Source organism: Malaclemys terrapin, chromosome 2 (assembly GCF_027887155.1).
Source record: "Malaclemys terrapin pileata isolate rMalTer1 chromosome 2, rMalTer1.hap1, whole genome shotgun sequence".
NCBI lineage: Eukaryota > Metazoa > Chordata > Testudines > Emydidae > Malaclemys > Malaclemys terrapin.
This window is the reverse complement of record NC_071506.1, coordinates 98,108,675-98,180,763: the sequence shown is the minus strand read 5'-3', so window position 1 is coordinate 98,180,763 and position 72,089 is coordinate 98,108,675.

Here is a 72,089-nt window from a genome sequence, read left to right as displayed (position 1 = left end):
TACTGGGTCAGACCAATGGTCCCTCTAGCCCAGTACCCTGTCTTCTGACAGGGGCCAGTGCCAGATGCTGCAGAGGGAATGAACAGAACAAGGAAATTATTGAGGGATCCATCCCCTGTCATACAGTCTCAGCTTCTGATACACGGAGATGGGGTTACATCCCTGAATTGATAAGCATTGATTGACCTGTTCTCCATAAACGTATCTAATTCTTCTTTGAACCCAGTAATACTTTTGGCCTCCACAACATCCCCTGGAAATGAGTTCCACAGGTTAACTGTGCGTTGTCTAAAGAAGTGCTTCCTTATATTTGTTTTAAACTTGCTGCTTATTAATTTCATTGGATGATCTGTGGTTCTTCTGTTATGTAGAGGGGTAAATAATACTTCCCTATTCACTTTCTCAACACCATTTATTACTGTATAGACCTCTATCATATCTTAGTCATCTCTTCTATAAGATGAACAGACCCAGTCTTTTTAATCTCTCCTTATAAGGAAGCTGTTCCACTTCCCTAATCATTTTTGTTGCCTTTCTCTGTAGCTTTTCCAGTTCTAATATATATATATATATTATTTTTTTTTTTGAGACGGGCCACCCAGAATGGCACACACTATTCAAGGTGTGGGTGTAGCATGGATTTATATAGTGACATTATGATATTTTCTGTCTTATTATCGATCTCTTTCCTAATTGTTCGTCATGTTCTGTTAGAATTTTTAACTGCTGATGTACATTGAGCAAATGTTTTCAGAGAACTATCCATGATTACACCAAAATTTAATTACATTATGATGTCTATTACTGAGCAGTTCAGCTATATTCAGCTCTTGGACAAGATCCTGTGCTCCACTTAGGACTAAATCAAAAATTGCCTCTCCCTTTGTGGGTTCCCGGACAAGATGCTCCAAGAATCAGTCATTAATGGTGTCTGGGAATTTTATCTCTGCATCCCATCCTTGGTTATTTGTATCTGTGGCTTAGGTATATATAAATGTATGCACACGACTGCATGTGAATGACATTGAAAATCTAGCCTCAGACATATTATATGTTCATTATTTCCTACACCCAAGTCAAAGAATCACATGCCAATATACATGGCAAAGACACGTATACCAATGCCTAAACAACAGCCATGTTAGCAATTCCATTCCTGGTCAACAATGATAAATGCTCTCTACTTCGAATAAGAGCAGGAAATCACTTGCCTTTAAGCCATCCAATCTAATGTTATTAATTATGTAGTACATTTCATGATCCTGCTAAATTTAGTTAGCCTTGCAGGGATCAGTGTGATTTATTAATATACTGACAAATAATTAGCTAAGAAATGCATCATGCATATTTTCAACTGTAGCCTGAAACCTCAACCTCTGCCCGTTGGAAACATGAAAAATCTAAGGGTCTGTCTGTCACTGTAGGGTAATGAAAACTCACTTTTGCCACTTTATGTTGCTGAAATACAAGAAGAAATGTTTGACATTGTTCCACAGTAGTAGTTCAGCACTTATACATGAGAGGTCTAAACACTTTGATGAGACAAGAGGGAAGGATGCTTCTGAAACAGTGCAATTAAAATCCCTTGGGACACCGAAGCCTTTTCTACAATAGGCCACTGACATTACTGACCACAATTGTTGGAAACAGGTCTTCTTGAACCAGTGCTGAAAATGGTTTGATTGCTATTATAGGCAAGAGAAAGGTGTTTTCAATATAGTTACAGAAACAGTGATTGAAATCTGATAATCATGCTTTCTGTCATGGTAATGAAAAGGGATTTGTCCCATCTTCATTAGCAATTGGATCATTTTCAGCAATGTCTGTGGGGGACCTAAACTCATGACAACCATTTAACAATTATTTAGTTACTTAATGTAGATGGAATTCAAGAATGTAAATGCTTAGATAAATTGCAAGCTATTTATTGCAGGTATGTGGTTTTCTCTGTCTATAAAACCTTATGTACTCCTATGATGCTGTATAAATCATTTCTTTAAAAAAGGTACATTAAAAGAACATTAAGGAGGCAAAGTTAAAAACTCAAATTTGGGGAATGCCTGTGCATGCTCAGGGGAGTATAATCTGGTGGTTATACACCCTTCTGGACTTGTACCCCTAGTCTGCATGATCTCTTTTCTCTACCCAACCCCCCTTATCCCTTGTCTTCTGTTCCCCTCTGCTTGCTCCTTCCAACTTTCTAGCTCCTGCCACACCTCCCCCATCTCTCTGCAGTCAGTTCTGGTGCCACAGTGACCCCTGGAAGCCAGGAGGACCAATTGCAGAGAAAATACTACTTAGTCCAGTGGTTCTCAAACTTTTTTTTTCCCCGTGGACCACCTGAAAATTGCTGAGGATCTCTACGGACCACTTAATAATCCTTCCAAATGTAGTTTGTACCATTAGCTAACTATTGTAAAATGCTTTGGGTAAAAACGCTATATAAAAATGTTATAATAATTAACATTTTTTGTTCTACAAATAAAAGCACACAACTAATTTTAATATCAGTAGTCTTACCTTTCTAATGCAATGGATGTGACCTCTCTCCCCTGCCACAGCAGTCCCTGAGCTGGGGCTAGGAAGGAGGGTGGTCTCTCCCCCGTTACAGCAGTCGCAGAGCTGAGGCTGGGAAGGAGGGCTGTCTCTCCCCGGCAGCCACAGCCCTGGAGCTGGGGAAAGACACCCTTTTCTCTGGCTGCCACAGCCCTGCATGTCCAAAATTCCCTCCACCCTGTCTTCTCACCCCACTGCCCCCTCCGACCTACCTCCTATTCCCCCTAAGACCACCACCTCACCTTACATGTGCGTCTTCTCCAAGGTCCAGGCCCCCAATTAGTAGAGCCATGTCTGTGAGGATCCATTAATTAGGTGTCAGAGGGATAGCTGTGTTAGTCTGTATGCACAAAAACAATGAGGAGTCTGGTGGCACCTTAAAGACTAACAGATTTATTTGGGCATAAGCTTTCGTGGGTAAACAACCCACTTCTTCATATGCATGGAGTGAAAATTACAGATACAGGTGTGTGTGTGTGAATATATATATATATATACACTGGCAAATGAAGAGAAGGGAGTTACCTTACAAGTGGAGAACCAATGTTGAAGACCAATTCAGTCAGGGTGGATGTGGTCCACTCCCAATAATTGATGAGGAGATGTCAATACCAAGAGAATTAATTAGGTGGGTGACCCTTTATTGTCTTCTGTGGAGCCACCCAGGCACGCACCTTAGAGGGAACTATCTTGAGACCACCTGAATGGAGCTCGTGGACCACTGGTGGTCCACGGACCACAGTTTGAGAACCTCTGACTTAGTCCCTCCAACCTCAGGATGGAGCATGCTCAGTCACTCTGTAGGGATGCCACATGTGCAGTCCAGTCAGCACATAGAAGCCTTGAGGGGATGGAACATGTTCAGTACAGACAGAACCTTCAGAGAATGTAGCCTCCAAACTCTAACAAGTTTTTGTGAATATGCAAACTGAGATTTTTCCAAGGCTTATAACTTGGACAAATTTAGGGGCTACCAAAAGACACATTTCTGACACTTCTTTACCCCTGCCAAATTTCAAGTTGCTGCTCCAAAGCAGGGAAGGACTAGACCTTCTCAGTGAAAAGGTAGTTTAAACAATTTAACATGGGCAAACAATATATTTTCCCCCTAACCTTGCTCTTGGAAACAGATGGACTATTTTAGTTGAAATTTCTCAATAATATTCACCCTAAGGCAGACCCAGAGCATGGAAAATTTTAGCCTAAACAGTTTGGTAAAGTTATAACAACTGAAAACAGAGTCTTATAATGGGAAGTGTTGGTCAACATTAATTATAGGCTCCATCTATAGTAGTAATCAGTGGTGTGCCAGTACTACCTTCCTGAAAATTCCTGAAGAAGTTGAGAGAAATACCAGAACTTCAGAGGGGAAAGGTAACAAATTTTTGGGTGGCTAAGAATGAATTTGGTACATTGTCTCCAAGACCCTGATCCTGCATTATGATCTTCACCAGTGAAATGCTGTGTCCATGTAGAATCCCTCTGACTTCTGTGAAGTTCTGCAGGGATATAGCAGTTACCCACATGGATCACATTGTAGTACTGCGATGCAACTAACTATCACAAGGCATTCAGGCCAAATTTTCAGAAAAAAGTGAACACACCTGAATGCGTGGCTTGTATATTCAGTTATCAAAATTACTCATGCAAATGACCACTTATTCAACTATCTGATCATTTATATGCCCAATGTATATGCTGCTGTTGCTGATGCAATTGGTGCGCAAATGTGCATACAATTTTCTGAAAATGTAGGCCTATTATTTTCTAGCCAAAGGCATGCATACAAGAATAATATCTTTGCTGTTATAATGATATATATTTTACTCCAGTGTATATTTATAAACACAGATCTCCTGTAAGTCAGAAAAATACAGCTGATGAAGATTCAGGAAAGAATGCCAGCATGGCCTGGGAAAAAAATAAACAAATGGTAGGAGACTGGCATAAAAGATTGCCTCTAGCAGTGAGCAAACTGTTTGAAAGGGGTGGTGGGAAATATGAATTGCCCTGGTTGTTCCACCCTGCATCCTCAAAATTGAAATGAACTCAAAACTTTTTCTCATGTTCAGATAAGGCCATGCACCCATCCACAATCTTTCCTTTCAATTTTCCAACACCTCCTCTCGTTCCTACAAGCTTTCAATAGCTGGCTTTTTTCTTTCCACCCTCTGAAACGCCAAGTAGTGCCCCAATCCAGCTGTGAATTTCCCATCGTAGTTTGCAGCTTCTCTGAAGCTAAATATACCTTTTGGGGGGTGATTTTTACAATTTTATTTAATGTAAATCTTTAAGAACCCATCACCAAAAAGGCATCCAGATGCTGTACGTAAAATAAAATCTATAAATTCATAATAAATTAGGCACTGTGACCCCGCTACCCATCAGCATCCATGTCAGAAATCCTACATCTACACAGAAGGATAGATGGAACAGTTGGAAGGTAAATGTTCATGTTCAAATGAAACCAAATGGGAAAGAGGAATTAATTCTGTGGTCAAAAGAGGGATTCCAATGAACTTCCTTATGGAGAGAGTGGCAAAACAATACCCCTAATACTAAGATGATCTCACAACAGTCTGATCCATCATGTGCCTTGGGATAGGAAAAAAGAGGATGTTTGTGACATTACTCAGGGTACAATCTGGACTGTTGTACAGCTGTGTCCCTTCACTTCTCCAGCTTGGGGTGCCTTTTACCCTTCTTCGCTGTGAGAGCAACCACTCTTGGTCTGCTCACACACAGCCGCCAGCATGTAAGCTATTCCCAGCTATGAGTGCTCTGGCCAGCTACTCTTGTATTACATTGCAGGGCAACACCAGTACATTCCCTGTCCCAGACTTTCCCCCCAAAATGTGCCCTCTCCTGGACAATACAAGCACATATAAATTGTCATTTTATTAATAAAAAATTATATGCAAAAATCCAGTTATCCCGAATGAAGTTTCCAAATACTTCAATCCAAACATACACTGGTTTACATAAAACAATAATACAAGTTTATTAACTACCGAAAGATAGATTTTAAGTGACTACAAGTAATGAGGCATAAAAGATATAATTGATTACAAGTAAATAAAAGACAAAATGCATCTAATACCTAACTTAACAAGCTACATGAATTCACAGCAAAGATTCACCACATGCTTTAGCAGTTTTACTGGCTGAAATCCTTTCAGCCAGTACCCTTCCCCCAGTTCAGCGTTCATTTCTTTGTTCTTCAGGTGTTGTTGATGCCATGAGTAGAGATAAAGGGAGAGATATTTTGGGGCATCTATTCTCTTTTTTATAGTTCTCTTTTTCTTTGAAAATCATCTCTAGCTGACAGAGGTGCTGGAAAAATTTTTATAGTGGGTGTGGGGTGGGGGGAGGGTTCTGAGCAGATCCGGCTCCAGGCAACAGCAGAGCAAGCACGTGCCTGGGGTGGCATATGCTAAGGGGCCCCATTCTTGGGCTGGCAGAGTCCGGGCAGCTTTTTTTTTTTTGCGCTTCGGCAGTTCGGGCAGCGGCAGTCTGAGCGGTTTTTTTTTTTTTTTTTGCTTGGGGCAGCAAAAATGGTAGAGCTGGCCCTGGTTCTGAGAGTCACAGAACCAAACTATAAACCCTGTATATAATTTTGCCACACATATTTTACCAGGACAATAATGATCAGCAAATTATGAACTTTGAAATGGTATCTCACAAGGCATACTTTGTACAAAATTTAACATAGTCTTGAAAAAAGGGGTGAACATAGGGATACAGACAGTCACAGTGTTTGTGGGTTTTTTTGTTTTGCAAAGAGTCTGAATTTGCAAGTATAAATTGGTAGCCGCCTCTCTGTAAAACAGATGGATATAGGAATAGCTATAATAGAACTGGTATCCTTTTTTCTTATGGTATTCTCTAAACAAATAGCTTCCAAGATTGATTAAATACCTCAGCTTCATTTTGCTGCTTAATCAATTTCCCTGTCCATTTGCTGCTTCATATAGTACAGAGAAGTATAGATTATCATGGTAAACAAATATAATTGGAATGTGCAAATTGTGTTACTTGCTCGAGTGGAGTGTTAATATTTGATAACATGTCACAAGTGGGAAAATATTAATAAAGGGATCTTATCAAGAGACTTAGAATTAATTTTCCATTACTTTATACAATATAAAACAAAATAGCAACATTGCATAACCTCACACATAACATCACAACTTGTGGCATAATATATTTCAGCTCACGTACACTGATAAGATCATCATTATTAGCTTTAGGGACCTTTTACTTGTTTATAATCATTTTTTATGAGTCTCTTGGAAGCAATCATGTCTAGGCCAGCTAAGAATTAAGGCTGTGTGATTCATCACCCTGTTGCATGGGAACATCGGTACTTATGGATTTCACACCGAGTAGCAATTCTACAGAAAAATATTATTACTGACCTCTGCAATGATTTTTTCTCTTCTGATGTATTTGGCCCAAGGTGTCTAATATATGCCAAACTGTAGTTGAGAAACAGTGAGGGGAATGACGTGAAATGTAAATGCATCTTCAAATTAACTACCTGATGGCCAAATTCAGATAATAAAAAGTAGGCCAGAAAAAATTGGTGGGGTTCACTTAGTGTTTGATTACTGTCCCCTTAAAAACAACGCCTCCTGCTCCCCAGGCTAGGCTGCAGTGGCCCTGATTGCTTCAGGGAAAAATAAGAGTTATACCAAGAATGAATCTGGCCCATTATAATTATAAGCCACATAGAATGGCCCCGTTCAAAGCAGATACCAACATTTTCAATTCAAAGGAAAATCTCTAGTGAAAGAGGCAGAGGCTTAAGTTTAATTAGGTAAAACTCGTTCTGATTATTTTGCAGCATATTCAAGTTCTAAGGAGAGGAAGATGCCTGAAGATTAGATACTTAGATATGCCATTGGAAGTGTAACCCTCGCCTAGAAAGATGACTTTCAAAGAGCAGCCACTATTTTGCTGTCTTTTGCTTTCCATTTGTTGTATATTTTAAAGCAGTGAAACTGTTAAAGCTGGTTTAACCTTTTTTAACATTACTTTATTGCCAAGATATGATTATTAGTGTTGGAGATAATTACAAAGTAACTTGTGGCAAATTGATACAATCCCCATTGCAGTACATCATTACTTCAGTAATGTGGAATCTTTTGCAACAATCTTCAATTCCAAGTGCTAAATGTTTGATGAGAGAATGTTTCATCTGCACGCAAAACAGTTCCACATTCCTGCTATAAATTGTGACTGTTCTTTTGCCTGCACTGACTGTGTACCCACAGCCAACTTCTGGCATCCTTACCCAGACAAATGTATTATTGCTATCAGTTACCACGAATCAACCATTTTAATATATTTTAAACATTAGTCATCTGTTGCCAGCAATCAGAATTCTGCTGTCCACTAGGCATTTCAGGCTGGATTTGTGAGTCACTGAGCCTATCCTATGCACTGAGGAAGTTCCCCAGAGGTCATGTTAAATCACTTTTTCACAGGCAATTGTTGTGTGCTCTCTTGGCGCCAGTCATGGATGGTGGTTACGTAGTATATCATTTTTCTTGAGACCTGAGAGATCCCTAGCAATCACTTAGAAAGGCTTATGCAGCATGTTTCTGCCCCAGATCCCTGGGAGCTGGTGGCAGCAGCCTGGAAAGGCTCTTTGCAGCATATTCCTGCATTGTGCCAAGGAAGATTGTTCTCATCCTGGATAGAGAAGACAGGTGTGTGTGTGACACACTCTCAGAAATCACTGAAGCAGGGAAGACGCCTGCCATCTGCAACAAATGGTGGAATGAGGGAGCAGTTCCTCAGTCTTTGCCCCTACTGCAGAGAAAACACCATAGAGATGATGGAGTATGTTGAGGGAAATGGTTGTGTAATAAATAGGGCCTTTGAGAATGAAGCAGGGAGGTTGTTTGAAAAAGGCTTGATGGAGGCTTCCATGAATTTGGATGATTTTGGTGAGTATCCAATACTTCTGAGGTTCCTGCCTCATTAGATTTATATACTTTTGGGTAATGGTTTGACTGGTTTACTACAGGCATGTACATGGACTTTTGCTATGATAAGACTGGTCTACTGCACACCCTTTTATATATTTTTTCTCTGATAATACTTGGATATGCATGTTTGCATGTTTGTTTTTCGAGAAAATGGGTAATTGGTTATTTCTAGTTTGGGCTTCACAATTAGCTCAGGGAAAATTGTGGCCGGAACTAACACACATGGTGGGGTAAGCTGTCTGTTTGAATGGGTGTTTGGTACAGAGTCTGACTGCTAACTATCTGGGAAGGGTGAGAGCATAGGTCAGATTCCTTAATACTTTGCCTATACATTTGTAATAGTGTTAGGAAGTTGAGGACCATTCTGGCCTGTCTAGCTCTGCTGGTGCTAACTGTGCACACATTTATTACTTTATCATCCTTTTATGGATCTTTATTCACCATCACTCCTATGACTTTCTGACTATATGCAGTGTTCAGGTCAGAGAATCAGCAATGTTTTGGGTAGACGTTGGGATTCTGCTGGGGCATAGGCCAATGTATGAGATGTTGCTGGTGATGTATTTTGTATGGCCTAATTCAAAGTTCACTGAAGTCAATAGAAAGACTCCTATTGATTTCAATGGGCTTTCAATGATATCCATATTTTCACACATAACCTCTGCTTACACTTTTGATATTCTTGCTGCACAGCTATTCTGATCTCAGCTCTGTCATATAAATTCTGTCATATAAAACCTATGCCCTCTTGTTTAGTATGAAGTTAATCCAAATTCTGGAAGTCAAGTTTTATTATTGCCTTCTCTCTTGTTGATTTAGGGACTACAGTTCACCTCACAACAGAGATGATGATCAAGTGTTTGACTAACTTGTTCTGAAAAACCTCTGACAGAGATTCTATAAGCTTCCTAGGTAATTTGGTCCAGTGTGTAGTGGGGCAGTTTCCCCACTTTGGCAGAGGATGGATTAAAGCAGACTGATGGAAACCTGTGCGGAACCTAGCCAATCAGAGAAGGCTGAAAGAGGTAGCCAATCTTGCCAGACTGGGCCCTATATAAGGGCTGCCTAGCAAAGGAGAGGGCAGTTTCTCCCTGACTAGCAAGGGAGAAGGACTGGCTCCTGAGGTAAGGAGGTAACACCTTGGACAGAGCAGTGCTGGGAAGGCTCGGGGGAGCAGAGAGAGGACTCCCGCCTGTGACCTGCCAGGCTGCAGCCCCTGACAGGAAGGGCCAAGAAAGTGCAAGGGGCCAAAGGCAAAGTGGACAATAGTTGGACAAGGGGAGAGGAGGAGAGCAGAGAGAGGCTACCACTATAGAGTCCCTGGGTCAGGACCCAGAGTAGCGGTTGGGCCTGGGTTCCCCCCCTTCCTCCTGGCACTGCACCTGGTCACAAAATAGTGTCACCGATACAGACTACAACTTGCCCTGAGATGAGGGGCTAGACTTTGGGTTGTGGTTGGCCACTGTGGTTGGCAAGCTGAAGGACTGCTGTTACCCCTCCCCGGAAGGGGAGAGAACCGAGTGGGGCACCGAGTGTCCAGAAGAGGACACCGCAAGTCAGGGAGCAATGCGGGTCCCAGACAGCACAGCAGAGCAGGCAATGGGCAGGACACCACTCACACAGGTCACTCCATGGCTAGGACAGAGCTAATTCCCGGAGCAACCAGCAGGAGGCACCGCGGTGGTGAGTCTGCAACTCATTACACAGTGCTTAACTACCATTAGTTAGGAAGTTTTCCCTAATGTCTAACCTTAATCTCCCTTGCTGCAATTGAAGCCCAGTACTTCTTGTCCTGTCCTCAGTAGATAAAGAGAACAATTGATCACCCTCCTCTTAATAACAATCTTTTACATACTAGAAGACAATTATCAGGCCCCCATTCACTCTTCTCTTCTCCAGATTAAAAAACCCATTTTTCATTTTTTCCTCGTAGATCATGTTTTCTAGATCTTTAATCATTTTTGTTCCTCTTCTATGGACTTTCTCCAATTTATACACATCTTTCCCAAGTGTGGTGCCTAAAACTGGACACAGTATGCCAGTAGAGGCCTTCTCAATGCTGAGTAGAATGGAAGAATTACTTCTTGTGTCGTGCTTATTATACTCCTGCTAATACATCCCAGAATAACGTTTGCTTTTTAAGCAATAGTATTACATTATTGACTCATATTAAGTTTGTGATCCACTATAACCCACTGATCCTTTTACTGCAGTACTCCTTCCTAGGCAGTCATTTCTTGTATTTGTGCAATTGATTATATTCCTTCCTAAGTATAGTACTTTGCATTTGTCCTTACTGAATTTCATCTTATAATGGCTCAGCCAGTTCCTTAAGTATTCTAAAATGTATTTTATTAGGCCCTACTGAGTTGAAGACATCTAATTTGTCTAAGTAATTCTTAACTTGTTCCTTCCCTATTTTAGCCTCAGAACCTATCCCATTTATTACAGTGATGTTCACTAAGTTATTCGTTCAATTACTGCTAACCTTTTTTGGTGAAAACTGAAACAAAAATGGCATTTACCGTTTCGGTCATTACTGCAGTTTCTGATATTGTCTTTCCCTCATCATTGAGTAATGGGCCTACTCTGTCCTCTTATTCCTAGTGTATTTGTAAAATGTTTTCTTATTACCCTTTATGTCCCTAACTTGTTTAATCTTGTTTTGTGCCTTGACCTTTCTAAAAAAAAATTCTACATGCTTGTAGCTTGTGTGCGTGTGTATCCTTTGGTAAGTATACCTATTTTCCATTTTTGATATGATTCTTTATTTGAATTTTCAGGTTTTTGAAGATTTCCTAGTTAAGCAAGGGTGATCTCTTACCATGCTTACTATCTTTTATAGTTACTCTTGTGTCCTTAATAATGTCTCTTTAAAAAACTGCCACCTCTCCCTTAGATTTGGTTCCCATGGGATCTTATCTAGAAATTCTTTGAGTTTGCTAAAGTCTGCCTTCTTGAAGTCCATTGCCTTTATTCTGCTGTTTTCCCTTCTTCCATTCCTTAGAATTGTGAACTCAGATTTCATGATCACTTTCACCTAAGCTGCATTCCACTTCCAAATTCCTAACCAGTTCCTTCCTATTTGACAGAATCAAAACTAGAAGACCCTCTTCCTTAGTTGCTTTCTCCATCTTCTGAAATTAAAAAGTTGTCTCCAATACATTCCAATTTTTTTTTTTTTTGGATAATCTGTGCCCTGCTGTGTTATTTTCCCAACAGATATCTGGGTAGTTGAAGTCCCCATCACCACCATCTTCTGTGCTTTGTATAATTTTGTTAGTTATTTAAAAAGGCTTCATCCACTTCTTCTTCCTGGTTAGGTGGTCTAGAATAGACCCCTACCATGACATCATCCTTGTTTTTTACCCCATTTATCCTTACCCAGTCTTTCAACAGATTTGTCTCCCATTTCCATCTCAATGTCAGTGCAAGTGTATACATCTTTGATATACAAGGCAACATCTCCTCTCTTTTTTCCCTGCTTGTCCTCCCAGAACAAGCTGTACCTGTCTATATCAATAGCACACAGGAAGGGACTAGGGCCTTTTCAAACTCTGGTCCTTTAATTAGTAATCGTGCCAATAGATACAAATTAGTAAATTAATTTTACTATATTTAGATTAATCTGCACCTGATTCTGCAATCCTTATTCTCAAGAGTAAATCCTATGTCAAACAAGGGGATTATCTGCTTTAGATCGTATACCCATTAACATCAATAGTAAAACTCTTATTGTCTCTACTGATTCAAGATCTGATCCTTGAGGTCCATTCCTGCATCCATTTTATGTAATGGGAAAGCAGCAAATAAACAGCAGAATTGCTTAAAAATAAATAGATTTTTAAAATTCTTTTGCAATAACCTAAAATTATATTAACACTTTTAAAAAATATGACTTATCTTGTATACCCATTGAAATCTTTTTGATGTTTCCTAAGTCAACCCATTTTATAACAGACTACATTTTTTTTTGACTTCTAGCCAATTATATTTTTTCTTCACCACATTTAAATTTCTGAGACTCTCTTCATATTAGAATTTACATCTCACTAGGAATGTCATTGTCCAGGATTATATTTGTATTCTCTTCTCTATTTCTTCCCAGAAGTAATGCACCATAAGACATAGATACAACAAATGTAATCATTTCCCATTTCCTTCCCCACAATTCCAGCATTTATCATTATCTTTTATTACAGCTTTCTTCTTTTTTTGGATGGTGTCTAGTAAACCACAAAAATAATCTTCTGCTGTGTAACTTCTAACTTCAAATCTCTTTTGGGTTTACTAATGTTCTTACACTGGCTGGTAGCATGCCCATGACATAAAATAATGGGCTGATTTCCTTTACCCTCTCCAGCTGCTCCATGAACAGCTTTTTACTGAATGGTGGGATTTTGATAACAGAGGCATTTACGGTGGTCTGGCATCTGTTTTTTGTTTGCATAATTTTAGTGAACCCAACAATTTTGATTTGTTCTCATCTGCTGAGGTTCACTTGGAGTTTCTGGTTTATATAAATCTGAAAACTCAAAGTGAAAGTAAAGCAAAGCTGGTGAAATTAAACTCATTAGTTTTGTAATAAAACCAAGGAGTTTTGCCCATGTCCCACCACAGCCCTGGACATAATTTTGTCTTTGGAGAGGGGCAATGCCCTGCAGCTGCTTGTCTCTGTCTGACATCTTCTGAAATCATGCTGATCCCCTCCAAGACGTTCAGTCCACTTCCTTGATCTAGAGTGTTTTGGGCTGGCATACAAAATAATGGCTCATTCTTCATATATAGCCTTATAAAATATCTTTAGGGGGTGTCTTCTTGGATCCAGCAGTGGTATCGGGATGTGCATTGTGCTTGATTTTTTTGTCCAATAGATCATTTAGTTAGAATAATATGGTACACTTCTGTTGCACCTTTCATTTGAGTTGCTCAAACATCTTTTGCAGACACTTAATTAAGCTTCACAATACATATGTGAAGTAGGTAAGGAACATATAGGGTTAACAGCATGCACCACTTATATGCAGCTACTTTTGGGATGGAACACAGCAGACTTTCAACAGTGCACAATAACACTACACAGTAAAATAATCAAGAAACTAAAGAACACCACAGTCAATTGAAACTCCAGGGGAAATGTATCTAAGTAAACAGAACATACTCAAACTTCATTGTAGCTAAAACACCAATATTAACATGTGCTTTTACAAAAAGTGCCATGGGATCCTTAATGACCACAAACGGAGCACAAACCTCATTTTATTTCTCTACCAAAAGATATAAGCCAATAATTACCACATTCCAGCAAGACTGCAATATTATAATGATCAAGGTTAATTGTAACGGCCCAGGAAGCTTTGTCGCCATGAAAGACAGGTTGGAAAATGTTTCATAATATTGCACCCCTGATCCCTTTGAAAGCACAATATTTATAAATCACTTTGTACCTCATGCATGCCTTCAAGAGGTATTGAAAACAGTCAGCTCAGACCTTGAATGTACTGTAAAACTTCCTTTGTTCAAATTTCATTTTTTTTATTTTTTTTGTAAATGTGTTGTGATCCATAAGAGCTTTAGCCCTTATTCCTTATTAATTATTATTATTATTAATTATTATTTTGGTCAAAGAATACAGAGTTTTTTGGTTCTCTCTGGATATATATGGATAATGTAGGGATGCTGTTCACTTAGGCATTTTAAGTATATTTTCTTGTATTTGTGCAACCAGACAGGAAGTGGAGAGATGTAGGGAGGAAGTTACTTTTATTTTTTTCACTTTGGCAAAATATTCATGACCATCTTATTGTAAAGCCCTTTTTTACCAGACTCGAAACACTTTAAAAACTCAGTTTAAATACAGTCACAGGAAAAAATGGTTTGACAAACACTGCGGCCTGAGCCCCCACAGCCATGCTAGAACTGTATAGTAACATAGGTCTTGCCTAGATTAGGGGGGAAAGGTGCTATTTAAAATCAAGCTGGCTCACCTGGTCAGTTTTGAAATGAGCTAGTTTAACTCTATTGGAAACCCTATCACTAATGTACACTCAGTTTAAGACCTTTAGAGCTGATTTTAGGAAATTTAGCAGGTGATCCTTCCACATAAACTATACCAGAATCAGTTTAGCATATACTAAAGTACAATTGCTTTGTCGTGACTAGAGTTTTAGTAGGTATTAGTTAGATTGAGATAGGTAACTCAATCTGACATGCCGTGAAATGCTAGTCTAGACAAGACCACTATGTCATGCTGCATACATCTTAAGAGTACCCTGGATGCTCTGCCAGATCTCAACTATTTTATCCCCAGGTTAGTTAATGCATTTGGGCAATGAGTCTCTTCCTCTCCTACACTAACACTGCTGAGACTGTCTAACACTGGCATACCTGGAGTACAATCACTCCCTATAGATTTTGGTACTGAAATGGATTACCCTCATCTTCTAGACCTTACTTTTGCCTTCAGTCTCTTTGGTCTTCTTAGATTGTCTTGGTGAGGATAGTACTCTTGAAAAAGGTGTATGCTTCTCATTTCATCTTTAATAGTCCCATCTTAGCCCAGTTTAACCTAACATTATTTTTCCATCTGTCCAAATTTAAATGTATTTTAACATTAATTTTGTAGAGAATACAGTCAACATGCAATCTGTCATGAGCCTATGTATACCTCGACACTGCACACATCTTTTGATAGTGTGCAGAGTACATACGTATATGTCCCATCCTAGTAGGTATAAATAGTGGTGTAGATCATGAGGCACGTCTTACAGTAAAGATATGACTGAACGGTGTGGGTATATATTCCAGTGCATAGCCTGCACGGCTCTCTATTCTCCAGCCATGCGCCCATGTCTACAAAGCTATTTTTAGCAGTATAGTGCCCTGCTGCCTCTCCACTCATCAAACTTTTTCCCACTGAAGGAAAAGACTCCAATAACAGGGAAAAGCTCTGGTGGGTGGGAAGCTTTCCCTGCTGCCCTCTCCCTCACCACCTCCCCCTGCAGTGAAAGGCTCTGGCAGCAGGGAACTGCTCAAACCTTTCCCAGCTGCCTTCCCTCTGGCAGAGCCTTTTACTGACACATTTAGCTACACACCACAGTGTGGATGCAACCTGCTTTTCATTGCAGCATGTGGCTATATGTACACTACATGCCACCGCCAGTGGTGTGTAGTGTGGATCTAGCTTATAACAGTCATAGGGAAAGACCACATTTTGGCCTGCATAACAATAACGTCTTAAGCAACATTTTTCTTAAGAATAATCCTTATTCAGTCCCAAGCCTTATGTTTAAATTTAAGAGCTCAAATCACTGAGGAACTATGGTATTGCAATTAAGAAAAATACTACACCACCTCCTCATTTTTTTTATTTGCAGAAGTAAATACAGAGCAGGACTCTAATAAGCCTTGGTCAGTTATACCAGGCAGCCTGTGGTCAAAATAATAGTAACAAAAGAAATATTGCTTACTGTGGAGCACACTTTTATTCAAATCTTGTAAAGATGTAATTCACTTATTTTACAATTTAACCATTTTATTTTTATTGGAAAATTCAGTGAGCAAGAGAAAATAATGAGGAGGAATTTTTCCTGACTTTGACACACTGTACTGAAGATAAGCAGTCAGGGATATAAAGGTAAGCTCTCTTTTGAACAGTGGAATAGAAATGAAATCAGCTGTTCATTTTTTTTTTCATTCTTAAGCATCACAGCTAGACTGTCCACTTAGTCTTTACTGCACATGCATGTTTATTATTCAGTCCTATTAAAAGTCTCCCCACCCATCCCTGGACAAGGCTAAGTCCTGACCTCCCACAATGCTATCACTTTGATCAAAAGTATGTAAGAGTCAGAGACAGGAGGGATAGAAATTAGTAATGTGAAAGAAGTAGTAAATCCAAGTAGTAGTTTTCGAGATGATTGATTTCTGTTCATTTATGTTCCTGTTTTATATGGCTCCAATTCAGGAAGTCATCCTTACTCAAGAAGGCACTTAAGCATGTGTTTAACTTTAAGACATGTTTACATTCTTTCCTGAACCAAAAACCTTATTAATGCTGTATCCCATTGACTGCAGGTTCCCAATTTTAAAAAATGGGTATAATGACACTATGGACTTGTCTACACAAACGTTTAGGTTGCAGCAAGCGGGAGTGTAAATCTACCCCACAGTAGCCCAGTGAGCACTAAATATCCATGTGGACCCTGCTGCCCTGCACTAAAAGTTACCTGCTGTGTTTTAACCTACGCCCATTTCAAAGCTGGGTTGATTTAAAAGCACTAGAGACACATGAACACTTAGTGCACAGGAGGCTAATGCAGTGTTGATTGACACCTCAGTTTGCTGTGAACTAAGTGTTTGTGTACAAAATCCCTTGTAGTCTTAGCAAATGGTGTTGAGATCTTTGTAAGTGCAATGTTTTATTTTATTAAAGTTATGGAGAATCAATTATATTTGTCCATGATCCAAAGACTTTTTTTTTTTCATTTTGTTCACTGACTTTTCTATTATATAATTTCTTCATCATTTGCAGAGTTCCGCCTGGAATATTAGAATGATGACTGGAATCATTTGATAAATGGAAAATGTGAGTGAAGATCATTTTCTGCCAATAATATATATTAGACTCCATCCTTTTTTTTATCACGTCTATTTGTTTTCTGAGTGACACCAATATCCTTACTTCATTAGCTTTGACCATTCCACAGAATTACTGAGTTCCTGTTATCTGAGAGGAGGAAAAATACATCTATCATCTGTTTCACTTATCCGCTTTCTCATATGTATTCTGTGCAGAGTTGAAAATTGTATCTTCAGATTATAACAGTACAATTTAAGATTCCATACACAGTCATCAGACACCTGTTATCTCATCTTTTTTCTCTAACCTGATCCCACATTCCTTGCATACCCACAGCCCCTAGTGACTATAATGGGAGTCCTAGAGGTATAGGGAATGCATGATTAGGCCCAGGGCCGGTGCAAGGATATTTTGTGCCCTAGGCGAAACTTTTATTTTGCGCGTCCCCCCCCCTTGCACATCAGTTCATTGAGAGGCAAATCCCAACGAGCCTTTATAGACCCTAGGGGCCAGCCGTGCCCAGGGGCTGCTCCCCAGACCAGGTTTCCCCCTCCCCGACCCCTGAAATCCCCTGGAGGGTGCACAGTCTCCCTCCCCCCGCGAGCCCTCCCCACCCTAGTGGCCCCCTCCCAAGTCCACTCACTCGCTTTGCCGGGCTTGGGCCACTTCGGCAGCGAGGAGCCGCCTTCAGGAGGCACCGGAGAGCCAGAGCGTCTCCAGGGGGTGGCAAGCCCCCCCCATGGAGGAGCCGGCGCGATGCAGGGGGGCAGCAGTCCTGCAAAGGCAGTGGTGCCGTTAGTGGGGAGCAGCCGCGCCCCCCACCTCTCCTGCCCAGGCTGCGGCCCGGCACCTTCCCCGGGGGCTCCTGCAGGCTGCAGCGGATGCATGCGGGCATTGGCCCCCATGTGCCCCCTGGCTCTCCCCTCACCATGCTCGGGCTCTGCGGCTCCCGGGCATGTGAGCCGCCACCGCTGGGGTGCAGGGGCCCTGGCCTGCTCCAGGAGGGGCAGCAGCGGCTCACACGCCCGGGAGCCGTAGAACCCGAGTGCGGTGAGGGGAGAGCTTGGGGGAATGCCTGCCTGGGCTGCGGCCTGGCTGCCCCCCCCCAAAGGTTCCTGCAGCAGATGCATGTGGGCGGCGGCCCCCGTGCGCCCCCAGCTCCTCCCTCCCTGCGCTTGGGCTCTGTGGTTCCTGGGAGTGTGAGCCGCCGCTGCCCCTCCCGGAGCAGGCCCAGGGCCTCAGCGGCGGCGGCTCACATGCCCGGGAGCTGCAGAGCCCGAGCATGGCAAGGAAGGAGCCGTAGGGCACACGGGGGCCGCCGCCCACATGCATCTGCTGCAGCCGGCAGGAGCCCCTAGGTGCGGGCGCCGGGCCACAGCCTGGGCAGGAGGGGTGGAGGGTGTGGCTGCTTCCCGCTAGCGGTACCACCGCCTTTGCAGGGCTGCTGCCCCTCCCTGCGCCACGCTGGCTCCTCCATGGCTGGGGTTCGCCGCCCCCGCAAGCCGACGCTCTGGCTCTCCGGTGCCTCCAAAAGGCGGCTCCTCCCTGCCGAGCCAGGGCACCGCTTTTTGGCACCGCCAACTACTTGGTGCCCTTGGCGAACGCCTAGTTTGCTTAGTGGTTGCACCGGCCCTGATTAGGCCCCTTGGTTGTCTACCTTTAACAAGCAAGAGTCCGAACGGTTGATATTTTAGTAACTTGAATGTGTGTTCTCTGTCCATGACAGCATTTGTGGCTTTTCCTGGTATTTATGGAAAGTGAAAAATAAATAAATAAATAAATAAACCACTTTCCATAAGAGTTCATTTTCTCCAGCAGAGAAAGCTATAAAATGAAACAATGGCTTGAATTTGACTGGAAATAAGCTGCAAATTTTTAACTGTGTGAGTAATTAACCACTGGAATATTTTTCCAAGAGTTGTGGTGGATTCGTCATCACTGACCATTTTAAAATCAAGATTGGATGTTTTCCTAAAAGATAGGTGAGATGGAATGTGCACCTCACACTGGCCCTGCAGGAGCTGAGTTAGGCCAGGTGGACCCAATCAGCTAATTAGGCTGCTGAGGAAGGCTGCAGGAAAGCAGACAGCAGCCACTCTCTGGGAAGAGGAAGGGGGAATGGGTTTGGAATGGGTATTCCAGGATATGGGGGGATGACCAGGAAGAGTAGGAAGCAGTCCAGGGAAGAAGCAGTGAGGGCTGAGAGGGTACAGCCCAGAAGTGCGGGTCCCTGAACTCGAACTCAGAATAGTCGACAGGCTGGGTTCCCCTACTGGCCACTGGGGAAGTGACATCACCAGAACAGCACAGGAGAAGGACTGCCTGGGACTGTTTGCATAGAAAGACTTTGGGTAAACCCTAGAAGGGAGGAACATGGGCAGGGGTGCTAGAACAATTTGTATAGTGGGGGTGCTGAGAGCCATTTAAGCAAACTATAAACCCTGTATATAATGGAAACAACTTCAAGCCATGGGGTGCAGCAGCACGCCCAGCACCCTTAGATCCAGCACCTATGAACATGGTGACCTGGCCAGGTGGCTGGGTCATGAAGAGGACGTTGCATTTCCTGGGGTGAGGCAAGTCCATAGGGTGAGAAGACGATGGGAGAGACACCACCTGAAGAGGGCACATCAACTGGCAGAGCTCATCCTCAGGATGACTAACAGGAAGTGCCACTGCAGTGAGTAGAGCACCCCATCACAATATGCTCTAGGAATTATTTTGGGGAAGTTCTATGGCCTTGTTATACAGGAGGTGAGCAAATGATCGCAATGGTCCCTTCTGGCTTTGGAATCTATGAATCATCTTAACATGGTGTTTTTACGAGCCTGTGAAGCTGTATAGTGTGCACAATATGCATCACAAAATAAACGCCACTAGTTTATTTTATTTAATCTCATGTTTTGTATGGAAAGAGAAAATAAAATTGTCCTTCAAACTACATATTGAAAGGTTACTGCATATGTCCTGGTGGATAATTTCTGTGTGTCCTCCTAAGATAACGTATAAATAGACTCTTTTTGTTGGGTACTGCTGGGCAGGAACACATTCACAATCTGTCATCCCACAAGATACCTGCTAAAACACAATCTGTTACTGCTTTTCTTTCATCTCTCTCTCTCTCTTTCTCTATCTCCCTCATGTGTACGCGCGCGCACACACACACACACACACACAGTCCATGGACAAGAAATTTCAAAAGTTTCTGATTTAACAGGTACTAAAAAATTCTTAGAGGGAGGAAAAACAGATGAGTTTGTGTTTCTAGTCTGGGAAAATACAGGACACATCTTGATAACAAAAGGTCAGATTTTTGGCTTTTAAGTTACTAATTATGTAGGATGCACATAGAGGCAGCAGTGCAGTAGGAATCTCAGGCAGAATTTGGGGTGACTCAATCATAATTTGTTCAAGAGCTCTGGGTTAATAAAAGACAGAATGGCAGTTCTTACACCTTTTGAAAAGAAACAGTGTCCATTCCACCCTGAGGTTGGCCATAGCACCATCTTTGCCCTGCCCGTCTCTCTTTTAAATGGCTACCAATATTAGGAACATTTGTTCTTATTTACATGGCTTTCAAAACCTAAAAGGCTCTTAATTTCTTCAAAAAGTATATATTATAAGCAAAAAAATATTGAACAGGAAACTTGGCCAAATTACAAAAGAACCTGGAAGATGGGAAGAAAATGTCATGATAAATCCAACAGTAATAGATAAAACTCCACATAATGAAAGGGAAACAACATTAAAGAATTCTATTGCCTATTAAATCTCTCTCACATACACTAATTGTAGGGGAGGCCGGTAGCACTATCTACAGATAAGGTGGCCTGACAGTTCCCATTATCCGTCCCTGTTTGAAATCAATGCAATCGCATTGCAGTTACACAAGTGTGATCAACTTACTCCAGATTCCCCCCACCCATTTTTATAGATATTCAAGCAAAAGTGAAAGTATCCAGTAAAGTACCCTGTGATGCAGCCACTCAGACAGATGAGCTTTAGTCTGTTCCTAGGACTTCATCCCTTTTTGGAATTTACTCCAGTGACTAAGAAACTGATAGTGAGTGGGATGGAAAAATTGAACAGAGTGACTTGTCACACAGAGCTGTTCAGGAGAAGGAAAAGAAATACTGAGACGTCAATTATTTGGACTGAAATTTTCTATGCTGAATGCATACCTTAGGCCGAGTTTTTTAGGGGAAGTTTTAGCAAAAAAAAAAAAAACGGTTCAACCATTTCTGTGAATGAGAATAGGGAAAATACATATTTGCCCCCGTTTAAAAAAAATCGTACAGCTGTTTTGTTGAAAATCTCTGGCCCCTTCATGCTTTGGAGAAGGGATTTGAAATTTGGCAGTGTGGGAGAGGTCACCCTACTATCAGGGATGTGTCTTTTGCTGTTCCCATGATGCCCCCCCTCTAAAGAAAAATTGGTCAAGTTCTGATCTTCATGAAAAATCTCAGTTTGCACATGGTCCATAGATATGTTAGAGTTAAACAAATTCTCTGAAGATATTGTCTGCACTGAGCATGTTCCATCCTAGGGGCTGGGCATGACTTTCCCCCCAATTACTGCTTTCATTTTGGAGCTATTGTGGCACTGGACACAGGAATTGTGGCAGGGAAACTGTCTATTCTGTGCTCACGACTCCCTGCTGGTGCTTGGTCAGTGAGGAGGAGAAAGCAACTTGACTTCAATGCAGAGGGGACAAGACCTAGGAGTGGGAGCTTGGGGGAGAGAGATGAGGGAAGGAGGCCCAAAAGGGAGTCAGGGGGAATGGGACAAGAAGCCTGAGGTGGTGTGTGTGGAGGGGTGGGGTACAAGGAAAACGGAGATTGAATTAAGAGCCCAGGTAGGCAAGGACTGGGACTGCCTTCACACAGAGAATGGGCTGAGGAGCTGTAGGCAAGGGAGAGGGGCAGGGGTAGAAGGGTCTGTGCCCCTATGTGACACTCCCCTCCAAGAGCCTGAAATGCAAAGAATGTTCAGACTGGATTCTATTTCAGGATCCTGAGGGGAGTGTTCTCTAGTGATTACAGAGCCTTCTATCCCTATTCCCCACCATGCCTGACCCTTTCAACTGCTGGTCTTCTAGCCAGTCCTCAGCCATTTTAAGTTTTTCATCTTATTCCCAATCTTGCCTTCCTCTCTGAATCCTCATTCCAGTTCACCAAACCATTCCTGGTTTCTTCTCCTAGTCTCCTTTCTTGACACCCCTCTACCCAGTCCCAGCTCCACATCCCTCTGCATTTGAGCCAGGTGCTTCCTCCCCCTTCTTGCTGTCCAGACCCCAACAGTGGGAACATGGAGAGAACTTGAGAAACAGTCTCCTTTCTTTTAGTTCCTGTCGTTGTGGCCCATAGTAATTGAGAGGACCAGTTGTAGGGAAAGTCCTGCTCAGCCCCTGCTGTCCTGGGATGAAACATGCTCAGTACAGATGGACTCTTCAGGTAATTTAGCTGCTGAACTCTAATAAGTCTCTATTGAACATGTGTGACCTCAGATTTTTAGGGGTTCATAACTTGGCCACATTTGGACAGATTTTAAGAGGGACAACAAAAGGGGCATCCTTGAGAACCAGGATGTGCCGCTTGTCAAATTTCAAAACCTGCCAAAACAGAGGGGTTGCCAGAGCTACAATGAGATGATTGTAAGGATTTCTTTAACATGGGGAGAATGTATTTTTCCTTATGTCTTCATGAGAAATGGCTGAACCACATTTGCTGAAAAATTTCCTAAAAATTCAGCCTAAGGCAGACATCATGGAAAAGCTAAAACAGCTAAAGTTTGGCAAAGTTATAAGCAACGGAAAACGAAGTCTTATATGGGACGTGTCAAGAACCCTAGCTACAGCGTCACTACCCATGCCACCGATAATGTAAGAACACATACATGCTTAGTAAGATATTTAGAGACAGCACTAGAATTTTATGAACTGTGAAGTCTAGGCCCTTGTTTAGATATTTAATCATTCTTTCTGAACCTAAAATTTGTATTGATGTCAGTGGGAGTTTTGGATGCACAAGCAATGCAGGGCCATTTGTGGTTGTCTGGTTTTTATTGCTGGTAACTAATGTAGGTATTTGAAGAAGGATTCATATTAATTAAGATTCAGCTTTCAACTTTTCACTTTTGGCAATTAGGATGTTACATTATTTATTTTAACTATTGTGCCAAATGCATAGTGCCTTTACTTTTCTGAGAGCTCTTCCATTAGAAAACCTTGGATCTGCTCCAATTCCTATTGAAATCAATGGCAAATCTTCCAGTGGATGCAGGATTGGGCCCTTACCACAGGACTCTCTCACTTCTTGGTCAGAGTTATGTGATCTCCTCTAAGGTGCTTTCAGTTATTACAAATGTATTTTGCTATAAAGCTAAAGCTATATTTTATTATGTGAGGAACAATTTGTCCTACTATGAAAGCTGCCTGCAGTAATGATTTATAGCTTTAAAAACATGCATTTTTCTTCACTATTGCTCTGCTTTATTGTCAATGTAATTAGCACAGCTTTTGATTGATATTGCTTTGTATGTCTATCTGTTATTTTATTTCTTTCACTGCAGTTATTTTTAAAATTAATGATGTTAATTCTCTCTCTCTCTCTCTCTCTGTCTCTCTCATCAACTGTTACTATTATTTGTGTCCACATTAAGCATAAAACTATCATGTATTAATGTGCTTAATGATTTTCATTTAGTGTTGATACTATTGAACTAACAAGTACACTAAATGTTAATGAACATTATTGACACAATACTTGCTTCTTATTCTCTTGACCCAGAAAAAGTTGACCACTATTGCCCCCTCTTCAATAAGTGGAATCACTGAGAAAGTAGTGTCAGTCAAACTCCAGTAACATGTGAGGCTGCCACAATCAGGCTGTGGACTGGGGCACAGAATGGAGAAAACCCTAATCACAGCAGAAAGTGACTTCTTCATGCCAAAGACAGAAGTCATATTCCAATATTCAAACTATCTGGCGCCTCTGCAGTTTTTGGTAAGTTAAACTTTGTGTGCAGCTGATGTATGCAGAGGAGAGGGTGCAGGACTACAATGGCTGCAATCATTACTTTGTAACAAACCTAGAAGGTGATGAGCAACTGTTCATCTTTCCCCAAAGCTCTCACCTACTGAATTCCTCTAGGATCCGTCCTATCATGTCTACTCTTCAATATCTTCCTGAGATTGCTTGGAGAGATGGTGTGATGTCACAGTTGCTGCTGCCAGCAATACACTGATAACACCCAGATGTAGACCTCATTTTCCATGGGTACTACGAATTCTGTCACAAGAATGTCATAATACCAACGGATGATCTGTAGTTGCAGCTGGGGCAAACTGTCATCAGATGAGACCAGGGATAGAAAGGCTTCAGAGAGGTATAATATCCTCTCTTCTATCAAAGGCACGTGTTTCCTGCTGGAGCAAAACTGTGTCACTAAAGTTCCATTCCATCAAAACTAATTCATATGCTTTTATTTATGAACTGGAAGTTGTACTATTTATGACATGCACATAAGTCTCTTGGAAGGATCAGGACCTTTTTGTGAACAATCAGAAGAAAAGGTGATCAAGGATTTGGAGTGATGATTACAGGGAAAAATAAAAACTAAACATTGCTCTTTTTAGTACAGGTATGTCCTGAAAATGAAGAGCCAGTTGAATACATTTTCAGTAATAATCTGCAGGATTGCTATTTATGTCATTTTTATGTAAAAGTGACTTGTAGTCAATTCCTTGCCTATATCATTACATTACCAGTACTAATCCATACTTGAAAATTGTTACTGAAAGCTAGCCAATCCCGCTTCATTTTCTAAAGGTTGTCTCTTACTGAGGCATTCAGAGTATTTAGGAACTGTGTGAGTGAATTTTCAATTATTTTGAGTAATAGCGTTATGAAATTCCAGTATCACCAACTCCAAGCATTTAAATCATGAGACTGGTTTAAACACTGAGATTTTAAGAAAGAACATGTTAGGTTATTTTTATTTGCTTTCTGGAACTGTAACTTTTAATGTTCATGTCTTCAAATTTTTCTCTGAAACCATGTGTGGCACTCTGTACTCCAAAGCATTACCCTGGCACCCCCATATTTACCATGGTGATATAATTGATATGTTTTGTACAAAGTATGCCTTGCGAGGCGTCATTTTAAAAGTCTTGATCTGTTGAACATTAATATCCTGTTGGATTGTATGTGCTATCATTGGATGGGAAGTTATGAAGTTTTGCTATGAGCATGTTACTGAAAAGTATTTTGAAGTTGGGAACAACCACAATGAGCCTTTCAGGTGCAACAATGGAGCAGCCAGACGCTGCTTATGGCACACTCTTAAGGACTATCACAGGATCTGTATATAATGGAGACTTCTCAGAGTTAGCACATAGATAGAGGAGACTGCTTGACTCACATCATAGCAAAGGATAATTCCAGCAAGCTGGAAGAAACTATAAGAAAGGGGAGGTAACATCATCACTTGGCCTCACTCCCCCCACAACTCAACACCTGGAAATATGTCTGGAGGACAAAGACTAAACTGGGGAGGTGGTCCCAGACTGAAGGAGACTTCCAGCCTGTGTATGGAAGATCTAGAAGGGTGAGACACTGCTTGATTCAAATCTTGTCTAGTTTATAGAACTCAGATTGTGATTTTTCTTTTATTTCTTAGGTAATCAACTCCGATCTTTATGCTTATTACTTATAATTACTTAAAATCTATCTTCTGTAATTAATACATCTGTTTTATATTTTACCTAAAGCTGTGTGTTTTGGCTGAAGTGCTTGAGAAATCTGCTTAGAAAAAGAGTTGGTGCATTCCTCTCCACATTGAAGGAAGGGCGGACTGGTAATCACCTTACACTAGTCGGGTGTCTGACCAGGGCAAGACAGTACAGCTCTGGGGTCCTAGGCTGCGGAGTTTGGAAGGAATTTGCTGGAGCCTCTCTGTTGTTAGTTCATGAGTGCTGGCAAAAGCATTCATGTAACTCAGCTAGGTGTGTCCCTGTCTGTGGATATCTGTGTGAGTGCAGTACCTGCCAGAGGTTCGTTACTTAGCAACAGCATCACAATGTAAGAGGAAGCCCAGGTTGGTAAGGCAGAGGATGAGTCAGTGGTGAGCTGGAGCTGGTTCCCACTGGTTCGCAGGAACTGGTTGTTAAATTTAGAGGCCCTTTTAGAACTGGTTGTCCCGCGCCGGACAACTGGTTCTAAAATGGGTTTTAAATTTAACAACTGGTAAAGCTCCGGCAGCTGTCTGCCCCACCCCCAGCTCACCTTCCCCTCCTCCCCTGAATGTGCACCCCTTCTCCTCCCCCTCCCCTGCTTCCTGCGAATCAGTTGTTCGCGCGGGAAGCCTGGAAACAAGCAGCGGCAGGTAAGCTGGGGCAGGGAGGCGCGAGGAGGGCTCCAGGGAGGCACGGCGCGGCCCAGTCCGGCTCCAGCCAAGCAGCTCCGGCCTGGCCCCGCCCCCGCTCCAAACAAGCGGCTCAGGCCTGACCCCACCCCCACTCCAAACGAGCGGCTCAGGCCTGGCCCCGGCCTGGCTCCAGCCGAGCGGCTCCGGTTCGGCCGCGGCCCGGCTCTGGCCGAGCGGCTCCCTCCGGCCCTGGCCCCAGCCGAGCGGCTCCCTCTGGTCCCGGCCCCGCTGCTTCAGCGAAGTGGATATTCACCCACGAAAGCTCATGCTCCAATACGCCTGTAAGTCTATAAGGTGCCACAGGACTCTTTGCTGCTTAGGTAATTACATTGCACTCAAGCTAGGCTTTAGGAAAAACACCAGTGTAGTGAGACACTGAGCTCACAAATTTGTACAAACATGTAATTTTTGCCATTAGTGCCATTTCTATCTGTTTTTAGAGTTATTCTTCGATTGATCCAGTTTTTGGAATTATCCTATTGTCATAAAAAATGGCAGCCCTTTTTCCCATGAGCAAATCAGGAAAACTATGAAAATTAGAAAACTTCCCTCTCCCTAGATAACCATTCTCACCATGCTTATATTCTGGTTGGCGTTGACAATCTTCACCTGCCTCAATGAGTCAGGTGAATTTAACAGTCTTGATATACAGGGTTCTAACTCTTCCTAACATAACGAGTTAGCAAAAGAGCTCTGTCCCTATTTTACATGTTGGTAAGCACAGGACTTAGATCTCCAAGAATGTCTATTTGGCACATTTGGATAAGCCCTAAAACTCGTCAATACTAACACTGTGTCTATTTATCTGTATAGTTGTAAAGTATTATGCACACCTATGGAGTTGTGTATATAGCTATAAATGTAAAAAACATGGCCAAGAGCATGTCCTATATGATAAAAGAGAACACACATTTTTCCTGAAGATCAAAAGGATTCTCCTCTTCAAAAAGGATTGGCTCATTATAGTCAGAGATGAGAATTTTTTTAAAAACTCCAGTTCCTTTTTTAACCGTTGTGGGTGTTTAAAATATTCATTAAAATCCTTGCTCATACCAGAGGGGCAAGGGCTATGAGGATTTAGGAATCTTTCATGGTGCTTCACCATCAGCACTTACAGTATGATTAGTGTTGATTAAAATTATTCACTCTGAGCATATTTGCTTAATTTATTTTCTCGTAGACTATGAATCAAATAATTATTTTCTTGATTAGGTTTAAGCAAATAACTTGTACTATTTCAGAAAGTATATATTAACATCCTGTGCATATATTAGCAGGGGGCCTATTGATACAAATTCTTACAAGGGCATCCAAGTCCCACTGATGAGTCCAACGAGCCCAGGAGACCATCCCAACCTCATAGAGAAGGGACCTGTGGTGGGATGTTCACCCCTCACTAATCTAGAAGAGGTTAATGAGATTGAGAAGGGGCCAATTAACTAGATAAGCCATAGCTGAGGAGAATTAGATGGCAGAAGTAACTGCTGAATTACGATGGAGCCCAGCTGAAAAGGAACAGGAGGGGCTAGTATAAACCCAGGAAGCTGGTAAAGAAAAAAAAAAGGGCTGCAATGAGGGAACCTCTAGCTATGCTGTGGAAAAGTAGAGAGGGAAGGATGGCACCTATGGGAGAGGGTGTAGGAAAAGGCTCAGGGAAATGGCAGCAAGATTTAAGATGGTGCAGACCTTGGCAGCTAATTAGAGGGTCCCTGAGCTGGAACCCAAAGTAGAGGCTGGGCCTGAGTTCCCCTGCCATCCATTGGGGAACTGGCATAGTTTTGCAAGTGAGGGGGGAGGAGAAGACTACCATTTTAAATGGAGCAACTTTAATAACCCCTTGAAAGGGAAAACACACAGTAACCTGGCTGGAAGGCCAACCCATGAAAAGAGCATTTTGAGTAGCACAGACTGAGAGAGAGGCATCAGGGAACATGAACATGAAACAGAAGGGGGGGGTTAGACCTGGAAAGAGACAATCCTCAGAGCATCCAGGAGGAGGCAACTAGAGGGGAGTGCAACAATTACAGAGATAAGCAGAGCATGCAGGATCACATTGTGAACATCTGCACAACCTAAAGTTCTGTGGGTGGTGTCTCATTTTGACCTCTTAGATGGGAAGAACTTAATTTATTGGAGTGAGCTTGATAGAGTACCATTGCGTCCCCCCACTACCCAGTTTGACCTCAGAGTGGATTCAATGTTATCTCTAATTCTGATCTTTTCTGCTTTCGACCTTGCCAGTGTTACAAGTATGGATCCATAGTGGGGATACTAGCTTTAATTATACGGTAATACTTTGACACAATTATATTGAAGCTGATAATGATCACTGTGACACAGAGGCCAATTTGTGTTTCACTACTCTGTGTCAAGAACTTTCATCAAGCCTGACATACTCACTATACTTAATACACTAGTGTCATGATATATTTCCAAAAGGTGGCATGTAATATATCACTGGAAAACTAATAACTCGCTGATCATTAATATGCTTGTGTGACATATGTACTGGGTGTGTATTAAGAGTTATGTCTATCTGCTGCAATTATGACCAAGATGTGTTTAAACCAGGCATGTTAGGGGAGTTGGTAAATGGGTCTGCCCTAGAGAAAGGAATGCTTGCTTCTCTGATCTGCCAAGTAATCAGGCAGACATAATTAATGTCAATTTACATATTAGATAAACAAAGCTAACAAGACAGAGAGGAGACATCTTAGCATCTACACCCTACCAGGGAAGAGAAACTTTATCTTGGCTATAAAGACATGGGGTCTGAACCTCAAGTGATAAGCAATTGAATCAGCTGATTGTATACAATATTACTGTCTTATAAAGGTATAATGAATGAGGTGTTTTATGAAAGCTTGTGACACACTGGTGATTAATATCATTGTGAATTGTATGTATTAACACTACAAAAAGAATTATGGATACTCATTAATGCTGTGCTTTATAGTCTGTAACCAGATGAAGGAAGAAACTGGCCTTTCCTGGATAGGAAAGCATCACAGTTCTGTAACTACCTTCAGTGAAATTGAGGATGGTGTGGCCAAAAACAACGGAAGCCGCACTTACATTCAAATCAGCAGAGGGATGGGAAGACCACAGGAACAGAAGACAGTGTGAGGTCATCCTGGCTCTTGAGTGAAGGTCAATGAACTATGAGACAGAGAAGAAGAAACAAGAAGCTGTTTTGGCATCCATAATTAGACAGACACAACAAGTCAGAGATCTTGCAAGCTGGGAAAAATGTGCTTTCAACCAAGGGAAGGTTGAAGTCTCTGAGAACTGAATATAGGTGAGAAACCTGGTTAGGCAAAGATTGTACCTTGGTAGATTGCTTTAGACTTTTAGATGTGTGCTTTCATTTTTATTGTCTTGTAAGCATCTCTACTTTTATTTCTTAGTAAGTATGTAACAAATTTATTATTGATGAACAAACTCAGCGCTATATTTGAAGGGAAGGATGTATTTACCCCAGTTAAGTTAATAAACTGTGATGTGCTTTTATCTTTTTGAAGGAGCAAATGCACCTTATTATTTCTGAGTGATTCAGGAGAGATCTGGACACTTCATGGCATGTGGTTTGGGGAAAATTTGGGACTGGGGATGTGCGTTTGGTTCACAAGACACAGCCACACGAACAATTGCCACAGCAGTGGTGATGCACAGAGCATCTTGGTGGCAGGAGTCTGGAATCCCGAAAGAAGGTGGAGGACCTTCCTTTTGACCTCAAAAAGCTCTTTTCCTCTAAAACGGATGAGGTCTTATATACAGTGAAAGGCTCTCAGGCCATATTAGGTACCTTAGGCATATACACCCTGCCTAACAAACGATGTCAATACACACCATATCAAAGAACAAGAGATACATCTTTCCACCACCAACAGCAGTGGCATTTTGACCATAATCGGAATAAACAACACCCTCAAAGATGTAGAGCCCTGCAACATCAGGCCTCGTCTTCTCAATCATCCACAACCAAGCCTCAATTTCGAAGTCTTGGCCAAGGGTTTGAATGACCTCCCTCAGACTATAGCAGTATCAGACACTCTTACCCAAACTTTTGGTCATCGCTTACGCCCATTTTACCATGCTTGGGCAGCTATAACAACGGACCTATGGGTACTGGAGATCATAAGATCTGGTTATGCCCTCCTCTTCCTCTCCATACCACCCACACTTCCCCCTTCCCCATTCCTCTTCATGGACCCCTCTCACGAGCACCTTCTACAACAGGAAGTGGTCCACCTCCTAAACCTAGGTGCCTTGGAAATCAATACAAAGAGAAGGGTTTCTACCCAAACTATTTCCTCACCAAAATGAAAAGTGGTGGATGGAGACCCATCTGAGATCTTTGGAAGCTAAGCAAATTCGTCCGCAACCACAGGTTCAGAATGATCACATTGGCCGCTGCCATACCAGCGCTAGACAGGGGGGACTGATTTTCAGCCCTCAACCTTCGAGACGCATATTTTCATATCACCATACATTAGCACAGATTATTCTTGAGGTTCATAGTAGGACCCAACCACTACCAATACCGAGTCCTACCCTTTGGCCTCTCCACTGCCCCTTGATTTTTTTCAAAAACATTCATGGTAGTAGCCGCATACTTATGACGCAGGGGGCTGCTGATCTTCCCATACTTGGATGACTGCCTACTGAAAGGTACGACCCGGGAGGAGGCGACACACATGGTACAAATAACCATAGAGAAATTCCATAGGCTAGGGTTGCAGATAAATTCAAAGAAATCAACTCTAACCCAGATGCAATTCCTGGAGTTCATAGGAGCCTACCTCGACTTCATACAAGCCAAGGCAATACTACCAAATTACAGGTTTGTGACAATGAACACACTCATTTCCATGACCATCACAAGTCCCCAAATGTCAGTGAGGACTTGCCTTCAGCTCCTGGGATATATGGCGGCCATGACCTTCGTCGTAAAGCACATAAGACTCCACATGCACTGTCTTCAGGGCTGGCTGAGGACTGTGTATACACCCAGCAAACACAGTCTAAGCAAAAGAGTCACATTGCCTTCAGAGGCCCTCATATCTTTACTCTGGTGGACAAAACCAGAAAATGTTTGTACAGGGATCCCCTTTCAACAGGACCCTCCATCACTCACTATCACGAGAAGACGTGTCCCTGATACGTTGGGGCACTCATTTGGATCACCACACCATACAGGGCAAGTGGTTGGTGATGGAAACTCAGCACAATTCTGAGATGCTTCCTAGTGGGTATACGGAACATTGATCCGGAAGTTTGACAACCTACACCACCATGGGACCTGAATCATGTACTCAAAAGTCTGACCAGACTACCCTTTGAGCCACTAGCAACCTGCTTCCCATACATATGTCAATGAAGGTCGCGTTTCTGGTGGCCATCATGTCAGCCAGAAGGGTCAGCGAAATAGGGGCACTAATGACTGAACCTACTTACACTGTATTCACCAAAGACAAAATCATGATACGACCTCACCCAAACTTTTTGCTGCAAGTAGCTACATTCTTCCATATAAACCAAACTATACACTTACCCACATTCTATCCTAAACCTCACTGGGATTCTCAGGAGGCCTCCCTCCACACACTGGATGTCAGGTGAGACACAGAGTTCTATTTAGACAGAACCAAACCCTTCCAGAAATCACCTAGACTCTTTATCTCTACAACAGAATGATCCAAGGGTTGTGCGATATCAACCCAGAGACTAAATGGATCTCCACTTGTATCTGAACCTGCTACCAACTACATAATAAAGAGCCTCCCTCAGGCATCAGATCTCATTCTACACTTGCTATGGCTACATCAGTAGCCTTCCTACACAATGTCCCCTTAACAGATATATGTAGAGCTGCCACCTGGGCATCAGGGCATATCTTTGCTAAACACAATGCCATCACCCAAGGTGCTATGTCAGACATCATAGTTGGCTTTACTGTGCTCTTGACCACTACACATGTAATTCTGAAGCCAATACCATCCACAGGGAGGCACTGCATTACAGACACCTAAAGTTGAGCACCCACAGGGATACTACTCGAAGAAGATGTTACCTCGTGCAGTAACGATGGTTCTTTGAGATGTGTGTCCCTCCACACACCCACCCTCCTCCCCTCTGCTTCAGAGTTTTTGCTATCGGACTCTGTGGTAGAGAAGGAACGGAGGGGGTCGGGCTGTGCGCGCACTACAAGAGGCGCCAATGACACTGCAAGACAGCTGCTGCGCGTGCACTCCCCCACCGACCACTGCTACCTAAATCTCTGATCTCCGGTGCAGGGACGCACCCACACCTAAAGTGGAGCACCCACAGGAACACACATCTAGAAGAACCATCGTTACGGCACAAGGTGAGTAACTTCTTATTTCCCCAAACCTCCTAACATTTTTGGTTTTCAAAAACTCAATTTTATTTGGGATTTTTTCACCCTTTCTTTCACTTTTCCCCCCATCTTCCCCGCCCCCCTTTGCCATGTCAAAATAGAAAAAGGAGATGAGAGGGGATTTTTATTTTATTATTTTAGAAAAAAGCAAAATGTTATCAACACTTTCAGTGAAAAATAGTAACCATTTCTACCAGCTCTACTAATAAATTACTGTTGCTTTGATCAATGGTAATTGCCCTCTCCTTCATTAGGACTAGGCCAGGAAGTGGCACCACATCAGCATTGCATGATATATTTCCATTGCTGCTGCAGAAGACTGGTCAGTGTGGAGGCACATCTACCATTGGGCCTGCTATCTGCATGTGTCCCTGTTGAGCTTGGTCCCGTGCTGTTTTTGATAGTCCACCCCATGCTCTACAATCCCACCAGGAAATGATGCAGCAAAACAGCAGAAATGCAAAACCCCAAACACTTTCTGAGTCTTTGCCCTCAGCAATTATTTTCTGTATTTGGGAAAGATGTGGACCTATGTCAAGAGTGACAAATTAATTGTGCAAGGTAAACAAACTGTCTTCACTGTAAGAAATGTACAGGTCAGTCGTATTTGCTGGCTAGTTGAATAATAAGACGTTTTGTGTGGTGGCTTTATGGATATACGACCAATCAATGCAACAATCACATTACTTTTGATTTTCCAGCTTTGCACATCTAGGAGAATTTGTATTCATGAGAACTGATTGCTGTGGAAATCATTCAGTTTAGATTTTACCAGACTGATCAATGGATTATGGCTGAGCTTTGTTGCAATGAAACTTATTACACTGACAAACTGAGAGCTTACAGAATCAGACTCAAGCAAGCTTGGAAGGTTAAACATGTAGGGACATATACCTACCCCTTCATGAGCGCGCCAAGTAGCCTTTTCTTCTCTGTTCCCTTATATCACTGCAGCAGATACAGACAGAATCTTGGTCCTGGTGCTCCTTTAGTGCAAGACCATGGGAGGTTTAGCATTCATGCCGCTAGCTATTTTAGCACAGAAGGGAAACTCATGTTGCAGTTTTCAGAGTACAGGAGTGGTTATGCGCTTCACAGAACTTCCCTGCCTGAGAGACAAGGCTTTTTGGAGCTCCCACTAGTGCAGTGCAACCCAACTGGAGGGCTTTGGCTTAAAGCTTTTACTCAATACTCTGGATCTATTTTGCCTTTCAAAATGATAAAGATGAATGCCAAACATATTCTTAAGAGAGGTATTAATTTTTCTTTGTGAATTTGACATTATGACATCTGTCATCATGAGTCTTGCTTAACTACTATCAAAAAAAGTGGTAGCAAGAATTTACCCTCCAACCCTCTTGTCCCCTGCTCCTTCTCCAGAAGTCATAATATTAGATTGTGCAAAATCACATGAGAAACTTACATGGAAAAGCAAATTCCACAAAGCATGCACCCTTACTTGCCACAGTTTGTGGACTGCATATCAACAGTAACAGTAAATTTTGAATATATTCTGGCTGGTTCTAGGTCCAAATTTTAAATAGGGAACTGTAACTGATCTTAGCTACTGCTTGTTGCACATGAACTGACTGAATGTTTTGCTGTGGTTAGCAGATTGTTCGATGTACAGCTGCCCTCCTTCAATTCTTGCTGTTGCTGCTTTAGAGCTCCATACTGGATAATACAGTTTGTTGCTGCCGCAGCTGCCCCTATGCAGATCATTCATCTGGAAGATGGAAATACTGTGCTGTAAAATTATGTATGTCATGTACATTTGAAATTTGAGAAAAATGTACTTTAATCTCATGCCCCATTTGTAGAACTACTAATGATTTCTATTCAGTGTTAAGCAACTGTTCCGCATGCAAGTTGCTGTGTGCTGGCAGAGTGGCTTATGGTTATGGCTGTTTTCTATGAGATACTAGAGCCTGTAGGGGAAAAAAGCTTTTTACATCGTTCCAAATAATCAAACATGCACTAGTACAGGTACTAACAGATTTAGAATAATACCCAAAAGCTAAATACTTAAATATATGTTTAGTTAAGCCCTAGAACAGGTTACCTAGGGAGGTTGTGGAATCCCCATCCTTGGAGATGAACCTTGAGAACAGGTTACCCAAATCTATAGGGATGGTCTAGGTATATTTAATCCTGCCTCAGTTTGAGTGGATGGATTAGATAATCTCTTGAGGTTCCTTCCAGCCCTCCACTTTTATGATTCTATAATCTTTGTGTTCTGTGAACTGGCAGATATATGATTCTCTTTTGTCTTCTGAACTTGCATGTGCTGTGGGATTTGTTCTGCATGCTCTGAGTTTCCTTGTTATGTGATGTAATGTTGATATAAAAAACTCACCAATAACAAAATCATATATTGCTGAATGTATGTAAGAGAGTAGAGAATTTGTTTCAAAAATTGCTTTTGAATCACAAGATATGTATTGTAATATTGCTTATTGAATCACAGGGATTTATTGAAACACTGCAAGTAATGACTCAGCATACCCAGACAGGACTGAACTTTCTACTAAAACCCACAGATCAGATACAAGAACATAATAACATACAAGACAAGAACTTAACACTAAGATAAAGCACCATCTATTGGTGGTGGTGCTGTCTGCACTGATCATTACAGTATTTTTATCAGCCACTGCACCACATGAGTGCTAATACAGAGCAAACTTGATGACTGACTAATGACAGTCAGCGTGCAGATTTTTATCAAAGTAGACCTTTGAAACTAAAGGAATAATAAACGTGATTACAATGTGACCTACAGAATTAAGATTACATCAAAAATCAATATGCCTATCCTAGCCTTCCAATTTTAATTGTAAAAGACATATTATAATGCAATTTCAATCACTATGTAACAAAGACAACACGCTAATTGAATACGAAGCTACAAAAGGAGAAAACAGTTATTTAAATTCAGCATTTTAATGCAATTTTGATATAGTAAAGCCTCTTTTTAAAAGGTCTACAAATCATTAGGAAATATCAGTACAAGCATAGACCACTTTAAGCCTGCATTATTATCTGATCATATACTCTAGGTTAGGGAGATTATATCTGGTTTTAATTATGGCCTTTATCCTTTTCTGGTTCCTTGAAGTAATTGTGCTACACTAATGACTTCAGTAATGTAGAAGAAAGGTGCAGTGGGTGTCTGTAAGCTATATAAAGTGGGTCAGATTAATCACAGGGGTTATATCACCATGCACTATTCAGGAAAGTAAAGTTGTTAGAATAGTGTCAGGTACCACACAATTTCCAGGGCCTTATCAAGTGATCTAGCCCATTTTTGTTCCTGTGGGCTCACTAGAGTGACCAGATAACAAGTGTAAAAAATTGAGACGGGGGTAGGGGGTAGTAGGTGCCTATAGATGAAAAAAAACCCAAATCAGGAATGTCCCTATAAAATTGGGACATCTGGTCACCCTAGGGTCCACAAAAATTTAAAGCTGTGCACTCCTTATGGAATGCTTCAGAGAAGACAGTAGTAGGTACCTTGTCTGTCCTCCTGCAGGGAGAAACCCTCTTAGAGTTTGTCTACATAGCAAAGAAAAACCCGCTTGGGCTCATGGGGCTGTTCATTGTTGTGTAGACTTCTGGGCTCGGGCTAGAGCCCCAGCTCTAGGATCCTGCAGTGTGGGAGAGTCAGCGGGCATGATACTTTTTGTGAGTGTCCAGTGATAGGGGGTGGATACTGCAGAAGAATGCTCTTCTAGGGGGTTCAGAAACTGGGGTTCACTGAGGCTGTGTCTAAACTACATCTGCATACAGCCACTGCAGTTATTAAATCTCATGTGTGTGTGTGTGTGCAGACTTGGCTCCTTTTGTCAATGATGCATGTCCTGACCAGGAGTGCTTGTATCGATTCTATTGTCAGCGTGGAGCATTTCAGGTCAGCTCCTGAAACAGTAACAGTCAATATAAGCGATGCAGTGTCTACACTGACACTGTATTGATCTAATTACATCAACTCTGACTCTCTGCCACTTGGGGAGGGTGGTGTTACTAAATTGGTGTTGAGAGGTACTTGAGTTTAGTTCCCACCCTCCAACATAAGTGAAGACATTTACAAAGATACAAAGACAAGGCCTAACCCCATAGTGTAGACCAGGCCTGAATGTTACCTGCAAGGTGATGTTAAGACTGGCAGAGTCTTGACAGTTTGCTGGTGAGGTGGACAGACTGTCAGCTCCCTGTCACTCAGTTTAAGCTCTAGCAAAGCTCTCTTGCTGAAGCATAGGGGTAACACAGTGGCATAGGGTTCTGAGCACCCCAACAAAGCGTAACATTATGCCAATGATCTCCTGGAACATGACTTGTGGTTAAATTAATGGATGGGTGGAACATCTGGGTGAATAACATTTAGATTCTCATGGCTCCTGCATGTATTAGAAATGCTAAGATTGTCTTCATTATCTAAACTGATTAAAGCTCAGGTCGCAGAAGCAGTGACCCTCTGTAGCCCCCCCAAACCCCTCTAATGTATTTTTGAGACACTGTTCTTAACTAACTATTCCTTCTGGTTTAAACCAGATACATTCTGGTGATATCTGCTTGTGGAAATATTACCCAGATGACTTTATTATTGTCACTCTTGACAACGAACTGGAGGAGTGACAAGGAATGGGAAACTGCTTCTGATTAGAATTTATGAACACAGACAACTGAGATGTTTTCATGTTTTGGAGGCTGACTATGATTAATAAGAGGGGGCTTAGGCACAAAAAAGTAAAGTAAAATGGAAAGTTAGTACCCATGCGCTGATGGTAAATCCTAACTCAATTGTTTCCCCAAGGATTATATTTTTGGTTTGTTTGTATAGCACCTAGCAGAATAGATTCTTGCTCCATGACTGTGGCTTCTAAGTATGACACAATGAAAATGTCAATCTAAACAATTAGTTCTTTGGATGATTATTATGCTTGTTAACATAGGTTTTTAAACGATTATCCAATGATATGCCCCACAGCTGGATAATGATCGCATATAAACCCTGCCCAGGTAAAATCTGTTGTGAAAAAAAATCTTTTGAAATACAGGTTTGGTTGGGTTTTCATTTATTTTACAAATATGCTTGTCCATGATCTACCTTTGTCCAGTGATTACCTTAGATCAGTAACTCTGTCAATACCTCCACAGTAGCCACATTCACAAGATTAAGACATGCCAAGTCATCTATAAATTCTCTATGCTGCTGCTTTATAAGGAGGATATAATCACATTGATGCAGAGGGAGTATCACTGGACTAGACAGTATTAAATCTTGGCTCTTCATATCATAAGCAGTCATGAGGACGTGGCAGAGAGGATTATATTTCACAAACCCTCCAGATAATTCAGGCTGCACTAGCTCTATAATGTATTTATGATGTGACTTGGGGAATTGTATGGGTGTTATATCAGTAGAGTGGAGGGCTGAGAATGAAACACACTCATAGACCCTGTTGTTGACAGGAGCCAGCAGTAGCTGCAGCATGGGGATAGAGGACAATAGCCTTCAGGCAAGAGGAGTTAAATGTATACCACTGTACTGGATTGCTTCTAAGACCTGAGAAAGGAAATGTCAGTTTAATCTTTTGTTGTTGCTATTGAAGTCCTTGAGTCTGAGGTTTTTGCACCTTTTGACTTTCTAGCACCCCAAAGTAACTCTGTTGTTCAAAATATGTGAGAATTTATAGGAACCCATTGATGGGTAGAGCCTGTAGAACCTACAGCTTGGAGCACCTACAGTGTTTGCCTCAAAGTACGTGGTAGATGGAATGTACTACCAGACATCAGAGTACAGCATTGTCAACTCTTTTTTGATTTTTTTGAGTCATGGGATTTTATCTGTAGTGGTGCTAGTGTGAAGAAGTGAGAAGCACTAGCCTTCTAACAAATTTCAGCCATGTCGGGGGTGGGGACCCCCTTTTAATTACCTGCATTCCCCAACTGCTTGCCTCTGAGGCTTCTTATAGACTCAGACTCATAAACTTTAAGGCCTCAATGGACTATCATGATCTTCTAGTCTACCTCCTGCACATTATAGGTCACAGAAGCTCATCCACCCATTCCTGTAATAGGCCCATAACCTCTGACTAAATTACTGGTCTTCAAATCATGAGTTAAAGACTTCAAGTTACAGAGAATCCATCGTTTACTTTAATTCAAACAAGCAAGTCATCCGTGCCCCATGCTGCAGAGAAAGACAAAAAACACATAGGGTCTCTCATCTGATCTGGGGGAAAATTCTTTCCCGACCCCAAATATGGTGGTCAGTTAGACCCTGAGCATGTGGGTGAGACAGCTGGGAAATAATTCTCCATAGTAACTCAGAGCCATCCCCATCTAATGTCCCATTTCCAGCGAATGGAGATTTTTGCTTATAACAGTCATAGATGGGCCATATGCCATCGTAGGCAACTTCATCATACCATCCCTTCTGTATACTTATCAAGCTCAGTCTTAACACATTAGGGATTTTTTTGTCCCCACTACTCCCTGAGAAGGTTGATCTAGAACTTCACTCCTCTGATGGTTAGAAACCTTCTCTAGAAAGCAGGCAGAGTTCTCCCCACCTCCATTTCCTCACACAACCTGACACTATTGTTACATGTAATGGTGTGTGTTTCCACCAGGTGGCCTAAACATACTTCTAATGAATTCAGATATCCATTTCTTTCTTTTTTTAATCCTTCCACACTGTCCAGTGCAAAGGATGTCCAAAAGTTTCCACCATTTATTTTGGACTTGTGCTGGTGTGTTCAGGCTTCTGAGTATCATGTTGATAGATCTGGCTTCTTTTTTTATTGTTCTGTGTAATGTTTTCCTAGGCTGTCCTCCTTTTTTCTTTCCAAGTTGTGTCCATATTTTCAGTTGCAATGGAAGTCATGGCATTGGCATCTTTAAAGTGTGTCATTAATATGTCTATTGACGTTGTCTTACCATATTTGATTTAGATTGGTAGGCTCTACTTACATTTTCTGATGTTGCAAGAAACTCTTTCCAACATATACACATAGGTCAAAATTCAACAAAGTGCCCATATTGGCGGTCTCTATTTTGGGAGGCCCAGCTTGAGCCCAATTTTCAACAATGCTGAACACCCACATGTCTGATCAAAATCAATGGGAGCTGAGAGGGATTAGCACTGACGAATATCGTGTTGGGGTGACTTATTTTGGGCACCCAGAATTGATAAACCCAATCCTAGTGCTGAAAATGTTCACCATATTAGATGCATTTTTATTTATGTGCTGTGACTTACATGTTACCATATTTAACTGTTTTACTGAACCAATGTTAAATTCACTCTTTAACCTAGATGTCAAGATCCTCCCACATGTGAAGTGTTTAATGAGTTTTTCTATGACTCTCAACTCAACCTTTGTGTTTCCTCACTTTTAAACTAGCTTTACCTTCACATTACTTTGTCATATTAAAATGGATGTGGAATTGATATACTGGATTTGTGTCTTCTAAATTTATTGCCAATTAATTGGCCTTCATGTTTTATTTGCAAGTCCTGCTGGGTTCCATTAAGAATGTAATATTGATGGATAGCTATACAGTATTTTATTTCATTTACATTTTCAACTTAATCAGGTGACATAAAAAACATTATTATATTGATAAGCTGATTGTATATTACAACTGTTTAATGCACTCCCATTTTGAAAATAAATATTCAGGTGTTGCCTCAGCATGTCTATCAGCAGGAGATCACTAACAAATCACAGTGAACTCTATTTTGTGATCTGGAATCACAAGGATTCTGTCATCTGTCAACTTTTGGCTAAAGCAGTCATTTTTCTACTTTCTTTACTATTTGGAAAACACCCTATCTCTCACTAACCACTACTACCAGAAGATTCTATAAAAGAAACAATATTTGTTGACATAACATTTCAGAGACAGAACTGGTTATTCTCTGCGCAAAAAAAAGTGTTTTCCTGGAGGCAGTTCTTTCAGGAAATATTAGATAATAGATTTTGTATACTCCTAGGTATTTTAAAATACACAGTGCTAGATTAAGTCTATGGGACTACTCAAAGAGTACAGTATTTCTCAGCATGGGTACAGGTAACAATTTTTCTTGTAGCGTGCAAATAAATAAAATGATATATAAAAAGCATCTATTTCTAGCCTAGGTTTGCTTCACAGATATTTCAAATAAAATCCTTATTAATCCAGCAATTTCACCTCCAACTCTATAGTCAGAATAACTAACCAAGAAAAATACATATATGTGTGATGGGGTGGTCAGACAGGCCAATTAACACTATAGACTGCACCTGAAGGAGCAGCCAGGGAGCAGGGAACTAACTGAAAGCAGGCTCAGTTGGGCAGCAACAGGCAGGGCCTGTATAAAGCCAGGTAGCTGGGAGCAGACAGGGGCTGCAGAGGGAAGACTGTAGAAAAGAAGCAAGCAGTCACTTCCTGGGAAGAGGGTTTTGGAGCAGGTACACCCATAAAAAGAAGGGGAATGAGGTGTAGTAGGAAGCAGGCCAGGAAAGGAGGAGAGAGGGCTGAGATAGAGAAAAGCTCAGACCTGCTGAGCTGAGGGTCCCTGGTCTGGAATCCAGAGTGGAGTGTGGGCCCAGGTTACCCTGCCAGTTACTGACAGAGTGGTACCACGGGGCAGTGAAAGGGAAGACTGCCTAAGACTGCTAGGGTGAAGGATCATTGCTACCCTAGAAGGGATAAACACTGAGTGACCTGGCCAGAGAGCTGACCATGAATAGGATGCTGTGGGTTCTGGAGTGAGGAGCTGTAGACCAGTGAGGGAGAGAGTTGGAGTGATGGTGTGCAAACTGTGGATGGGGGTGTCGGCCTTGAGAGCTAATCCCCAGGAGATGCCATGCCAGTGGTGAGTGGTGTGCCTCACGACATTCTTCAGCCAAATGCTAGTTCTCATTGTCCTACCATCACCTCTGAAGCCTACCACCTAGATGAGTATGCAGTGTACCCTAGAGGTCATGATTCAGACTGTTTCAGACCAAGGTGAAGGGAAATATGTTCCAGGGAGTTGAGCAGCCTGGACCCGAAAAGGGAATTTTTCCATTTCAGACAAATGCTAGACTAAAATGAAATGTGCAGGCATTTATATCCCCTTTGGGATTTATATCTGGAGGGCTTCTAGGCTACCTTTGCATCTTACTAAATGGGTTTAATTGGGAAAGTAAGGCTCAACTATGATATAATATAATTTTCAGTTTATTTGCATTCATGCTTCTCTGCTGCACCTGTTCTGTTTCCAATGGTGGTTTCAGTGCTACAACTTTAATCTGCTGCCTCTTCTAGTTGAAAAATTGGAAATAAATGCACTTCAATCCTTTATTTGATGTTACTTGGCTCTCTTATCCTACTTGTGTATTGTGATCTAGCAAACACGGGTGCAATCACATGAATGCTTTAAGAGAAAATGTTCAAATATATTGAAGTAATGTACGGAAATATCTGTTAGTAAGTCTAAAATTAATTTTTTTAAATCATTCAAAATATTTATTGGACTCCTGCAGCCTTGTCCCTTAGGCCACATATAAACAATGATGTGGGATGGCAGTGTGGGAATCAAGGTGGTAATTCAAGACACTAACAAATCATGCGTTAACGTTAGAAAACTTATACAAATAACATGGGCAGAGTTAGAACTTCATCTGCTATGCGACTCTTAATGGGCTACAATTTTAAGTGACTAGTCTTCCTGCATAACTGGTGGCAACTGCAAAGGTATGTCTACTCACTGGGGTAATGTGCTGTAAGGAGATGTGATTTCCAAAGCTCAGTAACATGTTAAGTGGTCTGTATAGGCTTTGGTGTGGACTAAAGGTTCCCTAGTGCACCTGAATGTGGTACTGTTTCCAACAGTGCTGTGTTAAAGCACACAGACCAACTAATTTACAACACATTAATTTGTTTTAAAAATCACATCCCTGTGGAGCACTTTACCATGCTGTGTAGGTGAAATAGTCTTGACCCACTTTTAAAAGATTAGTATGGCGCTGTGGTAGAAACTGCTTCATGGGAACAGTGCAGAACAATTCTCTGGTGTACTAAGGCAGCTTTACATGGGTCAGGTGCCACAAATCAGTCTGAAAACCACCATCATGGCTGCTCTAGGATTCCCCCTGCACTGGGGATCAGTTGGGAGGTAGCTTCTTGTGCCCACTTCTCCACCCAGCTGCCACCGCAAGTGTGTGACTGTAAAATGAGAGCATACCTAAGGCACCCCAGGACCTGGAGGTTCCAAGCAGCCAGACTGGCCTTTAATTACAAATGGCTACTCTAGCTGACCACACTTGGACAGGTTAAGGGGCCTACAAATGACATCTTGATACCCCTCACTTCCCTGATTTATCGCACTGCTTCTCATCTGGACCGGAAGATCAGATCCATCATTTAAAAGATTAATGACCTGTGTGAAACCAGGGAAAAATTTCTCTAAAGAAAGCATGGATATGCCACTGAAAGATTGCTGGAGAAGTTGTGGGAGTAAAGTGGTATAGCAATCTAAGATTCTGTTTGTGGCCCCTGCATAATTTTGAATTAAAATAATTCTGTGATTCATAAGTCTCTCTATTAGAATACTAAAACAAATAGTTAAAGTGACTCAACCACTTGCATGTTTAACACAAATTTGGGGCCAGGCTGACATCTTCAAATATTTTCTCCCTAGCAGATGTTCCTCTGAACAGGTGCAGAAAAACTACAGCTGAAAAGAATCTCAATCGACAAACAACTTTTAAAAATATTTAAATCAACTCCACAGCTGGCAAGAGGATAATGAGTAAATAAATGTTTGCCTTACATCAATGTCAACATGCCTATGCACAAAAAAAGCTTTCCACGGCTAGTGCCACACTCTGAAGTTTATCATGATGAACTAAATTCTGTCATCCTTTACACCTGTACATTTCCCACTGAATTCATTCTGTACAACTTCTACTGTGTCATGATCAAGGTCTGAGTAACTAGAGTAAGGCATGGTCTACACTACGAGTTCAGGTCGAATTTAGCAGCGTTAATTCGAATTAAGCCTGGACACGTTCATACAACAAAGCCCTTTTTTTCGACTTAAAGGGCCCTTTAAACCGGTTTCTTTACTCCACCTCCGATGAGGGGATTAGTGCTAAAATCGGCCTTTGCGGGTCAGAATTGGGGTAGTGTGGATGGAATTCGACGTTATTGGCCTCCGGGAGCTATCCCACAGTGCTTCATTGTGACCGCTCTGGACAGCACTCTCAACTCAGATGCACTGACCAGGTAGACAGGAAAAGCCCCGCGAACTTTTGAATTTCATTTCCTGTTTGACCAGCAAGGAGAGCACAGGTGACCATGCAGAGCTCATCAGCACAGGTAACCATGATGGAGTCCCAGGATCGCAAAAGAGCTCCATCATGGACCGAACGGGAGGTATGGGATCTGCTCACCATATGGGGAGATGAATCAGTGCTAGCTGAACTTCGTAGCAGTAAACGAAATGGAAAAATATTAGAAAAGGTCTCAAAGGCCTTGAAGGACAGAGGCCATAACAGGGACGCACAGCAGTGCCACCTGAAAATTAAGGGGCTAAGGCAAGCCTACCACAAAGCCAGAGAGGCGAATGGAAGGTCCGGGGCAGAGCCGCAAACATGCTGCTTCTACGCGGCACTGCATGCAATCCTAGGGGGTGCAGCCACCACTACCCCAACCGTGTGCTATGACTCCATCAATGGAGAAACACGCAACAGGGAAGTGGGTTCGGGGTAAGAGGAAGATGAGGATGAAGATAATGTAGATAGCTCACAGCAGCAAGGAAGCAGAGAAACCGGTTTCCCCAACAGCCAGGATATGTTTATCACCCTGGACCTGGAACCAGTAACCCCCGAACTCACCCAAGGCGTGCTCCCAGACCCTGAGGGCACACAGGGGACCTCTGGTGAGTGTACCTTTGTAAATATTACACATGGTTTAAAAGCTGGCGTGTTTAATGATTAATGATTAATTTGCCCTGGCAATCGCGGCCAGTACAGCTACTGGAAAAGTCTGTTAACGTGTATGGGGATGGAGCGGAAATCCTCCAGGGACATCTCCAGAAAGCTCTCCTTCATGTACTCCCAAAGCCTTTGCAAAAGGTTTCTGGGGAGGGCTGCCTTATCCCGTCCGCCATGGTAGGACACTTTACCACGCCAGGCCAGTAGCACGTAGTCTGGAATCATTGCATAACAAAGCATGGCAGCATATGGTCCCGGTGTTTGCTGGCATGCAGACAACATCCATTCCTTATCTCTCTTTGTTATCCTCAGGAGAGTGATATCATTCACGGTCACCTGGTTGAAATGGGGTGATTTTATTAAGGGGACATTCAGAAGTGCCCGTTCCTGCTCGGCTGAACAGAAATGTTCCCTGCTGTTAGCCACGTGGTAGGGGGGAGGGGTGAAGTGATGATCCCAGAGAATTGTGTGTGTGTGGGGGGGTAGTTGGGTTTGTGCTGCATGTTAACCCGGAAACCTCAGCCCCTCCTTTTACATTGCAAACCCCTTTTAAATGGCCAACCCAAGGGGTGCTTGGTATGGGAAATGAGGGCGCTACTGTTTGAAATCATTCCCACATGTTAAGAAGGTTAAAAAAGCCAAAAGACTGTGGCTTACCATGGCTGCCTGCAAGCCGAAATCTGTTGCCTGGCACTGAGTGAGTGATCTCTTACACCAAACCGGCAGGTCCTCAATATAAGAGGAAAAATGCGACCTTGTAACGAAAGCACATGTGCTGTGTAATGTGAACAGCAAAATTTAACGTGAAAGAGTGTACCCATTGTTCTCTAAACTGTGTCTTTTTTAACCACCTCTCCCTTCTCCTTCACCAGCTGCAAATGTTTCTCCTTCACAAAGGCTAGCGAAGATTAGAAGGAGAAAACAGCGGACTCGGGATGATATGTTCTCGGAGCTCCAGATGTCCTCCCATGCTGACAGAGCACAACAGAATGCGTGGAAGCAGTCAATGTCAGACTACAGAAAAGCACAATATGAACGAGAGGAGAGGTGGCAGGCTGAATCGCGGGATGAACAGAGCAAGTGGCGGGCTGAAGATGATAGGTGGCGTCAGCTTGCAGACAGAAGGCAAGAGTCGATGCTCCGGCTGTTGGAGCATCAAATTGATATGCTCCAGCATATGGTTGAGCTGCAGGAAAGGCAGCAGGAGCAGAGACCACCACTACAGCCCCTGTGTAACCAACAGCCCTCCTTCCCAAGTTCCATAGCCTCCTCACCCAGATGCCCAAGAACACGGTGGGGGGGGGCCTCCGGCCACCCAGTAACTCCACCCAGATGATTGCCCGAGCATCAGAAGGCTGGCCTTCAATAGAAGTTAAAGTTTTAAACTGCACTGTGTCCTTTTCCTTCCCTCCTTCCCCACCCATCCCGGGCTACCTTGGCAATTATCGCCCTAGTTGTGTGATGAATTAATAAAGAATGCATGAATGTGAAGTAACAATGACTTTATTGCCTCTGCAAGCGGTGCTCGTAGGGGGAGGGGAGGGTGGGGTGGTTGGTTTACAGGGAAGTAGAGTGAACCGGGTGGGGGAGGCGGAGAGTTCATCAAGGAGAAACAAACAGAAGTTTCACACCGTAGCCTGGCCAGTCACAAAACTGATTTTCAAAGTTTCTCTAATGCGTACCGCGCCCTGCTGTGCTCTTCTAACTGCCCTGGTGTCTGGCTGCGTGTAATCAGTGGCCAGACGATTTGCCTCAACCTCCCACCCCACCATAAATGTCTCCCCCTTACTCTCACAGATATTGTGGAGCACACAGCAAGCAGCAATAACAATGGGGATATTCTTTTCGCTGAGGTCTGAGCAAGTCAGTAAGCTGCGCCAACGCGCTTTTAAACATCCAAATGCACATTCCACCACCATTCGGCACTTGCTCAGCCTGTAGTTGAACAGGTTCTGACTACTGTCCAGGCTGCCTGTGTACGGTTTCATGAGTGATGGCATTAAGGGGTAGGCTGGGTCCCCAAGGATCATGATAGGCATTTCAACATCCCCAATGGTTATTTTCTGGTCCGTGAAGAAAGTCCCTTCCTCCAGCTTTTGAAACAGACCAGCATGCCTTAAGACGCGAGCATCATGTACCTTTCCTGGCCATCCCACGTTGATATTGGTGAAACATCCCTTGTGATCCACCAGGGCTTGCAACAACATTGAAAAGTACCCCTCGCGGTTTATGTACTCGGTGGCTTGGTACTCCAGTGACAAGATAGGGATATGGGTTCCGTCTATCGCCCCACCACAGTTTGGGAATCCCATTGCAGCAAAGCCATCCACTATGGCCTGCACATTTCCCAGAGTCACTACCCTGAGTCTTTAATTGCCCTGGCAACTTGGATCACAGCAGCCCCCACAGTAGATTTGCCCACTCCAAATTGATTCCCGACTGACCGGTAGCTGTCTGGTGTTGCAAGCTTCCACAGGGCTATCGCCACTCGCTTCTCAACTGTGAGGGCTGCTCTCTTTCTGGTATTCTGGTGCTTCAGGGCAGGGGAAAGCAAGTCACAAAGTGCATGAAAGTGCCCTCACGCATGCGAAAGTTTCGCAGTCACTGGGAATCGTCCCACACCTGCAACACGATGCGGTTCCACCAGTCTGTGCTTGTTTCCCAGGCCCAGAATCGGTGTTCCACAGTATGAACCTGCCCCAGTAACACCATGATTTGCACATTGCTGGGGCCTGTACCTTCTGTGAGGTCTATGTCCATGTCAATTTCCTTATCACTCTCGTCGCTGCGCTGCAATCGCCTCATTGGCTGGTCCTGGTTTTGCTTTGGCATGTCCTGGCTCTGCATATACTCCAGGACAATGCGCATGGTGTTCATAGTGCTCATAATTGCCGCGGTGATCTGAGCGGGCTCCATGATCACAGTGCTATGGCGTATGGTCTGAAAAAAGGCGCGAAACTGTTGTCTGACGGAGGGAGGGAGGAAGGGGCGAGTGACGACATGGCGTACAGGTACAGTGAATTAAAATCAACAAAGGTGGCTGTGCATCAGGGAGAAACACAAACAACTGTCACACAGAATGGCCGCCCCAAAGATTGAACTCAAAACCCTGGGCTTAGCAGGCCGTCGATTTCACGGAGGGAGGGGGAAGCAAATGAATACAGAACAAATCTATTTTTTACATCTTAAGCTGGCAGCCGACGGTGCAGCATGACTGATAGCCCTCGGCATCTTCTGGGTGCTTGGCAGAAAATACTGGGCGCTTGGCAGAAAATAGTGTACTACAACTGATAGCCACCATCATCATTGAGAAGGCAGCAGAATATGATTGGGGGACATATGGAGTTTCAGCCATCATCTGATCGAACTGCAGTATGACAATAACGGATACCAGTCGTAATACACCATCTACTGCCAAAAGGCAAGGGGCTGCTGCTGTGTAGCAATGCAGCCCACCTCTGCCAGCCCCACGTCTGCCGGCACCCAGATCGCCGATGAAGCCTACCAGTCATACTGCACCGTCTACTGCCAAAAGGCAATTAGCTGCTGCTGTGTAGCAATGCAGTACCACATCTGCCGGCACCCAGATGACATATGGTGACGGTGAGCTGAACTGAGCTGAGCGGGCTCCATGCTTGCCGTGGTATGTTGTCTGCACAGGTAACCCAGGTAAAAAGGCGTGAATCGATTGTCTGCCGTTGCTCTGATGGAGGGGGAGGGGCCTGACGACATGTACCCAGAACCCCCCGCGACACTGTTTTGCATCATTCAGGCATTGGGATCTCAACCCAGAATTCCAATGGGTGGCTCAGACTGCGGGAACTGTGGGATAGCTACCCATAGTGCAACGCTCCGGAAGTCGACGCTAGCCTCGGTACTGTGGACGTGGTCCACCGACTTAATGCACTTAGAGCATTTTATGTGGGGACACACACAATCAGCTGTATACAACCGATTGCTATAAAACTGGCTTCTATAAATTCGACCTAATTTCGTAGTGTAGACATACCTAAGATAGTATCAGAGGGATAGCTGTGTTAGTCTGTATCTGTAAAAAGCAGCAAAGAGTCCTGTGGCACCTGATGAAGTGGGTGTTCACCCAGAAAAGCTTATGCTCCAATACATCTGTTAGTTTATAAGGTACCACAGGACTCTTTGTTGCTTTTTAGATAAAGATAGTTCATAGAGGCTGAAGTCCAGAGTAAAATAACCCCTTTATACTCTCTTCTGGGTTCATATTCACTGCAAGAGGTATGGTATAACCAAAACACCACAAACAAAGCTGAAGTATTTGCATTAATTCCATATGGCTTTGTAGCCAGTAAACTCCACAACACAAACCAAATAGATACAGTCATGCAACTTTATTGTGAGCCACATGATATTTTGTGGGGGTTCTTAAAAACCTGTTTTTTTAAGCCCCAATTTCTGGAGTCAGATGCTTACATGAAAATGTTAGCTGTCATTTAAAAAGAAAAAGTTTCCAGACCTCATGATTGTGGATAAAACCTTGAAAAGGTGAACCTTAAAAGTTCACACAGCAGAACCCAAATAAAGATTATTTTTAAGCAAATCTCATTACTTTTGGGAACCCGACTCAATAGCTGAATGTTTGGTACTGGCAACAGTGACTAGTTGAACGAGGCAGTCACCTGCTCTGTCTTCTGGCTAGCAAAACTCTTGTCTCTTTCCACAACCAGAGTAACTCAGCTCCTCTGTAAGGTGCTGACTAAATCAGCTCAGCTGGACTTAATTGGTGAGAGTGCCTCTCCAAACTCACACTGGATTCTTGCTGGCAGTGAACACAAAAATATAGGCTGATAGCTGGCTTGGTGGGGTCCTTCTTAGGGGATTTTCAGTGGAATAGGGTGCAGAATTTATGTAGGGTTCATTCCAAGGCACACCAAAAGATCTGTACAACCCATCATGGGTCTTTTTGTGTGTACATACATCTGATCCTATTGATATATACTATAGCCTCTCCCCCATTTCCTGGGGCATGGGCTTATCAGTTTGGGGGTTTTGTTAGAAAGTAAACTGTAAAAACCTAGAAGTACTGCAAATGAAATCAGATACAAACACTGTGCTCAGAGGCTACTTTTAGGTGCCATAGAAATACCTCGGAGTGACAGATGACTTGTTTTACCCTCTTGTTCTCTAGTAGCCATCAGCAGTTCTGTGAATTGATTGGCTGTTGTGTTTTATTTTCCAAATGATATCGGATACACAGCTTACATAGCTCTGCTTTCATTATTACCAAGTGTATTGCCTTTTTGCTGATATTTGTATTCCAGTTTGATCAGATAGATTTTGTGGAATTAGAGAAGCAACTGCACCAACAAACTACCCCAAGTGGAACATGTTGCTATCTACAGAGTGAGTATGTCCCAGTATTTACGTGTTTGCATAATTACAATGTGGCTCATTTCTGTTTAGGTACTTCAGGACATGCAGAGCTATAAAGAAGTTCTAACAGCCAATCAAATTGTTACTTCTGAGAAGAATCAATGCTTACATTTTGCTGTTTGATTTCTTTTTCTCAGAACTAGTACTGTAAATGAGACATATACACAGCAAAAGGCTGCACAGCATGGCATCTATCAAACAACAAGAATTCATTTTAATAATCGCTCTACCCCTTGTACAAGGAAGAGAAATGCTCAGAGTAAGAAATCGCCTTTGTTTGTACAAGAATTCAATAAGAGGGAATCAATTAAGGCAGCTGCTTTAATCATTTGCCTGCTTTCTCCTGTACCAGAAGATGAAAATGTCAACCCTGCACACTGAATGTCTGGACAAGCTGCATATCCTTGTGCATGTTCACCTTCATTGTTATGCAGGAGTGCTTTAGAAAAGGTTACAGTAGATATAAAAATTGTTGAGTGGCAACAAGGCATGTCATATAAGTATCAGAACCCAAAGATTTCATGGCATGAGGTCTTGAAATATTCTTAACAGCCTACAGGGTTCTTTCACATTTTTAGTCCTGCTTTAAGAAAGGTGTCACTAAATGGGATTTATGTCAATGTAATAGCATACCTACTGTAACTTAAATACAAGTACTGTAACCGTTGACAAAAACATACTTATCGTATGCCACTACAGGAGAAATCAGACCAAATTTAAAAAGAAAAAGAAATCTATGCATGTCAAAAGAAAAGCTAAACACCAGAAAAAAAGTTATACATGTAGAGCGTGTATATGTAGAAACAGCTACCTGCATGCAAAATATGTATTGTGCATAAAATTCAACAGTGTGTGTGCAAATGTAGGTTTTGAGGATACCCAATAGATGCCTGCTTTTGACAACTTTGCAAAACTAGCACTAATCTAGAGTAAAATGTCTTAAGTTACAGAGCAAACATATGATTCTCTTCAGAACTTGTGGGAGCAGACTAGTAAATAAAACCAACAAACTAGAAGACTGTTAGCAATCCACAGAGAAGGGGCTACAACGCCACAGGAGACTTCTGCTTTAAACTCATTACAAACCAATGCAATACACTGGTTGTTTCACAATCTATGCAGATTAGAGCTCTGACCTACCAACAGGTGCTGCTATGCAAGGTGATATTTCAGCAAATACTATCAGACTGCTGGGACATAAGGAAAATAACAGAACAAATGCTGGCATGAATCAGTTCCCTTTGAAGGTGCTAACTGCATAATGAATGACCACACAAATATACCTGGCCTATTCCAACTGAACACAAAACCTTAAAATTAAAGTTAAAATTAACTTCGACAGTGTCTAAATACACTGGTGCGAAGAGGTTTCTGGCATTATAGTAGTGATGCATTTGACCCAAGGTCCTTTGACAGTGGAAGAGTAACAAAGCATCCCACTGTGAAACTAGCTTAAAATTATGATTGAAATAGCATCCATGGAACACTCAATATATAGAATAGAAGATAATAGAGACTGATTTAATGAGATATGGAAGATCTTGCTGGACTGTATTGATCCCCTGTGTAAATGGTGCACTGAGGCAATGCAAGAAAACTGCCTTAAAAGGGTAGTCTAAGGTTTCTCCTGATACTGGAAATCATTGGGTGGTGCAAAGCCACATAACCAGCTCTCAGTCACCCATGCTTTGCATCACTCAAAGATTCTCCTGTATCAGGGGAAACCCCAGGGCTATCATTTTAGGGCAGTTCTCTAGTTGCTTTGCATTGCCTCCACAGCCCAAACCAGCGAAAGCCAGAACCAAAGTTGAGACCATTGTCCCTGATTCGAAGAGCTTATCTAAATTTAGGCTTATCTAAACATAGAGACATAGTCTTTGTCAACACTATGGGGGTAGGTATCTTGTGATCTCATTTATTTATCCTTTTCTGATTGTGATTCTGTTGGTAGAAACCCTTTACCTTAGAGAGATTTGGGGGGTTGGGTTTGTTGGTGAGAAACAGCTTAGCCTACCAGTGAGGTAGCCTTGGATGCTTGGAGGGTGATTAACTCGGGGGAGTGGAGGAAAAAATCAGCAAATCCCCCAAATGAACCTAGAGTGATAAAATCCATTAAAAACACTATAAGGCTCTGCTTTCTCAATATGTTCACAACTCCCTTAATGATGTTAGTGCACAACAGGAGACTATGGGCCTGAAATGATCCCACTGCCTTCACAGGGCTTTGGATCAGGACCTATATTGCTTAGAAAGTGCAGCTCTCACTGTGTAGTTCTAGATATTATTCGTATTGGAAATTGCATGAGATACTTTATTAAAAGTCTTGTTTTTAGTTTAATTATCATAGTTAACAACTATACAGAAAAACATGGAATTGGTTGGTTATATGTTTGTACTATCTGCCATGTTTTTTTTAGGCATCAATGAATTATACATGGGGCTGGTGGTTAGTGTGTGGTACCATATGTCAGGAATACTGGATTTTTATTTCTATCTCTGCCATCAGATTTCTGTATGACTGAGGCAATTCAGTTAACTGCTCTATGCCTTAGTTTGCCTGAATGTGGAATGGGCATAATGATGCCTGCCTCACAGGGTTGTTTTAAGACTCGATTAGTGTTTGTGAACTCTTTAATCTCTCTCTCTCTCTCTCTCACACACACACACAGTATTAGTAACACCAACTAATAACAATTGGCAAAATATATTTTAATGCCTTTTATTTTGACTGAGGCTGCTCAATTTTCTGAACTTATCTGGCTGCATTTGGCAAAGGTAATATTAGCAAACATTGCAGCAGCACACTCCTAGCCACAAAGAGAAACTCTATAGGGTGAACTGGAATTTTTAATTTCATGCATCATTTGCAACTTGTTACATTGATTCCACAAACTCAGAAGGTGTTCATAAAAGCTAATGAGAGAGATTAAATAAATCTCTCTGGTAGCTTTTGAATATTTTTCTAAGGTCTGGTCCTAGGCACAATGTGAACTGCCACTCATTTTAAATTTTCCCTTCTGCACTTTTCTAACTGTGAAGCCATTATTTTTCAGTTAATGAGAAGGAAAGAAAAACTCAAACCCTATTTGTTCAAAAATGTAATAGTGTCTAGCATGAGGTACATTGATTTTGACACACACTTCATTTCACTACATCTCAAGTTACCTCAACAATTGTTCCAAATTTGATAACCAGGCTAAAGTTACATTAAAAGACTTTTAATTGAATGGTCACTCTTTCAGTGCATGTGTGTTTCCTATCTTTACAAAGACACTTCTGCCCAGCTCAGTGCCACAGGCTAATAGTCTGTAATAAAGCTTAGCTTCAAAAATGACAAATATAATTTTAAAAAAAGAAAGAAAGATTACCGAGGGAAAGTTGGTCTCAATCTCTCCTACAGGTCCCAGTCTCACCAATTCTTCTAGTTCCTCAGCTGGATGTAAATCAGAGGAACCTGCTGTCACCTCTGCTGCTGCTGCTTGTCAACTACTGATTTTTGGCTTATAGCCCAGACAAAGAATAACTCTTGTACAACAGCTCAGAAAAACAGGCATGCTACTGAAAACTATACCAGTGTGAGCACTAGCCTGATGCATAGCCATTGAAGGCAAGACTCCTATTGATTTCAGGGAATGTTGGATCAAACCCTTTCTGTTCTTACCATCCCCTCCTGCAGTGGACACCCTGTTAAGGTCCAAGACCAACCGCTGTTGTAATGCCCTGAAGAGCTGGAGAGCCAGCAGCAGGTGGAAACACATATGCTGCCTAGTCCTATTCCAATAGAAAGTATTTGCCACACCGTGACGGATACAAGTGAAGAATCTATCCTGCAAGGCACTCTATTTCACCAACTCTCACTGATATCCATGGGAACTGATGAGGTACAGCTCCTGTCACAAGTAGGGCCTCTGACACAAGTGCGACACTTACCCTGGGCAATATAATTAGGGTTAGGGGTTATGGGACTTTATCTTTTTGTTAACTGTTTGTATGACACATGATCCATGAAAATCCATCTACTGACTAGTATCAGAGGGGTAGCCGTGTTAGTCTGAATCTGTAAAAAGCAATAGAGGGTCCTGTGGCACCTTTGAGACTAACAGAAGTTAGTCTGTTAGTCTCAAAGGTGCCACAGGACCCTCTATTGCTATCTACTGACTAGAAACAGATAGCAGACAAATCACCAGTGAATTAGGTATCTTCAGTTTGATTGTGTGTGTGCCCCTGGTCCTCTACCTAGGGTGACCAGATGGCCCGATTTTATAGGGACAGTCCCGATTTTTGGGTCTTTTTCTTATATAAGTTCCTATTACCCCCCACCCTGTCCTGATTTTTCACACTTGCTGTCTGGTCACTCATGTGTTTGACTAATGGGTGGGCTGGGAGACAAATCCACTACAAAGAGAGTACACATTTATAATTCTAAAACACCATTTTTCTTTCCTGTAGTTTTTGTACTTTTTTGTTCTCTTGAGGCTGTCATGCAATATCTCATCCATTCTAAAGTTACATGCACAGTTGATTATATATAGAGCACATGGTATCCAGCTTCCATTGTTAAAATCTTTAAAATCGTTATCTAAGTATCTTCAAAGTTAAAAGCATCAAATTCTCAAAATAAAGATAGACAGTGAAATGTCCACATCTACAAACTGTTCACAGATGAAGATTCTAAAATGATCTAATAATACTCTTTGTAAACTGAGGAGATCATATGATCTGCTTTATCTGACTCAAAAAGCTGTAATCTCATTTCATACCAGAAAATGTGTCTTAAAAAAAAAAAAATCAACCACCTGCTTCTCATGCCGTAGTTATTGATGGATGCTTCCTTTAGCAAAGGCAGGAACTGTGAATAGGAAGTGTTGTTGCTAAATCCTATACATCTGAAAAATAAATAAATAAACAAACAGAGTGGATGTACTTTAGTCACTTCTGAAATGTTGTATGTACTAGAGTTTGGTTTTAAAAAGACAAAGACAAGAAAATAATCAACCAAGGTGTGCAGTGAGAATTCAGAACATACATTTTCAAAACAGCCATTGGCAATTCAGGCCAGAAATCCTATTATTTGTTAATAGGATTTGTACCCGGGTCTGCCATAAGCCAATTGAACACTTGTTCCACGGTATTCTTGGTTACAACCGAGAACATTTTTGGCAAAACCTAATTATTTTTAATCAAGGCAGCACACGCACCAGAAGAGGACTAGTCAATTCAATCAACCTCATTTTGAAAGTCACTCAGGCATTCCTTCCTTAACCTATTTACTCTAAAGCTAAAATTCTAAATTAGCAGAAGTTATTTTTATCCCAACAGGCCTAAGCCCATTCCCATTGAAGTCAGTGGGAGTTTTAAATTCAGTGGGAGCAGACGGCCCTTAATGAATTAGAAAAAAACCCAAAAACGTCAATTTTTATCTCAAGCACAAGCAGCTGCAATATGCTTTAAAGCTGCATTACCCAGAATGTCACTAGAGAGTTCTATTTTATTGCAGGCCTTAAGTGCTGATTCTTCAAATTACATTTTAGCTTGTGCTTACCACTTATTAGGAAGCATTAATTTGTTGTTTTGGGTTTTTTTACAGTGCTTTGAAAATAAGTGCTAAATATTGTTGTTTTATTATTATCAACTTGTTAATTAATCACTGCACTTGAAAAAAATATGGGTCTGTAGATATGGGCCAATTACTTTTGCATCTTGATCAGCAGAGCCGGGCTACATAGACAAGACTCCTGTAATCTAATATTTAGTCTATCTGGTCCTGTCTGGCACAGATGGCTGGATTGCTGTTCCCAGACCTAAAGCACCAATCCTTTTATAGTAAACCATAACAAATGGAGAGCAGAATGGGCCTCCCAGAAATGCAGTAAGGAGGGAGGGAGACAGAAAATTCCTGTGGGCTTATTATAGAGTAAACGGATTCAATAAGCTACATCAATATCTTTTACAGAAAGGGGTCAGTTTGGACTCCAAATAAAATCTAGGTACCGGCTATTCCAAGAGGTGTAAAGTCCAGTGCACAAAAGCAGGAAGCAGGATTTTCAAAAATGGCTAGAGATTTTATGTACCTTAATTTTGGGGATATCTTAAGGAGTTTACTTTCCAGAGTTTGAATGCTGAGCACTGTAAAAAACTGAGGTATTTCAAGTTGGGCATCTGAAGACCAAAGCATTTAAAATCTCTAACTGCCTTTGAAAATCTTGACTAGGTATTTTATTACCTCTTCGCGCTTCCTAAATGATTGTTCATTGCATTTATATTTTCAATGTGATTGTTGTGATCAAAGCAGAGAATTCCTCCCCGTTTGGGCTAGTGCTTTTTAGGGTACCCGCTCTGCAGGACAGAGATGGTGGCTTCCTCTGTATTTTGAAAGTGCCTTGCATATTTTGGGTGCTACCAATATAAAGAAATAACAATGGAAATTTTCCCCTTCTCCTCAAACTTTAATAAGGATGGTATTTCATATAACTGTATTTATTAGCAAAACAAAAATCCTACTCAGAACCTTTCTTCATCTTCTTGTGAGCCATTATTAGCTGTACTCACAACTGCAAGGAAGAAGTATATGAATAGCAAATTTTAAGATGTAGTTTTAACAATGTTATGGAAAAACAGCAGGACTTGGCAGAGTTCCTTGTTTATGAGGGAAAAAAGAGATTTGCTGGACTCAAAAGATGTTCACAATAAACTTTGAAAACTGGAGAACTTAAGTTAGAACAATGATGTTTTGCAAATGCAGACTACATTCTACCCGCTTACTTTCAAATCTTTGTAATCTGAAAGCCTCTTCCCATAGTATACTTTTGTGAAAGCACTATGGCTAAATTTTAACCTCTTGGCTGATAATCTGATTGTAAAATCCTGGACTAGCTGGAGAAATGTTAATGTGATGTGACTGTAGATATGAGCCTGAACAAAACTTCCTATCTGATGTGGGAAGGGGTTTGAAATTGAACCTGGATCTGGATACAAATTTCATAAACTGGCTCTTACCTGTAATTTGGGCTAAACCAAAATCCCAGATCAAAACATGTACAGACTTTGTGGATATTCAAAATAGAGATGCAGGTTCAAATTGTGCAGATCAGTCTCAATCTTGCAACTAAGTGCTACCCTTTCTGGCAAAATAGATATGGAGTATGAAGAAGCCCGTCATCCTGTGGAGTGGGTACCATCTAGCAAGGATTGAAGGACATTGACATGTCCTTCCACTGTCATTGCTTTAGTTATATTGATTTATATGGCTAAATAGTAAAGCTACAAGGATAAAACAGGGTTCAGTCATATAGGTTACATAAGACCAACCATGAGAATTTCACCTTGGAGTTAAATGGACCCTGGATCTTCAGGGAGTGCCTGACGACTATTCGCCACACCTGTCTTCAGGATGAGACTTAGATAAGGTCATTTCTTCTCCCATTTAGTAAGATTCTTTGAGGAACAAAAAGCACCTGCCACCTCTAACCTCCATTGTAGGCCCAAGTCTATGAATGTGTGTAGATGTAAGCAGGTGTTTTGTAGGTGAATATGTGACTGGCAAGTGAAGAGCTAATGAGGAAGTGATAGGAAGGCACTGGACCAAGGAGCAGAGATAGAATAATGTCACAATAAAAACTGCAGAATTGGGAGCCTGATAACATCACTGGTGTCCATAAGCTGTGAAGGCTAGAATTTGTGCTATGGTTTCTCAAGCAACCCTTCACCCAGCTCAGGAGGACAAGAATCATCTCTCCAAAAAAAATTTATGAAAAATCAACACCTTCTTTAATAATTATTTAAGCTAAAGACTCCTACTGAATTATTAAAAAGCAACAGAGGGTCCTGTGGCACCTTTAAGACTAACAGAAGTATTGGGAGCATAAGCTTTCATGGGTAAGAACCTCACTGCAAGAAGTCTTGCATCTGAAGAAGTGAGGTTCTTACCCACGAAAGCTTATGCTCCCAATACTTCTGTTAGTCTTAAAGGTGCCACAGGACCCTCTGTTGCTTTTTACAGATTCAGACTAACACGGCTACCCCTCTGATACTGAATTATTGAAATTTTAAAAGACTTTTGAGATCTTAAAAACACTGTTATATAAAAGAACAGGAGTGTTTGGACTTTTTTGAAAATAAATTTTGTTTCTTGTTAAACACTAGTAAAACTGAAGGAATAACTCAGAACGTGGACTGAATAAAAAGGAAGAGTTTTAAACTATCTATTGCTTTCCTGCCATAGAAAACCAAAGGAGAAGTGTGTTGCAGTGGCACCAACTGGGGGTGAGAGGGGAAGGAAGGAGGGCTGCAAGATTTTTGCACTTGCTTGAAATTCAGTAGGCTGTGGAGCCACCAGGGGGGACGAGGGACGACGATACAACCACTTTTAAGCAGAGGTCCCATACTAAATCAGTACAGCTGTTGCCAGAGTGGTCCACAGTACTGCAATGTCATGGATATTTGACCTGTGCGCCCCTCTGTACAAATGGAGAGGTAGCTGGGCCAAATTTCAATGAGTGGCATTGCAACCTGTCACAACTCAAATTTGGACACCTCCCATTGTCCAGCAACGAGTGAATTTTGGTCCCATCCCCATCAAGAAATAACTAAACTGCCTCCACTAGTATGTTGCGTACTCATTAAGCAGTCGGCATATTCAGGTGTTGATAGCGTCACCAAAAGACTCTAAAAACATCGCGCTGATAAAAAGATGACTAAAGCCAGCAAAATTTAAGCAAGCCTGAAGAAGGTGTGTTTTCCTATTATTTAATGAAAACAGAAAGTAGAAAGGTGTAAAATGCTGCAATGAGCATCCCTTTCTCTCTGAGCACGGTAGCAGACAATCAGCATGCACTTACATCACTCTGTCCATCTTTACAAGCAAGCTGTCACAGACAACTAAAGAAGAACAGAGAAGACTCAAGAAGAAACTAACCCCAGGAAAAACTTCCCCAAGACTTCAACATGGATTGGTGAGATGGAGGTAGCCTAAAAATCTCTGCCAATGGCTTAGATTTAATATTTGTGTAATAATGTTATTGGAATATTGAAAGGCTACTGTAACTCCAGATATTAATATTTTCTTCTTAAATTTTCCCCTGTCAGGGTCCAAGAACTCAGGCTTCAACCCAAGCCCAAATGTTTATGCTGCAATTTCACAGTCCAGTAGCCAAACCTGGTGAGCCGGAGTCAACGGCCATGGGCCAGCCATGGGTGTTTAATTGCAGTGTAGACATGCTCAGGAGCAAACCTCCAGCAAAGCCAGTCTCCTGCCAATGTAATGAGCACAGCTCTCCCTGATAGTAGCTGTCTGACGGACTGAGCCAAATGATTGGCTGCAGGAGTCAGCAGGGTGATACTTACTTAAGTTCAGGAGCAACAGCAGCCCAATGGCTGCTTTATGTGCTCCTCACCTGCAACTGCCTTTGGTTCTGTTGCTACTCACCCCCCGCCTGGCTTCTGACTCCCAGCTCCTATACTTGGCTATGCCTGCTGATTGTGACTCTGGTGAAAGCTTTTGCTTCTGACTCTTGGCTATGTCTTCTGTGATTTTTTGCTTACCTTTTGGTTCTGACTCCCAGTTCCAACCTTTGGCTTTACTCCAGGACTTCATTCCAACTAGATTCAGCTCTAACTGGTAGGCAAGACTGTCGTTCCACCAATCAGATCAGACCACCCATGACTTGGTTGCTGACATACGCAAAGTAAGAAAAATGTTGCTTGAGAACTTATAAGAGTTAAAATGTGGTGATTTAGATTTTTGAATCAAGCTTGTTACAAATTGCCCAGTGAATGAATAGTAAAAACAGGTATTGTAGATTTAAGGATATTTATATTGCATATTGGATATGCAATACTGAAAATGTATGTTTTAAGTTGATATAGCTTCAACTTTTTGAGTATCTACTATTGTTAAATAATTGTTGGTCACTTGCTGCAACTGTGAAAATTTAAATCAACAATCCTAAAAAAAAAAAAAAAAGCTTAAGAATAACCTTTGATATCTGTTGGAATTATTAAAAAAAAAACAAATTCTGCTAAGCTTATTTATAACTGTAATTATTTTGTTCTATTTTAATTGTCTTGTTCCCTAAGGTCTTTTATACACATTTTATGACTAAAATACTAAGAGTTACATCTCTTAGTTAGTCATTGTTTCTCTTCTTGCCAAAGACTCGCCTACCACTTCCTGTTTCTGTAGACTGTTAATAATTTTTAAAATAAAATTATGTGGGGGTCCAACTATTGAAAATTACCCCTTCCAACTCCACACTCCTTGTTAGTAGCAGTCAGTGCTCTGTTCATGATGTAAACTCCTTGCCACCAAAAAAATGCCATGCTCTTGAGGATTGTGAGATAGATGTATTGAAGTGCACTTCTCTTTATCATGTTTTCACTTACCCCATAATCTTCAGGAGATAAAACCCTGTCCGACTAACTCTGCTCTCAGCCACATAAGTATAAATGAAAGCACATTGTGTCTCCTGCTAGTTTCACTCTTAACTTGCTCTTGTGTTCACACACCTGTTTGGACATAAATAGAGATTCACAGGGAAACCAGTTCCTGGAAATAACTAGCTTAATTGAATATTATTAAGGCACTTTTCACAATAGAAAAGTGGAAACTTAATGTTACTCAGATCAAAATAATTATTTGAAAACTGAAATCTATTTCCGAAGTGATCAGGGCCATCTGTAGGATTTTTGGGTCCCTATGCAGTATTATTGAACTGATGCCCCCGTGCCTGATGGCAGCCTGGGCTCGCATTTGTATTTTAGATAAGGGTGGTCTTTTGAAGGATTTATTTTAAAAACTATATGTCTGAAGATCCAAGAATTTAAGGCTGAAGATGAATACTCAGATTGTGAATCTAAAAATCAATGCAAATTTTTTTAGAGATGTGAGTTTATAACTTTCAGAAACACACTAATGAAATATTTTTAAAGCAAATTTTAAACTAAGGTCCTATAGGGGGAGGGATAGCTCAGTGGTTGAGCAGTGTCCTGCTAAACCCAGGGTTGCGAGCTCAATCCTTGAGGGGGCCATGTAGGGATTTGGGGCAAAAATCTATCTGGGGATTGGTCCTGCTTTGAGCAGAGGGTTGGACTAGATGACCTCCTGAGGTCCCTTCCAACCCTGATATTCTATGTTCCGAGTAAATATTACAGTAATGCCCAACTGTTTTTGTCAGTAAATTCAGAAGCTGACCGTATATACTTGGGGGTTGGCAAATGCCTGTTAAAGGGCTTCATTACCACTTGAATGGCTCTTCAAGAGTTTCAATGTTGTGCTAATAGGTCTGGCAGGCTGGAAGGTTTTTTCACTTTTAAGTACTAGACCCCCTCCAGAGGAAGACTCACCAGGCTGCAGCAGCCAGCTATAGTGGGAGCCTACAGGAAGGGTCAGATCAGAACAGGGATAGGAAGTGCAGGGGGGGTGGACACTAAGACCCAGGGGTGCCCCAATTTTTCGGGTGCCCTTGTATGCCTAAGGACAGCCCTGCTAAAGATGTTTTTTCCCCTTCCTTTGCACAAATGGAGAAGTTTATAATTGTAGCCTTGCACATGTGTGGGTTGCTGGCATTCATATAAATACGTTTTGGGGAGAAAACAGCATTGTAACACTTATTTTGGATCAAAACCCCTCCCCTACAAAGAATTACATTGGTTTCATAATGTGGGGCAGGGGTGGAGGTGGGGACAGTAGATCACAGCTGTAGCCCACGAAAGCTTATGCTCAAATAAATTTGTTAGTCTCTAAGGTGCCACAAGTATTCCTGTTCTTTTTGAGGATGCAGACAAACACGGCTGTTACTCTGAATCTTGACACAGTCTTTTTAAATGTTTCACCATGGCAAGTGCTTCCTGTGCAAAGACATCAGAAGGGGGCACAGTGTCAAGCTGACTGCTTTCATCTTCCAAGTGGATGGGAGTCAGTAAAATGGCAATGTGACTTGGTGCTTGCTTGCTTTTTAATGCTTATTATGTATTTATGTTGTTCCTGGAGCTTTTCAGCCATAGTGTAGGTAGAGTCTCAAGTCTTTGACTAGCATTTATGGGTTTTGATGTGGTGTTGAACAGCTTCAGCTTACTAAAGACTTTTCTACTCTCGATAGACACATTAAAGTGACTCTATTTAGGCATTTTATGAGCTACTTAATTTATTTTCAGTGTTGCACTTATTTTAAAGGTAACAAGCAACTTTACATAATTTGTGACTATATAGGTGCTTGTCTTACGCCATTTGCTGTTTTGGACAATCATAAACCATGGAAAAATGTATTAGGTCATACCGAACTCCTCCTGCATCTCCTATATCATATTTACTGCTGCCAGAGCTCAGCTTATAGGGCAGGTGTTATGTTTCCTGATAGTGTAATTCATTTCCCGCATTCTAGAATGCAATGCGACACATCATGGACCACAGTTACATACTTTTACCTTGTCCTCATTGAGGATTGCCTCTGTTGTCCCTATTCAGGAAAGCACTTAAGCTTGTGCATAAGTATATGCTTTCATCTCATTGACTTTGAGACTGAAGCACATGATTAAGTGCTTTCTGGAACTGGGGGATTTAAATCCATGGTACTGGCTGTCATGAGACCTGAGTTCTATTCCTTTGTTTGCAATTGCTTGCTGAAAGCTACACAGCAAATCACTAGACATCTCTGTGTACTGGTTTCACTACCTCTAAAATCTGGGTAATTTTGCAAAGTGCTCTGAGATCTATGGATTCTAAATGTTTTCAGATTGCTAAATCTTAATCTTAAAATTGGATAATATAATAGACTAAGGTGGAACATGTTTTAATCCTTAGTAGTTGCTGTGCAAATGATCAGGGGGACTTGCTGCTTTGAAGAAAAGAAAAGAAAAAAAAATCGTGACTTTAGTACCAGCAATAGATGACTCAAAATGGTTTGGAGTTTCTGTTCAGGTTTCATGCAAATTTTGGACTATTTATATAGGAAACATCTCAATATATTCAAACTGCTTTAGTCAAGATGGCTGGCAATACTGCATGCAAAAAAAAAAAAAAAAGATTGTGCTGTCCAGTATATCAGCCATTTTGGGGGATTCTTGTCCTGGGTTTGACTAGCACGAATAGCTACGTTTGGGTTCATTTTATGTTTTGGATGAAAGTTTGTGCTGATTCTTATGTTCTCTGGACTGGTTTTCCCTTTCCTATTACTAACGGATACAGTGCCAACAACAGTAAAACTGGCAGCAGCCCCAGAAGTACTAATGAGCATTTAACATTCATTCCTAATAGCACGGGTTGGTACAACAGGGAAATGAACAGAGTCAGTGAATAGTCACCACCTCCAATATTTTCTTCTTCTTCTTCTTCTTCTTCCCCCCTTCACTCAGCAACCTCCTCTCTGACCCTTAAACTCATGCCAGTTCTAATTGAGAGCATTTTCCTATGCAGGTCCTGCCATCTGGGATAGCCTTCCTCTATCTCTCTGCCTCATTCACTCACCATCTCTCTTCAAATCTCATGTATGCAGGCTATACCTATTCTCCCTAAACTGCTTAGTTTATCTATCTTTTTATCATTGCCTTTTAATTTTTTGCATGAACGATGCTGTACAAAACAAAAATACATTGTACTCTATTAACAGGCAAATAATGTTAAATAATACTAATAAAAGTTAAATACAAATGGTTCCAAATAATATCCTTGGCCACTTTTCCTTAATATTGTCCCTAATGAAAATTCTTTTTTAAGAATTTTCAACTGCTTCCTAAAGCTTCCAGTTGGCAACTAGGATTCAACAGAGCAAAGGGTTTCAACAACCTGCTGCTGATTATTGTAGAATGTAAAGAAGCATCTTACAGATATGATTTGGGGGAGGCTTGTGTTGTGGTTCTCAAAGGGCTGTCCCTGAGACACAGTTCCTGTCTAGAACTCCTCCTGCAGTTCAGCTATACACGGTAGCTTACCTAGGGCTAAGAATAACTCTAAATCTATCCTTAAATTAACAATAAACATCAGAATTTTACTGTGTTCTAAACCTCGCTGTCTTTTACATCTATTTTTGATCATCCTCTTCCTATCAGGGAATTAAAAGTGAACATGCAATTGCTGTAATTTTCTAATGAAATGTATTGGCAGGGCTGTGTGTGGTTGTAACAACAATTTATGGGGTGATTAGCAGCTGTATGCTAATTATCCAGGAAGCCCTTGACTTCCTGGGTATGCTAATTATCAGTCCAGATTGAGTGCTGACTTTGTTTCATCTCCTGTAAGGAGCTTCTACATGCAAAAGAATTCTCTACACACCTGATTTTGCAGAAAGGCTTGTCAGAGAAGTCATTGACCATGTCCTCTAGAAGCAAACTTTTCAAGGACTATGTCCGATGTGAGAAACACTAATATAACTGCTTTTGGTTTTCAGTTTAAATTTTTCCTTTTTTCCAGATAGTAAAACATGTAGCCCTTTTTTATATGTTTAGTAAAATTCCATGGATCTTTGCATGCATGTGTATACACAGGAGCATACCTAAGGTGTATGTGTTATACACAGTGTATACAAGGTATTCTCACACCACACATGCTGATTCACAGTGGTCACCCTTAAAAACTTCCCAATTTTGTCTTAGATAAATGAGTTTCCTTAACATTCTAGTACAGGGAATCTTACGTAATAGAGTTAGAATATTACAGACATTCAGGTTTTGTTTAGAGGAGATTACATAATAGAAAAATGTGTCCAAAATAAACATGGTAAAATCATTCTGGTGTGGTTCACGGATTTCTGGATTATTCATTAAAAATATTTGCTAATCCTAGAAGTCTCTCAAATGTTATGAATGATTTTTCATCTCTAATGTCTCAATTTTCACTTGATTCTGTGTCACTGATTCTGGAGCCACACCAGCCACACTGACGTCATGGAGACTATGCTCCGGCCCCAGGGTCCATCTGTGTGCAACAAGTAGCAGAATCAGGGCTACCACAAGGCCCTTTGAGAGGGAACTGGTCTAGCCCACCTGTGCCTTATTAACAGTGTCTCTTGGGGCCTGATAGAGGCCAGACACCCTCTATGAAGAGCCACAGGAGAACCGGAAACAAGGAGAGGAAGCCCCAGAGAGTGAGAAGCTCCTGTGTGGAAGACCCTGAGCTCAGGAAGTTGTTAAAGCTAGGAGAGACTAGGAGTGAATGTTAGAGTAAGGAAGGCCCTGAGCCACCAGGGGAGTTCCCAAGCAAGAAGGCCTGGATGGGGGCTGCAGGGAGCTCCTTCAAAGAAGAGACTCTATATAAGTAGATCTGGGAGTGGCCTGCCAAAAACAGGGATGAGTCAGTGAAGCTGAACAGTTTGATTTGTCTCCTGGGACAAGGAGCAAATCTACAGTACTGTTTTGAATTTTATGTGGCAAAACTAGACGCAGAAGGGGGATGCTTTATGAACTCAGGACTGGGGGAGTTTATATAAAGAGCTGTGAAGAAGGAAAACTGAGGCAGGGCTTCAATGAACAACCCCAAGGGGGGCTTGGGAGGAGGATGACCTGGTTATAGGGCCTACACTGGCAATGGAACTGTTGTTCATAACTTATTATTTTCTGATTTAAAAAAAAAATCTGGTCATTGAGCTAAAAACAATAGCATGACTAGAATCCAGATCATCAAAGGTATTTAGGCACCTAACTCTCACTGATTTCAGTCAGCAATCACTACACACCACAAACAGTAAATAATCACAATGAACAATTTGTGAACAGCTCCTCACAGACTGCAGTTTGTTTAAATAAACTATTCAGTGAATAATGTAAGAAACAGGAGTTGGTGGGGAAGGCTATCTGTGCAGAAAAAAGCTAACACAGTTGAATAATTTTATATAAATGAATAATATCAACATCTACAGTAATAATACTTGGAGTTAGATACTAGAGGGGGAGATTCTAGCAAGTCCTTCTGTAGTGAGTAGGGAAAGGCGCCTTTATATTGACTATTGCCTGCACAGGCTGAGTAAGGGTATGTCCATACTGCAGTTAAAACTCTCAGCATGGTCGTGACTGGCTCAGGTCAGCTGACTTGGGTCAAAGGGCTCCAGCTGTGTGGCTATAAAATAGCAGTGTAGACATTTGGGCTTGGGCTGGAGCCTCGGATGGAGGAGCATTTCAGAGCACGAATATCTACACTGCTGCTTTATAGCCCCACAGCTTGAGCCTAACTCAGCTGACCTGGGCTCTGAGTCAGTTGCATGGGTTTTTATTGCAGTGTAGACATACCCAAAGATCCCAGGAGAATAGCAGACACTGCGCTCAGGAAAGACACAGGGACTGCATTCCCTGCACCATTGCTGTTGAGGAGGAGCTAGGGCCATGGCACTAGTGCATAGGAGGAACAGGCTACTGGGATGGGGTAGGGGGCCTGTTCCGCCTGCATGTTCAGAAAGGTACAATGGCTCCCTTCAGGGTGAGATGACGCCACACCATCCCTGACCTGGGCTGCTCCTGAAAGGCATGATCTAGCCCTAAGTGAGCATTCGTTGTCTGACAATGTTTCCAGTATGTTGAGTCTGCAATGTTCTTCTCCCTAGCCATTCATTTTGAGAGTCTTGAAAGCTGCACTTTGAAAAGGTATTGTTAGGAGTCAAAAGGAGTCAAAAGGCTAAAATGGTCCCTTTCTCCTCTTGTGGGCAGAAGGGATGAAAACATGGAAGAGATGCTGGCTGAGGAGAGCAACAGCGTTCCACCCTTGTTTCTGCCAGGTATGCCTTGTGTCCTTTCATGTGGGTGGGGCATGGGCCAAAGGGGGAGGAAATTCAAAGTCAATTCCGCCTTATGGTGGGAGCACTGTTTAGCAAGGTATTTGGAGCCATGATGTTGGGAAGAGGAAGAGATGCAGGACGCTAAGTGGAGAGGTGCAGGGCCTCAGCACAGATAACTATGGCATCTGCTAAATCCCTCAAGATTTTGGGGGCCTCAATGCTGTGCCTCACAAGCTGGGAGCAGAGAGAGGAAAGTAGTTTCTGGCAGGAGGAACAGTCACAAGTGCAATCACAATGATTCAGATACCTGTATGTAAAAATATTGGGCATTTGTAGCTTACAAAAAATTTTCACAGGGTGAAAAATTTGCAGGTACTCTGTCACAACATTGCTAAGTGGTTCTATCCCTATTCAGCAAAACACTTAATCAGGAGCTAAACTTTAAGCACCTCCTTCAGTCAAGGGGGCATATTCATGTGCTAAAAATTAAGCATGAACGTAAGCACTTCGATGAATAGTGATGGCCTGCTGAATCGGAGAGACAGTCCCTGTCTGAAGAATTTAGAATCTAAATTTTCATGAAAGAAAAAGGGAGGGAGGGGAAACAGTCACAAAAATGACTTCCACAGGTTGTGCAGCAGGTTAGCGTCAAAGCTAGGAAGTATCAGAGGGTAGCCGTGTTAGTCTGTATCTACAAAAACAACAAGGAGTCTGGTGGCACCTTAAAGACTAACAGATTTATTTGGGCATAAGCTTTCGTGAGTAAAAACCGCATCCGAAGAAGTGAGGTTTTTACTCACGAAAGCTTATGCCCAAATAAATCTGTTAGTCTTTAAGGTGCCACCAGACTCCTTGTTGTTGTTTTTTTAGAGCTAGGAACTGAATCTAAGGTTTCTTGACTTTTAGCCCCATCCACTCCCCATGAAAAGCCTACAGTATGTCTTGTGTGATGAACAATCAGATAATTTTATTTCACATTCTTAAAATTCACTATTTCCACAAATATTCATGCCAGCAAATTTGTTCACTAGATTGTTCATCAAAACCAAAGAGAAATGGGACACAGTTGAAGGAAATTTTATTAAAAAATATCCCTTTGGCTTTTAACCCAGCAATGTGATCTGCCTGAGGTTTATAGAAACATATTTGGAAGTGCTGTTAGTCTTCTTACTTCTGTAATCTTTCTTCATGTAATAACAACCCCCCTATGTTTTCTGAGTTCCTATATTCTCACATCATTTTCACTCCTATCTAGCTTCTCTTCTATAGCCAAAAGAGGAAAATGTATGTACTTTAATTAAAAAAGTAAAATATAATTTCTAATTGTTTTGTGGATTTTTATTGAATTTCTGCAAATTCTTTAATTGAAAACACAAGATGCCTAACAGTGCTCTATAAAATCAGTACAAGTATCAATGTAATAGAATATATTGTGCTAATCCATTTCCTTTATGGGAAATTGATTAGCACACTACTTATATCTGGATGTTTTCATAGATAGACTGTAGGCAACTTATATTGGTCATAATTAGAAAGTCAACAGAGCCCCCAGAGTACCTGAGGTTTCCACATGCATTTTTTTTTTTATTATTTATATTGCAGTAATAGACAAAACACCCTCTTATGCTTGGTGGTGTATAAACATATGAGGGTACGGTCTCCTGTCCCAAAGACCTTACATCTCAGGGCATATCTAGATGAAGAAATAAGTTGTATTTTAAAATGTTAGTTAACATAATATTTTATATATGACTTTATACCCAGGGCCAGATTTTCAAAGGTATTTAGGCACTTAAAGATGCAACTAGAAACCTATTGGGATTTTAAAAAGCACCAATGCAGATTAGATGCCTAAGCCCTGGGAAATCAATGGGAGGGTAGGCACGAAATCTATATTGAGGCTTTTGAAAATCCCAGTAGGTGTCTAGTTGAATCTTTAGGTGACTAAATACCTGTGATATTCTGACCCCTTGTGTTGAACTCCTTAGTAAGAAAAATCAATAGAGGAGTAACTGGGTGTAATTCTATGGCCTGTGGTATGCAGAAGGTCAGACTCAGTGACCTAACATTAATGAATGACGGGGGAGGAAATTCAAAGTCTTAACATTAATGAATGAATAAATTCAGGTAGCTCATGGTGATTGGTTCCAGTCTACTCTGTTACACTAGATCTATAGTACAAGGAAGGCATGGGATTCCCAGTTTGCATAAACAGACTTGTGCTAGCTTTCATCAAAGCTAACTGGCTAGAAATAGGGCTTGTCTTCATTTCCAGGGTAAGTCTACCTAAGTTAAACTACTCCAACTACGTGAATAATGTAGCTGAAGTTGACATAGCTTATGTCAACTTACTGTGGTGTCTTCACTGCGCTGCATCAATGGGAGACGCTCTCCGGTTGACTTCACTTACTCTTCTTGGGGAGCTGGAGTATTGGAGTCGACCGGGGAGCTCTCTGCTGTCGATTTAGCAGGTCTTCACTAGACCCATTAAATAAACACCCACTGCAGATCCCCCCAGTAGTGAAGACAAGCCCATAGGAGTGTAGCTGTGGCAGCATGGGCAGCAACAGCATGTGTTAGTAATCCTGAGAATGTACCTGCAGGGTTCAGGCAGGTTTGAACTTTGGGCAGCTAGCACTGTGCCTCCGCTGCCTGAACTATCACAGTTACACTATTACTTTTAACATGCTAGCTCAATGGCAGCTAGTATGAGTACATCTATCCCCAGCTTGTAGAGTAGATTTAGTCCCGTTCTTACATTTCACTGTGTTCTTCTCTTGTTAGTTTCTATGTTGCTGTATTTACTATCCAGAAGACATTTGGGTAGTTAGAATCCCCTGTTATGGTATTCTCTTGTGTTGAATTACCCTACCTCTAGTTCAGGAACTGTTCATAAGAGTGGCCATACTGGTGCAACCAATGGTCCTTCTAGCCCAGTATCCTGTCTTCTGAGGTGGCCAATTTCAGGTGCTTCAAAGGGAATGAACAGGGCAGGTAATCACTGAGCAATCTATCCCCTGTTGCCCATTCCCAGCTTCTGGCAAATAAAGGCCAGGGGCACTTCAGAGCATGGTTTTGCATCCCTGCCCATCCTGGCTAATAGCCATTGATGGACCTTTCCTCCATGAACTTGTCTAATTCTTTTTTTAAATGCTGTTATAGATTTGGGTTTCATAACATCCTCTGCCACAGAGTCTCACAGGTTGACTGTGCATTGTATGAACAAATACATCCTTTTGTTTGTTTTAAACTTGCTGCCTGTTAATTTCATTTGGTGACCCCCAGTTCTTGTGTTATGAGAAGGAGTAAATAACACTTCCTTATTTACTTTCTCTATACCAGTCATGATTTTATAGACCTCCATCATATCATCGTGTCTTTTCCAAGCTAAAATCTCCCAGTCTTATTAATCTCTCCTCATATGGAAGTTGTTCCATACCACTAAACATTCTGTTGCCTTTTTCTGTACCTTTTCCAATTCCAATATATCTTTTCTGAGATAGTGTGATCAGATTCAAAGTATTCAAAATGTGGGCATGCTATGGATTTCTGTAGACGCAATCTGATATTTTCTGTCTTCTTATCTATTCCATTCCCAATGTTCTGTTAGCCTTTTTTAAGTGCTGCTGCATATTGAGTGGATGTTTTCAGAGAACTATCTGCAATGTCTCCAAGATCGTTCTTGAGTGGTAACGCCTAATTTAGACCCCATCATTTTGTATGTATATTTGGGATGATGTTTTCCAATGTGCATTACTTTGCACTTATCAGCATTGAATTTCATCTGCCATTTTGTTGCCCAGTCACCTAGTTTTGTGAGATCCCTTTGTAACTCTTTGCAGTCTGCTTTGGACTTACCTATCTTGAGTAGTTTTGTATCATATGCAAATTTTGCCATCTCACTGTTTACTGCTTTTTCCAGATCATTTATGAATACGTTGAACAGTACTGGTCCCAATACAGACCCCTGGGGACATTATTTATCACTCTCCATTCTGAAAACTGACCATTTATTCCTACCCTTTATTTCCTATCTTTTAACCAGTTAATGATCCATAAAAAAATCTTCCCTCTTATTCCATGACAGCTTACTTTGCTTAAGAACCTTTGTTGAGGGACTGTGTCAAAAGCTTTCTGAAAATCTTAGTATGTTATATCCACTGGATCATCTTTGTTGATCCTGCCAAAGAATTCTAATAGATTGGTGAAGCATGATTTCTCTTTACAAAATCATCAGTTTTGTCCTCCTCCAGGCCTGGAGGAAGAACCAAACCAAACATGGGGTAGCTGCTTGGATGTCTTATTTTTAGCAATGTTGTCCAGGACACAAAAGGGCAAACTGCACTGAATTATTTATAATTTTTTAACTGGCATCTTTGGAGAGATGTTAACATAGATCCCACAACAGGCTAACTTCACAATTTAACACGCATATTCCTCACTAGCAATCTCATTGTTGTAATCCTAATATGCACTGGGATATATAAATCACTGGACAAGGGGGGATCAAAGATGGAAAAGATCTACTGGCTCATTTAGTCACCTACTGCCAAAGCAGACTCTAGTCCCAAAGTAGATATTTCAGATATTAATTTGATATCCAAATAATACTGCTTCTATATTTAGCTGAAAGAGCAAATAATTCCATCACCTTCCATCACAATCTTTTTTTCATTATTGCCATTATTTATGCCTTGAAATATTCCAAATTTCCTTCAGCATTGCATTCTTGGCCATAACAATTCCCATTCTATTATATAAACCCATTTAGACACTGAAATTACCTCAGTTTAGTTCCACAGGATTTTGACAGCAGTCACCTCCATGTAGATTTATAAAGTGCCTCTTTTGAATGTCTAGTGTCTCTGGACTTTTGGCTTCTCAATTAATAATCTCTTTATTACAGAGATTACAATTGGGTAAAACGCAAAGCTGCTATACTCTAAAAACAATCAATTCACACTACACCATTTTTAGGTGATGCATTCTGACATATCTTCTTTTGAACAATGTGTTTCCCTCATGCAAGATCAATTAAAAAAAAATAAAGATAGCTGC